This window comes from Lissotriton vulgaris, unplaced genomic scaffold (assembly GCF_964263255.1).
Source record: "Lissotriton vulgaris unplaced genomic scaffold, aLisVul1.2 SCAFFOLD_1409, whole genome shotgun sequence".
Taxonomy (NCBI): domain Eukaryota; kingdom Metazoa; phylum Chordata; class Amphibia; order Caudata; family Salamandridae; genus Lissotriton; species Lissotriton vulgaris.
Window position 1 is genome coordinate 523,388 of NW_028251882.1, and position 72,089 is coordinate 595,476.

Consider the following 72,089-nt stretch of genomic DNA (forward strand, 5'->3'; position numbering starts at 1 on the left):
TCTCCTCAAGATGTTTGTAGGGCCGCAAGTCGGGCCGCAGGGTTGCCGAACCAGGGTGGTTGCTCGGCAGGCTGAAATTGCACAATGGTAATGTGGCTTGGACTGGACTCTGGAGGAAAACCGCACCATGTTGACCTGATCGCACTGGTGTGTTGAGGCGCCTTTGGTGCGACCAATCAATGCTGCAACATCGGGTCCGGATTGCTGTGCTGTGCTCTCTGGGTGCCTCTGTGTGGTGAGTGGAGGTGTTTATTTCACGGTGGGGCCCCTTGCTGTACCGTACCGCCCGTACTCTGACACCTCACATCTAGTGCACGCATCAATCATCACCATGGTGTTTGCGGCCATTGTTCCTCATGGTAGACACCACCTCTGGGTCGGCCTCGAGTGTGGCGGTTGGTAGACCCCCTAGACGCGTAATTCCATGGCATTGCGCATCTCGCCATCTAGCGCACTCACCCTCCACCTGGCCAGCCCCATACCAGAGGTCTTGGGTCCTCTTCAAGTATAACTGATCACGACTGCCAATGTGGTACATTCCTGCTGTGTGGTGGAGCATCTGCTGTGGTGTCCTTGCGGACGGCTTAGACGACTTCCATCATTGAAGTGGTATTCCGGTCATCTTCTGGTGCTGCTCCATTTTAGTTGTTTGCTGGCGCTTATGGGTGGTGACCCTGTCCTCCACAATGGGTAAACCGGACAAGCAACAGCCGAAGCTTACTTTTGAATCACAAAGGCAGACGAAGGGTTCTGCGGCGCACTCCGACACGGATGCTGAGACGGACACTACCACAGACAACGGCATGGAATCAGTCCTCAAAGCAATATAGTCCAGTTTACAGGACATTAATGGGAAGCTGGACCACCTTACACATCGTGTGGATAGCATGGCAGCGAAACTGGACAAACAAGGTGAGCGCCTGGACGCGGCTGAAACCCGCATCACGGCAGTGGAAGACGAGGCGCATGCTACTCCTACTAAATGTGGCGGGATGGAAAAAGTGCTGGAGATGATTATAAACAAGGCGGAGGATTTGGAGGCAAGATCTCGCCGAAACAATGTTAGGATCGCAGTTGTACCCAAATTAACCAACACGGGCCGTATAGAGAAGTACGTGGAGGAGATGTGTCAGGCGATCTTCGGAGTGGAACACTTGTCCTCGATCTTCATAGGAGAACGTGCACAAAGGTCGCTAGCACCTCGTCCACCCCCGGGTGCTCCCCCCAAACCCATAGTGGCTCGTATCCTGAATTATAGGGATAGAGACAGTATTTTGCGGATGGCACGGGAGAAACAACAAGTGTCATATCAGGGCAATCAGCTGGAGTTCTATCCGGATTACACGGTGGCTGTACAACAGGCCCGCAAGGAATTTGCCAATGCCGAGATGAAACTGAGAGAGCTGAAGGTGGAGTACGCCATGCTCTATCCTGCGCGTTTGAAGGTAACCTGGGACGGTCAACCAACAATCCTCCAGACTCCGAACGCAGCCCAGGATTTCATCAAGAAGATTGCCACCAAATGCAAAGAACAAAAACGTGCTGACCAGCAACGAGATTCGGACTGAGGTACAGGCACAGCGTGGAAGGTCCTGGACCCATATTATCATCACTGCTATCTTTGGGTCTGCGTTGCAAACATTCGAATTGGCTGACTCAGGTACCACGTACTCTTTCGGGACCGATATATCCCTGAGCGGTAAGTGCAAGGTTTGATCAAAAGGTATGCAAGCTGGGCCTCCCGGTGCTACACGCTGCACCCACCGATAGTATTTACCAGCGGTAGTGACGTGGGACATATAACCGCAAGACTACTGAACTAAATGGTGGATTTCATGCATATCCCGTCCTCATACTGTGAGATGTGGGCATGACTATCTTTTATGTCAGGGCGGTTACTACTGCTGGGTCCTCTTTTGAGGCGTCAGGGGTGTTAACCTCGGACCTATTCCATGTGATGCTTTAGTTCACCTGAAGACTAGGTGGGAATTTGTCATAGGTTAGTTACTGGCAATGCCGGACCTCAGGTATATATCTTGTCCTGTATGTTGAGAACATGTTGGACGAGAGATGGGTAGGTAATGCTGCTTGCTCATTGTTTCCATCATTTACATTTTTGAAAGGGCTGATTGTAATGTTCCTTTTGCAATTTACATTAGTGGAAGAGTTTGTTCATTCTTTACAGGATTTGGAATTCAGATGCATAGTACTTAGCAAGCATGGGGGTGTGGTCCTCCGGACTAAATCTATATTATTTCACAGGGGGTATGCCGGAGCTGCCTTGTGCTGGTGATGAACTGATTGCTCACATGTTCGTTTTTGCAATAATATGCTGTGTCTGTCTCTCTCCATTGTGGATGGGGAGGATCTACAAACTGCAGCCTGTTTTGTCTAGAAATTGTATGCACACAGTAATATGGTATGAAGTTTTCAGCGACATTTGAATTACTGTCAATATGTTATGTTATGTTATGTTATGTTATTACATTTTGTATAGCGCGCAGATGCCGCAGCCAAGAGGCGTCCCGGCGCTTTTGGAGATAAAAGACACAACACAACATGATGACCAAAACACAGGGCTATACAGCAGAGAATAAATGAGTTTTTAATTGTTTCCTGAACTGAAACAAATCGTGGATGGAACGAAGTGAAGCAGGCAAAGAGTTCCATAGCGTAGCCGCCATCACCGAGAAAGAGCGTCCACCCACTCTGGACTTTTTAAAACGAGGAACAATGGCCAGATTAGACCCTGCAGACCGAAGAGCTCTTGAGGGGACATAGTGGCGGATGGTCTGAGTGAGAATAGGAGGGGAGGCCAAGTTGAGAATTTTAAAAGTAAGGCACAAAGCCTTGAACTTAATTCTTTGGCCTACTGGGAGCCAGTGAAGGTCACAGATAGTGCTTCGAGCCGAAACAAATTTGGGGAGGCCGACCAGCATCCTAGCCGCCGAATTTTGTATCCGCTGAAGACGGGCAAGCTCAGCTTGATTAACACCCAGAAACAGGGAACTGGCGTAGTCCAATCTGGTCAGCACCAGAGCTTGGACTATGATCTGCCTGGTGTCCGTGTCAAAAAATTTAAAAATAGGCCGTAGGCTTTGTAGAGCGCCGAAACAAGTTCCTGCAACACGTTTGATGTGGGGAATAAAAGACAATTGATCGTCAAGCCAGACGCCCAGATTTCTGACTTCGGCTACAGGAGTCGGGACGGGGCCCAATTCAGAAGGCCACCATTGGTCTCCCCAGAGCTCGCTGTCTCTCCCGAAAAGAATGGCCTCCGTCTTGGTGGCATTGAGTTGTAAGCGATTGTTTGCCATCCAACCGGCGACAGCTTTGAGGGCTGCCTGAAAGGTGGGGGCGTTCATGTTGGAATCGCCATTGAGTGACACCGCCAATTGTGTGTCATCGGCGTATGACACTAATGTGAGACCAAAGCTGGCAGCTACCTGCGCCAGCGGTGCAACATACAAATTAAAAAGGGTGGGGCTAAGAGCCGAACCCTGTGGAACTCCCTGCAAAATGGGGCATGGGGCAGAGATGTAGGGAGGAGTAGAAACTTTAAAGGTTCGACCCGTAAGAAATGATCGAAACCATTCAAGCGCTTGTTCTCCAACGCCTGCCTCCACGAGGCGGTGTAAAAGGATGTGGTGGGAGACCGTGTCGAACGCGGCACTTAGATCCAATAGGATCAGTGCCGCCGTCTGACCTTGGTCAAGTATGTTCCTGATGTGTTCCACCACCGCCAAGAGAGCGGTCTCGGTACTATGACCGGCTCGAAACCCATTCTGGGAGTTATCCAGTATGTTTGCTTCTTGCAGGTGGAGGGATAAGATCCTATTGGCGTGAGCTTCAACTAATTTAGCCATCCAAGGAAGGAGGGAAATAGGTCGGTAATGCTCTGATTTGGAAGGGTCAGAGACGTTTTTTTTAGAATTGGTATAATAGTGGCCTGCTTCCAAGCAGTAGGAACACTACCAGTTCTGAAGGAAAGATCAATTAAGCTCTGCATCGCCGGATAACAGCAATCGGCGAAATCACGAAATTGCATGGGTCTCATAGGGTCCTCCGGAGAACCTGATTTAACTTTAACCGTCAGATTTAGGAACTCCTCTTGGGTAGGACCTGGAATGGCTAATAAGAATTTAGAGACCGGAGGGGCACTATTAATTTCACTGACAAAAGGCGTAGCAAACGACCTGTATATAGCCTCCACTTTTTCGACGAAAAACGAGGCCAGATCTTCGCAGTGTGTCATAGAGGCAGTGAACGTGGAAGCAGTTCTTTTGTTGGTGAGGTCCTTACACACCCTAAAAATGGTCTTGGTAGGGTTAGTACTGTTTTTTATTTCTTGTGAGTAAAAAGCAGCCCTGGCTGGACATATGGCCTTATGATACATCCTAATGCAAGATCTATAGGCTGCTTTAAGATCAGTATCATAGTTTCTGCGCCAAGCGCGTTCTGCTTTTTTACAAGATGCTTTCAGTGCCCTAAGGCAATATTATTTCAATGTTTGTTTGGATTTAGTCTGTACTAATGATCGTGGTCTGTCCACATCCATTGATTTGGATGGTGTTGTGCGCCCTGGGCGGACCGTCACACAAGAGTTCCCCATGAAGTTTAGAGGGGGATTCTGTATTGGGATATGTCTTTGGCATGATTGGGATGCTGAAGTGGGAGGGGGGAGGTGGTGTTGGGGTTTGGATATGTTTGGCGGACCTGACCACTTGAGATGCATTGCTGAGATCATCATCATCAAATAAGCTTTATTCGGCTTTTGACCATAAAAGCAACACAAGAAAGTGCATACACGCAAAAAAAAATAACTCAACATAACATTGCCTAATTAAAAAGAAAATAGATTTAAACCCAACTAAATAGTTTAGCATATCAATGATTCAAAATAATAACCCTAGATACACAGAATCCCCCTTTTTCACCCGCTGTTATGGTGATTCGGTGCTCGGGGACCAGGGTAAAAGTCATACAGGTCCCAAATACAGATGGAGCCATCTCCAAGTTTGGGCAGGGTAGATCGCAAGTAGGGGGCAATTTTCCTGTGTTTAAACTTAACCAAAATCAAGTCCCCCGGAACATTTTTGGGCAGATGGCCAAGCCACCCCACCCTTCTGACGCTCAGTATCCCACTGTCTAGCGCAGAAGGTAATGGTCTATTGTTTTTGAGCCAAAAGATGGCTTTGTTCAGTAGGTCCTGATGCAGTTCGCGTTTTCCCGGTCTGAGTGCGGGGACCCCAGAGAGAACGGTGACATATGGGGCTGCTTCGGGGGGTAAATCAATGCGATGCCTTCTTTCTAGTGCGATCACAGGAGCTCTATGTGGGGCATGATCGGGATTAAGGGTATCATTGTGACCACTTTGAATGGGTAGTATAACAGGGGAGTCACAAATTTGCAGTATCCTGGGAGCATTGTTCGTAGACCTTTCCTGGGTGTTAGTGGGGGTAGAGCGTGTGGTAGTAACAGTGTTTCCAGTTCGTGGGTATGACCGTACTATAGTTTTTTCGATCCTGCACAGTCTGTCCACCAAATCATTAATTTTTGCTACCAGTGGAGATAGAGCAGTGTATAGCAGTCGCTCAAATTGGGCCAGAAGGGTCGATTGTAGGGGGGATCGAGTCTCAGGCTTATCCAATGGTAAAGAGGCTGGGTTGGGGCCAGGTACAGAGGGGCTGCAGTTATTAGATGGAAAGAGGGTTGTAGCGGGAGATGCCTGGGGAGTGCAAATTGCTTGATCAGTTACTCTGGCCACTATGGGGGGGGTTGGTGCGTCCGGGATATAGTTTGTGCCACAGAGGGCATTCAGCTCTTCCCAGATGGACATTATAATTGGGAAACAGTAATCTGGTGGCAAGAGTAGACAATTCAAAGCGGAAGGGATAGAACCTGACTGTACCTTCTCCTGTGATGGTGCCAAGAGTGGTGGCCCGTCCCGTCCTCCTTGTGCCTCTGAGGGCCACAGAGGGCCCGCCCTTTGCCCGGGCTTAGCCCGGCATCTCCCGCGCGCGTCCCGTGAGGTGGGAACAGCAGCCGTCTTATAAGCGCCTCCGGGCGCGGGATCCTGACGCGTCAATTCGCGTCTCTGGGAACACCAAGGGACGCTGGGTGATGTAGTTTACTTCGCCCCTGGCTCTCCCCGCTCCTCGGCCGCGGTGTCAGGAGCGGCGGCGGGGAAGAGCCGTGATGAGGTGCAAGTCTTTGGCAGGGTAAGCGGGGTCTGTATCCTGCGGTGTTAGCCCCCAACGAGCAAGTGCCCCCGCTCGGCCGCAGCAGCAGCCGTCTGATAAGCGCCTCCGGGCGCGGGATCCTGACGCGTCAATTCGCGTCTCTGGGAACACCAAGGGACGCTGGGTGATGTAGTTTACTTTGCCCCTGGCTCTCCCCGCTCCTCGGCCGCGGTGTGAGGAGCGGCGGCGGGGAAGAGCCGTGATGAGGTGCAAGTCTTTGGCAGTGTAAGCGGGGTCTGTATCCTGCGGTGTTAGCCCCCAACGAGCAAGTGCCCCCGCTCGGCCATAGCAGCAGCCGTCTGATAAGCACCTCCGGACGCGGGATCCTGACGCGTCAATTCGCGTCTCTGGGAACACCAAGGGACGCTGGGTGATGTAGTTTACTTCGCCCCTGGCTCTCCCCGCTCCTCGGCCGCGGTGTCAGGAGCGGCGGCGGGGAAGAGCCGTGATGAGGTGCAAGTCTTTGGCAGGGTAAGCGGGGTCTGTATCCTGCGGTGTTAGCCCCCAACGAGCAAGTGCCCCCGCTCGGCCGCAGCAACAGCCGTCTGATAAGCGCCTCCGGGCGCGGGATCCTGACGCGTTGTTGCAACGTATAAAATGTAATTTGTACGGTAAGAAGATCCAGTAGTCGTAGGTATTCTTGAAAGGGTGTTTATTAATTAAAAGCTGGTAAATAGGTAAATAGGAAGGAGGAAGGAGGTAAAAAGGAGGCCCCACCGGGAGCAGCATCCAGCTGCTCAGCCCACTCAATCAAACTGACCACACATTCAAACCATGCACACAGGAACATTCCAATGACATCACACACACACAGGCTGAGCAGCAGGGAAGGAGATGATCAGGATATAACACATCTCCCTCTTTTAGAACAATGAAAACAAAAGAGAGAAAGTGAAACTAAATACAGTATGTCCTGATGGTGACAAAATCAGGATTACGAATAAGCAGTCAACATAGAAAATGAATAACTGTAAATAATATCATGAAATGAGCAGTCAACATAGAAAATGAATAACTGTAAGTAATATCATGAAATAGCAATATATCATCATGAAAGATGAAGAGAGGAATAATATCTTCTCGCACAAAACCAGGAATAATATCTTCTCGCACAAAACCAGAGAGAAATCACATACAACCATCCCCCATCTCAAAGAAAAACCCAAAATATCACCAATCATGGCAGTTGGCCAGACTGTCACGAAAAGCAATAAAAGGGAATCAAACTAAACAAAATGGTGTCCCAATAGAATAACCAATTTAGGACGTAGGAGTTACCACGCTATCCAAAACACACTTAAATAAAGTATAAAGAACAAAGCGCATAACACCTAAAGCATGGGTACATGGCTACCTAACGACTCTCTGTAACTGAACACCTCTAACTGAAAAGAGCACTTGCGTGGTTCAGGAAAATAAACATGAATAAACAGAACTGAGGACTCTGCAGCCTCATATAATTTGATCACAAAGAAATGGAGCACCTCAAACCATGAGCACGAATGTGGCTCCGCAACATATGCATCATAAAATTCCAAACTGGAGAACTAAACTTCAGAAAATACAGGAGCGCCTCAAACCATGAGCACGTATGTGGCTCCGCAGAATATGTAAACTACAAATCCAAAAATACACACTAGCATTGAACTCCTCAAAGTTCAAGAAAATACACACTAACATTGAACTCCTCAAAGTTCAAGCAATAAATGTAGACTGTAGACTCTTCGCAGTAAAATGTGAACTCCTCAAAGTTCAAGCAATAAATGTAGACTGTAGACTCTTCGCAGTAAAATGTGAACTCCTCTATCTAAAATAGAGCACTGTTAAATAAGTGGTTCATCAAAAATCAGCATAATAAATCTCAACACTTAATGGACACCTCAAATTAATTGAGCACAAATGTGTTCATTTCCATAAATAAAATCTAACATTTCCACGACTCAGCATAGTAAAACCTGACCACTAAAAATTCAATACATAAGTGGCTAAATTCAGTAAGCGTAAATTAACAAATTAAAATGACAGTAAAGGAGCACATTAAGAAAAATCTCATCATATAAATATTTCATGTAGTAACAGTAAAACAAGCGTAAACCTATCATCACAAGTACACATGTGATTAGCAAATAATCCCAAAACAAGAAACTAAAACAATAAAAGTAGTCACCGTTGTCATGTTGAACAGCTCCACTTCTTCAGTAAGGCAGGTAGATGACATTCATAGAATTGAATCCAAAGTGTCTAAATCGAATGGAAATATTTTCCTGTATTCGTGCCATACTGAAAAATAGACACTAGATGGCGCAGATGGAACAGAATTGATGTATGCAGTACGTAATGTAGAAATTTTTTGAAGAAAACAGCTCCGGTGAGCAATCTGTGCCAGTTTCAAAATCAATTTCAGTCAAATTGTTTAATAACAGTACCTTTCTCATGAAGAACAGTTTGAAAATGCGTCCGATGTTATTGTGGAGGCAGGAGCACCATAAAAGAACTTAAGCAATCAGTCATTCGTAACCTCGACGCTCTTCGACCTTGCCCTGACAGTTGTTGGCAGTGATGCACGTACGTGCGCATAAACACTGCGTGAACTTGACCCTGACGGCGCGTTCTACAGAATCACCAATACTGTGGTAGTATTCTGTTGCGTCATCATTCAGTATCCAGCCGGCCAAGAAACAGATCTTCAGCTGATGGAAACGACCGTTGGAAATACGGTGAGTGAAATACAGTCAGGGACAAAATTTTCACAAAGCCAGTAATCAGTACTCCGGGGCTCGATGTTAACCCCCGATAACAGCAATTAACATATGCAATCTTTGCCGCCTCACATAAATTGCTGAAAGGTTCACATCTTTTAATTTAATATTGGTTTTTTGATCTTTGCCCTTGTTAATATAAATTGTCATTTTAAGTTGGGATCTGAACATCGTAGCACTAAAGGTATTAACGTTTTCCACTGTTTCACTCTGACACTCAGTCATAACTTTGACATTTTTTGACGGTCTTGTTAATAAGTCTGCCACTTTAAAATTCAATAAGCCACACAAAGTCCAACGCTTGAAACATACCTTTATAGATGTTTCCTGTAGGCTGTCAGATGTGACATGACACCGGTGGGGCATCAAAAGCGTTGCTTGTCTTCTTTTAAAAGCTTTACTTTCCATCTTTGTAGTTCCATTTTTCAAATGTAGTTCCTGCACACGTAGTTCTTTCTCGCTCGTCGCCATTGTTGCAACGTATAAAATGTAATTTGTAAGGTAAGAAGATCCAGTAGTCGTAGGTATTCTTGAAAGGGTGTTTATTAATTAAAAGCTGGTAAATAGGTAAATAGGAAGGAGGAAGGAGGTAAAAAGGAGGCCCTACCGGGAGCAGCATCCAGCTGCTCAGCCCACTCAATCAAACTGACCACACATTCAAACCATGCACACAGGAACATTCCAATGACATCACACACACACAGGCTGAGCAGCAGGGAAGGAGATGATCAGGATATAACACGCGTCAATTCGCGTCTCTGGGAACACCAAGGGACGCTGGGTGATGTAGTTTACTTTGCCCCTGGCTCTCCCCACTCCTCGGCCGCGGTGTCAGGAGCGGCGGCGGGGAAGAGCCGTGATGAGGTGCAAGTCTTTGACAGGGTAAGCAGGGTCTGTATCCTGCGGTGTTAGCCCCCAACGAGCAAGTGCCCCCATATGAGGTTTTTTTTTGTAGTGAGATTCTTGTATTACCACACCACAGTTGCTGTATAGGGAAAGGATACTGCGCCCACGTTACTCTCTATTTGTATTCAATCATCCATGACGGAAAAGACTACCACTGAACCAAGTCGGTTGCACTTAAATCTGCTCACGTGGTTTACCAACCCCAAAAGAATTATGCAAGTGTTCGCTTATTTTGACAGATTGCACGTCGACATCGTGCTGCTACAAGAAACGCACATTGCCCCTCACACTAGCAGTCACTTGGGTTGCAAATGGGCTGAATCAATCCATCATTCCACGTATTCCTCATACTCTAGAGGGGTCACGGTCTTGGTGAAAAAAGGCACGCATTTTAGAGTTGAGCTTACAGTAGCGGACAATCAAGGTAGATATATCATCGTTGAAGGCACACTTCGAGGGCAGAAGATAGCGATTATCAATACATATGGTCCAAATATAGACGCACCTGACTTCTTTCACGAGGTCTGTCAGAAATTACACGGAGAGCTGGGTAGAACGTTGCTATGGGGAGGTGACTTCAATCTCGTCTTGAACGAACACCTAGACCGTTCAGGTAATACTACAGTACCACACCGGAGGGCAAGGGCTAAGGTATTAGATATCATGACAGAAATTCAACTACACGATATATGGAGGGCACAGGACCCGGGATGCATGACAGCGACACACACGTCAGTGGCACATGGTAGTTGGTAGCGTATTGATTACTGGATTGGATCAAAAGTGGCGCTGCATTGGACCACAGATGTCAAGCACTTGCCCAAAACATTATCTGATCATAACCCCATTTTGCTGTCCCTTAGGGTACCGTCATATGTGCCGCCCCCCTATAGTTGGCGATTTAATACAAAAGCACTTACAGACTCGATATACACAGATACCATTGCAACGGCTATTAAAGAGTATTTTCGATTGAACGTGCCCTCCACTGAGGACCCAAGCCTCTTATGAGAGGCTTTTAAATCCACCCTGAGAGGGGTATGTATAAGCACGCATGCTGGGATCTTGAGAGATATACGTGGACAGCATACGCACTGCGAGGGCATGCTGAAAGCGCTTGAAAACGAGTAAGAACTCACACAAAATTAGCAATTACTGGGGGAAATTAGGCAGGTACTGACTGAGTACCAGTCATTTGCTGAGGAGGAACTTAAATTTATGTCCAGACGTCCCACCGCCAGGGCCTTTGGTGAAGGGGGAAGGCCAGGCAGAGTATTGGCATAAAAAATTTGTGAAGGTTGTAGCTCCCAAAACGTGCTGCAGATACGGGGGGAGGGTGGTTGTCTAAGAACGGACGCAACTGGTATCTTACAAGGTTTTGTAAAAACAATTTAGCGCGCTGTATGAAACGCAGCCGGTGGCGTCGTCAATGGAGGTTATGGACTATCTGGCAGACGTTGCCATTGCATGGCTATTGGATGTGCAGCGGGCCTACCTGTTGTTGCCAATCACTGTCGAAGAGATAACAGACATTAATAAATCATTACCAAACGGTAAAGCCCCGGGTCCCGACGGGTTCACTTGTGAATTTTATAAAGCTTTTGTCGACCTGGTAGCCCCTCATTTGGTCTAGATGTACAGGGATGCCTTTGATAAGATGATACTCCCCCCTTCCCTCAGGGAAGCGGTACTGATTGCCCTCCTAAAGCCTGCAAAGGACCCTAAAACCTGTGACTCGTATAGGACACTTTTGTTACTGAACGTTGACTCTAAAATCTTAGCCACATTACTTGCTACACGGTTGCAGCCTCATGACTTACTTGGTCCTCCCAGATCAGTCCGGTTTTATACCATCTAGGGCAACTACACACAGCACTCGGACGCGAGTATATAAAATTTAGGAGACAGTCTGGGCTCCAAATCAATTGAGCAAAATCTTCAATCATCCTATTGACTGATACTACATTTCCACACCAAACAGAATTCCCCTTGAAATGGCAAACTGACCCCATAAAATACCTAGGAGTCTGGTACCACCGGGATCCAGAGGTCGTTATTAGAGCCAACTACGGTAGAGTGATCTCCTCATTGGAAGAAAAGATAAGTTGCTGGATACAGTTGCCTTTATCTCTAGCAGACAGAATAGCAATAGTGAAAATGGTCATTCCACCAAAACTTCTCTACTTTTTTAATAATATCCTGATTCCCCCCCAGCGGAGATTTTCCGAAGATTGTCCTCATTAGTGCTTAAATTGATCTGGGCAGGTATGCAAGCTTGTATAGAGTTACGAACTTTGACACTACCGTACTCTAGAGGCGGTTTTGGCGTGCCCGATTTCCTGCTATATTATCTTTGTGCCCAGGTGCAGTACGCTACCTATTGGTCCCATCCGAATCCGTACTTAACACACACTGCAATAGAAGAAGGTGATGCGTTGCCAATACCCTTAAATGGAATTGTAACGCACGATAGACCGCCATTGCACTCCAAAGACATTAACACCATTGATGCTACTAATGCGGCATGGCATAAGCAAGGTAGTTTAGCACGGGGTGGTATCAAAAAGTTTTTTTCACCCCACAGGAACTAATCTGATAATTGTATTTTCCGTTTATTGTTTTTTGGTAACTGTAAACCGATTCATTTTGGGAAGTTGTGAGCACATTTGTCTTGTATCTAAACTCATTTGTTCATTTTCATGTTTTTTCATTATAAATGTTTATGATTTGTGGTTCACCATGTTGTAAATTGTATGGCAATATGTGAAGTTGACGATGGTCTTTTTTTGTCTAGATATAAAATAAGTTCAATAATCAATTGAAAAGAAAAATGACATAAACTAAGTGTCAGGATAAACTAATAAAATTTCGTTCATCCTTATTCAGGCATTCATTGTTTGAATTAATACTAGAGGCATAGGTAAACTCCCGTTTTCTACTGCAAGATGTCATCAACATATTGTATGAGAGCCACTCCTTTAGGCAAAACGAAAGAATCAAGCTGTCTCTTCAATGCTTGACTGTAAATACTAGGACTCTCAGTGTAGCCTTGAGGAACTCTACAAAATCTATACGATCGATTATTCAAAGTGAAACCAAACAAATATCGGCTACCAGGATGAATAGGGATCAAAAACAAAACATTCTTCAAGTCTATCACGGAGAATGTAGTTGCTGTTGGAGGAACCAAAATAAGTAGTGTTGTTATGTCAGAAACCAGAGGATATTGCGGTACTACAATCTTGTTAACTTCTCCCAAATCAATAATGAATCTCTCAATCCTAGTGTCAGTATCTTTTTTCCAAATAGGAAGAATAGGACTGTTGCAAACATTAAAAGAGACTTCCTCCACAACCCTAACCTTAATCAAATCATGGACAATGCATGTATGTGCTTCTTCGCCTTCTTGAGAGATTTTATATTGAGGCAATCGTGGCAATGAAGCACCCTCCTTGACACTAATATGCACTGGTGGGATAACCATCTGTCCTACATCTGTGACTGAAATAGCCCACAAAGTACTAGGGAGTGAAGCTAATGCAGTATCCTCTTTAACAAGAAAAGATCTCTCAATCACGGGGTAATTGTCATTCAAAATAACATGTACTCCTTCAGGAGAACATCGTATCGTAGCCCTGAAGTACTTGAGCATATCAAGACCCACAATATTGTCTGGTGTGTTCGAAGAGAGCAAAAACAGACATGGAGCAGTAATATGTCAACATGGAATGAAAGAGGCTGTGACAGTGGGCTAAGGGAAGGTGTTCCATCAAAACCTATTGATGTAATGGTTAAGCCAGACAGGGGAGTCCTCAGAACCAAATGTTTTGATAAAGCACTACGAGTATCTCCTGTATCAACCAGAAACTGATCAGTAGAACCCAAAACATGTGTGTTAGACCTGGCACCTTGGCATGGGTCTCCCTTCCACTTTTTGTTACTGTGCTGCATGTGTTTTGCTGGTGTTAGCTGCTCAGAGCACTCTGCCACTGCCAATCAGTGCCACAGTGCAAGTGCTCCTTGTATAAAATGTATATGTTGATTGGATTCCATGATTGGCTTATTTGGTTTGCTGTCAGACCCCAGTAAAGTGCACCAGGAGTGCCCAGGGCTTTTAAGTCCAAATGCTGCTAGTGAGCTTGCAGCACTGGTTGTGCCACTCACAGAAGCAGCCTTGTAAAATGTATCTAAGGTCTGCCATTGCAGAACCTGTGTGCAGTCTGGGATTGTCATGCTGACTGGGCAAGTGCACCCACTTGCCATTCCCTAAATCTTCCCTTTACTTCATGTGAGTCACCCCTATGGTAGGCCCAAGGGCAGGGTGCATTGTAAGCATAAGGTAGGACAAGCCCTGATGTGTGTGGCATGCCCTCATAGTGAATTACAGCCATTTTAGTTATTCACTATTGGAAGGCTACCTGTTCTCATAGGCCAGAATGGGCTGTTGGAATTGTTACATCCTATGATCCTAACAGACTCGGGGAACGTGGTGGAAATCCGAGTTTAGTATGCCTGAACTCAGAATAATAAAATACGTCTTTTAGGAAAGTTTATTTTAATGTTCTGTGTTTGCAAATACCACTTTTAGAAAGTTGGTATTTGCTTGCCTAACCATTTCAGCCCGCCTCTGCTATGATGTGTATCTGCTGTCTAGTTTCTGTGAGTGACAGGGCTGGGGGATTCCAGGAGACAGGCTGGGCAGTCAGGTGGTGAATAGGAAGATTACATCCGGATGGGTGGGCGGAGTGCACCTAGACTCTGAATAGGGCTGTGCTCTGCCACCACAATGCTGGCTCCACCTCCTGTGGAGCGTCTTATGTCTCTGCCTGCACACTGAAAGAAGAAGTCAGAATCATGTCAACAAAGTGCTCAAAAACTGGACTGAGCTAGGCAAAGGCCCCCTGGCCTCTAAGAACATTAGAATTGTGGTATAAATATTGGGACCCTGCTCCCAAGAAATTAGATCCTGCTGAAACAAGAAGAACCTCTGCCCGACGAGAAGGAACTGGGAAAAATGCCAGGAGGAATACTGTCCCTGACCTGGGGGATTGGCCTGCAGTGGTTCCCTTGCTGCGAGCAGAGAGGAAAAGACTGGAAAATACTTTTTTTCAACTTGTTCTTTTAAGATCTCCAAGGGCTTGTGAGTGAGCTTGCCCCCTGGACGGAGTCCCAGGACTATTGGACTCCCAACGCCTTCACAAAGAGCTGCTGGAATTTGCCGTTTTCCCGGGACTGCTAGACCTGCGATCTAAAGTGCGCCTCGAAGCCCTGACTGCCGTGGAACCTGTGCCGCTGCCGTCACTGAACCGTGTGACTCCGCTCTCTTTACAAGTCGTAGCTCGCACCGTAAGCTAGCTGGGCTGCACCGCACACCGCATCATCCTCCCCCCTTCGAGCCGCATCGCTCGCCGTGTCCGAGCCGCTGGCCTTCTGAAGTACGCAGCGCACCGCAGGGCGGAGTACGGCTCGCACGCTTGCAGCGTACAGTTTGCCCCGCACCGCGCTGCTTGGAACTAAATGGCATCCCCGCTCTGAAGGCACAACGCGCACAAAGCACCGGATGTGGACGCTGGAAAGTCTAGGACTGTCCGACTCGCTCCCCGTGGCCCCTGCTCTATGCCTCATAATAGAAGCCGACAGAGAGCCGGGGTCCGCACCGCAGCAGGGCCAACAACGCTCCTGGTTCGCCTCCACTTCCACAGTGCCTCGTCCGCATCGTTCTAAGGTAACTGTACGCCTCGCACTGCGGTTCTATACGCACCGGACCCGAGAGTCCGCGGCGCCTATTTGACTCTGCCTAGGTAAGTTTCGTCCCCGTGAGAGACGCACAGACAGCGCGAAGTGCACAGAACTGAAAAACTGCACATTTTTAACCAAGAACTGCATTCCTAACAGTATTGTGGCCTATTTTTACGTTATTTGGTCTTGTGCTTGGCCTTTATATAAAATATACTTATTTTTATACAAAACCTGGTGTGGTGTCCATGTGTGGTGTTGTCACGGAATTACTGTATGTGTTTACAAATGCTTAACCCATAACGCTCTGAGATAAGCCTTGTCTGCTCGCGCCACACTGCCTAGAGGGTGAGCAGGGGTTATTTTAGAGGGTAATCCCCTTACCCTGACTAGAGGAGAGGGTCCCTGCTTGTCACAAGTACTTACCTGTGCCAACCAGAGACCCCAATTCTAAAAAATGTGCTGTAACATAGGGACCCTTCTGATCTACTGGAACTTCAACTGATTCCTTACCCCATCCTAGGCAATCCTATGCATAAGCAGAATCTTGAAAATCAGACGGCACATAGTCGGACATTTGATATTGATTTTTCCTATCAAACGTGTTAAACCCATCCTGCCCATGTGCATTAGCATCAAACCTAGCACAATCACCTGTGCTTTCTCTAGGCCCTGAATATCCTGAGCGATTTCTCATTTGTTCCCGACCACGTGGATACTGCTGAGCACGCAGCACCGGACAATATGAAATCCAATGTCCAAACTGCCTGCAGTATGCACACTAGCTAATGGACAAATTCGAACGAGTAAAAGACGAACCATAAGAGCCACATCTACCTCTATCATTACCTCTGAAAGGCGGACCATAAGCCTGAGCCATCATAACCTTAGTTTTTAAGTCTTTCGTCTTTTAATCCTCACAGCCCTTCGCCTCTAACTCCTGGCGTTCATAATACTGAGCCATAGTCAAAAGAGAAACCGGAGAAGAGGTAGTCCATGAGCTCTCACTGGCCTTTAGGCGACTAGCTATTCCTGGCAACAAGTTGGCGACATATTTATCTATGAACAGATGTCTGCCTGTGTCATCTGTTAATGACTGGCCACTAAAATTGAGGAATGCCTCCTCAAAGCGTGTAAAGAATCCTTTTGCTTACATGATGCCAATATAGCCCAATCTATCTTTTTAGGGGGGATAATCATCTTTAATTTAACTAATATAGCTGTGGGGAGATCTAGAATTAACTGACACGGTTTCTGTGCAGGTTCCATTTCTACATCCAGTCGTTCTAAGTCCTTCCATTTAAAAGGCGTAGCCCGTCTGCGCCTGTCCGTGCCTGTACCGCGCCAAGTGCAATAACCCCTGACCCACACAGGAGCCATACAACCAGGCTGAGCTACGACACCGCCACCCTCCATGCACTCAACACCGGCCGATCATCCACCTGCTACCTAGCCACCACGTAGCGCACCCACGGACCCTTCTCCTGCCGAACTTGCAACTTCACCTGCCTCCGCACCGCCACCCCGCCCTCTGGAGCATGCAACAACAATCACCTCAAGTGCATCCTTCTCAACACCCGCTCCATCAACAAACACGCCATCGAACTCCAGGACCTCCTCGACACAACTGCACCGGAAGTCGCCTTCCTCACAGAAACCTGGATGAACACCTCCTCAGCCCCCGACATCGCCGTAGCCATCCCGGACGGCTACAAGATCACCCGGAAGGACCACATCAACCAAACCGGAGGAGGAATCGCCATCATCCACAGGAACTCGATCAGAGTCATGACCAGCACCGAGGACGCTCTCCCCTCTGCCGAACATCTGCACTGCGAGATCCACACCGACCCCAAGACCACCCTCAGAGGAACCCTCGTCTACAGACCCCTGGGACCACGCACACAATTCAGCGAAGCCATCGCCGATTTGATCAGTGCTCATGCCCTCACCTCCACAGACTACATTCTCCTGGGCGACCTGAACTTCCACCTGGAGACCAACAACGACAAGAACACCACCACCCTACTTGAAAACCTCACCAACCTCGGATTCAAGCAACTGGTGACCACCCCAACCCACCTCGCCGGTCACACGCTGGATCCTATTTTCTTCGCCAGCAACAACGTCTCCTTCAGCCACACCACCGGCCTACACTGGACAGACCACAGCTGCGTCCACTTCACCTTCCAGAAGACCACATCCCACCACCACCCACAACAGATCCCCCGCAGATGCTGGAGCAAAGTCACCACAGACCAGCTGACCACATCACTAAGCCAGAACCCACCAAATGACACAACTGACGCCAACACCGCCGCACGCAACCTCACACAGTGGATCAGTGACTGCGCCTACACCCTCACACCACTAAAAAACACCTCCGTAAAGCCTAGCAACAAGAAAGCCACCTGGTTCACAGACGACCTCAAGAACACAAAGAAATCATGGCGCTACGACCAAACAGAATACAGCCCTCAACAACGCCACCCGCAAACACCACCAACTTATCCGCACCACCAAAAGGACCGCTTTCAAAGAACGCGTAGATAACAACGTGCACAACAGCAAGGAGTTCTTGAGCATCGTGAAAGAACTCTCCAACCCCAGCGCCAACTCCAATGACATCCCACCCTTGCAAGACATGTGCGACTCCTTCGCCACCTACTTCCACCGCAAGATCACCGGCATACACAACAGCTTCAACCCAGACCCCGCTACCAGCCACCGAGCCAACGCCCCCCACCGACACTCTTAGCACCTGTATCTACCTCCGCATCGAGGACACCACCCACGTCATGAACACCATCCACTCTGGCTCACCATCAGACCCCTGCCCTCACCACATATTCAACAAAGCAGACACCATCATCGCACCCCACCTCCGGAACGTCATGAACAACTCCTTCCTGTCCGCCACTGTTAGACCTGGCACCTTGGCGTGAGTCTCCCTTCCACTTTTTGCTGATGTGCCTCCGATGTTTTGCTGGTTTTCCGATACTCAGGGCACTGCGCCACGGCTGATCCGTGCCGCAGTGCAAGTGCTCCCTACTGTAAACTGTACATACGATTGGTATCCACGATTGGTGCATTGGATTTACTGTTAGTCCCCAGTAAAGCGCACGAGAGAGTGCCGGGGCGTGTAGATGCCGATACTGCTGGTGGGCTTGCAGCGCTGGTTGCGCCACCCACCCGAGCAGCCGTAAACTTGTGTCTGGGAACTGCGACCGCAGAACCCGCGTGCGGTCTCGTACTGTCACGCTAGCTGGGCAAGTGTCCCCACTTGCCAGCCCCGACCCTTCCCTTGACTACATATTAGACACCCCTATGGTAGGCCTGCGGGCAGGGTGCATTGTAGGTGCGAGGTAGGACAAGCCCTGATGTGCGCGGCATGTCCTGGTAGTGACCTACAACGAAGACCGTATTTCACTACTGAAGGCTACCTGCTCCATTAGGCCAGACTGAGCTGCGAGGATTATTATACCCTATAATCCCCGCAGACTCAAGGAGCATGGTAGTGAGTCATGTTTAGTATGCCTGAACTCAGGATGAGGAGATATTTCTTGTAGTCAAGTTTATTTCAGTATCCTGGGTTTGCAAATGCTACTTTTAGAAAGTTAGCATTTGCTTGCTTAACCATTTCAGTTGCCTCTGCCCGTATGTGTATCCGACTGTCTGGGATGTGTGAGTGACAGGGCTGGAGGGACGACAGGTGGTGAATGCGCAGATTACACCTTAGTGGGAGGTAGGAGTGCCTCTTGACTCGAACTGTCACTGTGCTCGGCCACCACAATGCTGGCTCCACCCTCCTGGGGAGCGGCGGATGACTCTGCCGGCACCTGGCCCAGGAAGGGCGAAGCCCCATCAACAAGGTACTCTGGCCACTCCTGTCCGGACAATGCTGGCTCCACCTCCTGTGGGGCGTCTGATGCGCCTGCCCCTCACACTGAAAGCAGAAGCCGGAGTACACCCGCCGGGGTACTCCAGAACTGAGAGTGGCTATGCACAGGCCCCCCTGGCCTGCGAGAACAAAAGAATTGGCCTATAAAAGATGGAGCCCTGCTCCTTGAAAGTTAGATCCAGTTTGGGCCACAGAACGACTCTGCCCTACGAGAAGGACCGCGAGAAGACAAGGAGGGGTGCTGACTCTTGCCTGTGTCTGGTGCCTTGCTGCTGAAGGAGAGGAAGACAAAACGACGAAAAGACTTTTGTGCTACTTTGTGCCAAACTCTGCAAAGAGATCTCCAAGGGCTTGGAACTGAACTTGCCCCCTGACCAGCGTCCCAGGACCAGTGGACGCTAAACCCCCCTTGGAAGAAAGCGACTGCGGGTGCTGTCCATCGCCGCAGTACCGACAAAGAGGAAGCTCCTCTAAGGCATCCACTCCCTCCCGACCACCGTGACCGGGGCCCAAAGCTACAGCGGAAGCACAGTGAGGACCAGCCGCCGCTGGCCCGAACATCGTGACCACACCTGCGCTGGGAGCCCGAGAGCAAAGCGAAGGAGGACCCGTCCGGTCCGAGCTATCGAGGCGACTGCATAGCGAGCCGTCCCTCACCTGCAAGGACAGACTATTGCCCTACGAGAATCCACAAGGTCGGTAACCTGCCCGACAGCCCAGCTGTGAGCCCACAGCTGCACCGACATTTGGCCGGGTACGTCCTGCACTTGGGGACCGTACTGCCACTTGTCACCGCCACACAGCCGCCGACTCCAAGGTCGGAGCAGACGACGAGGAGAGGACCGTGCCGCCACAGAGCACCGCTGCCCCGGACGACCAGTGACCTGCTCGGCCGAAGAGCCGCAACGATCAGCGACACCGGGAAGGCAACGCGACGTGGGACAGATCCCCTGGAAGCCGCTGGCTCCACAAAGAACTTTGTTTAACACCGGCCTACGGGCCTCACAAGAACTACGATAAGAACTGTGGTAATTTAAAGCTGATATCCTGCAACCGTATCCGTAAAGTTATTGACTGTATTCACAAGCCTGCGTAAAGTTTATATAAAGAGATATATTTTTACAAGAATACAGTCTGGTCTCGTTGTGTGGTGGGTTGGTTGTGAAGGTGTACTGTTGCAAGTGTTTAACCCTATGTGCCCCAAAGATTAGCCTACGACTGCTTAAGCCACACTACCTAGAGGGTAAGCAGAGGTTGTCTGGAAGGTAACCCTCAGCCCTGACGAGGAAGAGAGAGTCCCTGCTTGTCGCTAGTGTTGCACTGCGCCAACTAGAGCCTCCCCCTTCCTACATTGGTGGCAGCGGTGGGATTTTCGAATTTACACTTGCGATAGTTATACCTGAGCTTCTGACCGCTACACAAGGATTACGGTACAGTTACTAAACCACAGACTTTGCTTTTTGAAAGAAGATTCCGAGTGCCGAAACCATGCCGGGCACAAAGAGCCTGGATGGAGCGGAGTCCACGACCTCCGAGGTTTTGGAGATAGAATGGGACGCCGCAAAGCTAGACAAGTACTCAAAGATGGAGCTGAAGTTTTTTTGTAGGAAACTAAAAGTCCCGCACGCTGGTTGCAAAAACAAACCGGAGCTCTACAAGGCCCTGAAAGCCTGGGTGGAGTCAAGAAAGACCCCGGAGGAGCAAGACGACCTCGCCGAGCAGAATGCAACGGAGGAGCAGAATGCACTTGGGGATCTGATCGATCTCGAGCGACAAGACAGCGAGCACAGCTTGGGTAAAGGCCTGTCGCCAGAGGAGCTGGCAGACAGGAAGGAAACCCGGAATCACGAAAGAAAGTTGGCAGAATTGAAAATCCAGCTGGAGCTTGAAACGAAAAGAATGGCGCTGGAAGAGCGAAAGCACCAGATGGATTATGAGGTGAAAATGAGGGAGATAAGTCTCAAGGAAAGAGGCTTGGATCGTCCTCCCTCTGGTGGCAGCACATCGCCAGTGCAGGTAGAGTCAAGAGTGCATATCCCGAAGGACGTAGTCAAGGAGTTCTTTAAGGGGGATGACATAGGACAATGGTTTAGGGCATATGAGGTAGCCATGTCCTCCCACCGGGTCCCTGAGAAGGATTGGGGAGCGGGGTTGTGGGGAAGGTTCCTTAGCGAAGGGAGAGATACCTTGCTAGATTTGCCCGGCGAGAATCAGAGGTCCTATACCCACATGAAAGAAGCTTTGTTGAGCAGGTACGGGCTTACCCCTGAAATGTATAGACAGAAGTTTAGGGGATGTACTAAGCGGCCTGGGAATACGTATGTGGAATATGTGACTTACTTTTGCAGAGCACTGGATGGTTGGGTGAAAGGTAACAAAGTGAATGATTTTCAAGGTCTCTTTGATTTAATTGCATGGGAGCACTTGTCTGATCACTGTTTTCCTGAGTTACGCCAACATCTGATCGATAGCAAGCTGTCCAACCCGAGGAAGCTTGCTGAGGAGGCGGACCGCTGGCTCAGCACCAGGGTCCACAAGGGTCCCGTGGGAGATTCCGCCAAGAGTGGGCAGGGTCCCCAGCAGAAGAGTGGGGGGGACAAGGGGGGAAAACAGAAAGGGTTCCAAAAAGGCCCCCAAAGTAGTTCCCAAGGGAATCCGCAGCAGGGTTCTCAGCCTCCCCCACCCCCGAAGCAGAATGGGGCCCCGACAGGTAAACCTGTTCCAAAGGGGCCCTTCAATTGTTTCAAATGTGGCGAGCCTGGGCACATATCGAGTGACCCCAAGTGTCGCCTATTTGGAAAACCCGCACCCACCGGTGCTCCGCCCCGACAAGTGACTAGCGTTCACCTGGGAGAAGAAATGATGGTCCCGGGGGGTGGAGATCCCGTTCACATGACCCTGGTCTCGTTAGGAGACAGCGAGATGATCCCTACGAACTACCTGCCCTCTAACACTAAAAAATATGGGCAGGTGGTGATCATCAATGGTAAGGAAGCCGAGGCTCTTAGAGACACAGGAGCCAGTGTGACTGCAGTGAGGCAGCACCTGGTGTCTCAAGAGCAGGTTGTACCCCATGCCTACTGTAGGGTTATCAACGCTGATAATTCTGAGAGTCAGTGTCCGATGGCTCAAGTTCCCTTCGAGTGGGGGGGGGTCTCTGGTACTCTGCAGGTCTGTGTGAGAAAAACCATGCCTGTTGACTGTTTGCTAGGGAACGACTTGGAGCACTCCCCTTGGGAAAAGGTGGAGAAAACGACTCACCTGCGGATGGTGGGTCTGCCTGACTGGGCGTGCGTGACCACACGGTCGATGGCAGCCAGTAAGGGTGATCGAGAGGTCCTGGGGCCTGATGGAGAGGCCCAGGAACCGGCCTTAGGGAGGAGGCGCAGGGGGCGCGGGAAACCGGCCCCTGAAGTTCCTACGGTCCAGGAGGAGGCAGACCTCGAGGGGGATGCCCTGGAGCCTACAGGGGAACAGATCGCTGAACTGGGGGACCTGCCTGAGCTGACCCATTGGCAGCAAGAAGGAGGACCCTCCAGGGAAGAATTCTGCAGGGAGCAGAAAGAATGCCCTTCTCTCGTAGGTATGCGGCAGCAGGCTGCAGACCAGGCCAATGGTGTTCAGGCCAAAACACATTACGTGTACTGGGAGAATGACCTCCTGTATTCGGAGCCTAAGGCTGCTGAACCTGGGTCAGCCCATGTGCTGGTGGTACCCCAGAAGTTCAGAGCCTTCCTACTGGGTCTGGCTCATGATGTGCCTTTAGCAGGACATCTAGGGATGGACAAGACCTATGACAGGCTTGTCACCCACTTTTACTGGCCCCAAATGCATAAGAGTTCCGATACTTATTGCAGAACCTGTCCGACTTGCCAGGCAAGTGGGAAGACGGGAGGGAAGAACAAGGCTCCCCTCCAACCCTTCCCTGTCGTCGGTACGCCATTCCAGCGAGTGGGTATTGACATCGTCGGGCCTCTGGACCCCAAGACAGCCATGGGCAACAGGTTCATCCTGGTCTTGGTGGACCATGCCACCCGGTACCCTGAAGCCATACCTCTGAGGACAGTGACGGCTCCCGTGGTGGGGCGTGCACTGATGGGAATTTTCTCACGAGTAGGATTCCCTCTAGAGGTAGTGAGCGACAGGGGGACCAATTTCATATCGAAATATATGAAATCCCTTTGGCAAGAGTGTGGCGTAACGTACAAGTTCACCACACCTTACCATCCCCAAGGTAACGGGTTGGTTGAAAGATTCAACCGAACCCTCAAAGGCATGATCATGGGCCTGGAAGGTCCGATGAGGCGTAAGTGGGACGTCCTCTTACCATGCCTACTGTTTGCATATCGCGAGGTGCCACAGAAGTCCCTAGGGTTCAGTCCCTTTGAACTGCTGTACGGCCACCCCGTGAGAGGACCGCTGAGTTTGGTAAAGGAAGGCTGGGAGCAATCTCCCAGGAAACCTCCCCAGAGTGTATATAGCTACATGCTGGCCTTCAGAAACCAGACCAGGCGCTTCAGACAACTTGCCGAGGCAAATCTGGAAGCGAGCCAGGAAGAAATGAAGCGGTGGTACGATCAGAATGCCACTCTGGTCGAGCTTCAGCCTGGACAAGAGGTGTATGTCTTAGCCCCAGTGGAGCCCTGTGCCCTTCAAGATAAGTGGACAGGACCATTCGAGGTTGTGGAACGGAAGAGCCCCGTGACATACTTGGTGGACATGAAGACGGCCAGGAACCCTTTGCGGGTCCTACATGTCAACCGCCTCAAGCCCCACTTGCGAAGGTCCGAAGTGGGCATGTTGTTGGCAACCGATGACGGAATGGAGGAGGAGTCAGAGCCTCTACCGGACCTCTTGGTGGCCTGTGAGAAGGATGGGTCAGTGGATGGAGTTAACCTCTCACCCTCCCTGACCGCCGAACAACAGGAGGATTGCCGCCAGTTGCTGGGGCAGTTTCCAGACCTGTTTTCCCTGGTTCCGAGTGTCACAGATTGGTGCGTCCATGATGTGGACACTGGAGACAGCTTGCCGGTGAAGCATAAGGCTTACCGGGTGACTGACAGGGTACGGGCCTGCATCAAGGAGGAGGTCTCCAAGATGCTTGCCCTCGGGGTGGTTGAGTCTTCCAGCAGTCCTTGGTCCAGCCCCGTGGTCTTGGTTCCGAAGGCTGCTGCGCCGGGAGCCACACCCGAACTCCGGTTCTGTGTGGACTACAGAGGACTCAATTCAGTCACGAAGACTGACGCGCACCCCATCCCCAGAGCTGACGAGCTCATTGATCGGCTAGGGGCTGCCCGGTTTCTCAGCACGTTTGATCTGACGTCTGGGTACTGGCAGATCGCCTTGACCGATGGGGCAAAGGAGAGGTCGGCATTCTCGACCCCAGATGGGCATTTCCAGTTCCGGGTCATGCCATTTGGAATGAAGAATGCCCCTGCCACCTTTCAGAGATTGGTCAACCAGGTGTTGGCTGGACTGGACGAGTTCAGTGCCGCCTACCTGGATGACATCGCGGTGTTCAGCGGCACCTGGCCCGAACACCTGCGACACCTCTGGGAAGTGTTGATGGCCCTGCGCAGAGCAGGCCTCACAATCAAGGCAAGCAAGTGCCAGATTGGGCAGGGTTCCGTGGTGTACTTGGGACACCAAGTTGGGAGTGGCAAGGTAGCCCCCTTGCAGCCCAAAATCGAAACCATCCTGGCTTGGGAACCCCCCAAGACCCAGACTGCAGTGAGAGCCTTCCTGGGGCTCACTGGGTATTACAGGAGGTTTGTCAAGGGCTATGGCACGATCGTGACCCCCTTGACAGAGCTGACTTCGAAAAAGCAGCCCAGGAATGTGATTTGGACTGACACCTGTCAGAAAGCTTTCGACACCCTGAAGACTGCCATGTGCACGGCGCCCGTGCTCCTGGCCCCTGATTTCTCCAAAGAGTTCATTGTGCAAACAGACGCTTCAGAGCATGGTGTAGGGGCTGTTCTTTCACAGATGACTGAGGAGGGCTTTGACCAACCCGTAGCCTTCATAAGTCGGAGGTTACTTCCACGGGAAAGTAGGTGGAGTGCAATAGAGCGTGAAGCATTTGCTGTGGTCTGGGCACTGAAGAAGCTAAGACCCTACCTGTTTGGGTCTCACTTCCGAGTTCAGACGGACCACAGGCCCCTCAGATGGTTGATGCAAATGAGGGGTGAGAACCCGAAACTGTTGAGGTGGTCCATTTCTCTACAGAGTATGGACTTTACGGTGGAACACCGCCCTGGCACCGATCACGCCAACGCTGACGGTCTGTCCAGATTTTTCCGCCTTAGTGATGTGGAACTCCCTGGGGAAGGGTAGTTCCCCCCACATTTCAGCTGGAGGGGACACATGTTAGACCTGGCACCTTGGCGTGAGTCTCCCTTCCACTTTTTGCTGATGTGCCTCCGATGTTTTGCTGGTTTTCCGATACTCAGGGCACTGCGCCACGGCTGATCCGTGCCGCAGTGCAAGTGCTCCCTACTGTAAACTGTACATACGATTGGTATCCACGATTGGTGCATTGGATTTACTGTTAGTCCCCAGTAAAGCGCACGAGAGAGTGCCGGGGCGTGTAGATGCCGATACTGCTGGTGGGCTTGCAGCGCTGGTTGCGCCACCCACCCGAGCAGCCGTAAACTTGTGTCTGGGAACTGCGACCGCAGAACCCGCGTGCGGTCTCGTACTGTCACGCTAGCTGGGCAAGTGTCCCCACTTGCCAGCCCCGACCCTTCCCTTGACTACATATTAGACACCCCTATGGTAGGCCTGCGGGCAGGGTGCATTGTAGGTGCGAGGTAGGACAAGCCCTGATGTGCGCGGCATGTCCTGGTAGTGACCTACAACGAAGACCGTATTTCACTACTGAAGGCTACCTGCTCCATTAGGCCAGACTGAGCTGCGAGGATTATTATACCCTATAATCCCCGCAGACTCAAGGAGCATGGTAGTGAGTCATGTTTAGTATGCCTGAACTCAGGATGAGGAGATATTTCTTGTAGTCAAGTTTATTTCAGTATCCTGGGTTTGCAAATGCTACTTTTAGAAAGTTAGCATTTGCTTGCTTAACCATTTCAGTTGCCTCTGCCCGTATGTGTATCCGACTGTCTGGGATGTGTGAGTGACAGGGCTGGAGGGACGACAGGTGGTGAATGCGCAGATTACACCTTAGTGGGAGGTAGGAGTGCCTCTTGACTCGAACTGTCACTGTGCTCGGCCACCACAATGCTGGCTCCACCCTCCTGGGGAGCGGCGGATGACTCTGCCGGCACCTGGCCCAGGAAGGGCGAAGCCCCATCAACAAGGTACTCTGGCCACTCCTGTCCGGACAATGCTGGCTCCACCTCCTGTGGGGCGTCTGATGCGCCTGCCCCTCACACTGAAAGCAGAAGCCGGAGTACACCCGCCGGGGTACTCCAGAACTGAGAGTGGCTATGCACAGGCCCCCCTGGCCTGCGAGAACAAAAGAATTGGCCTATAAAAGATGGAGCCCTGCTCCTTGAAAGTTAGATCCAGTTTGGGCCACAGAACGACTCTGCCCTACGAGAAGGACCGCGAGAAGACAAGGAGGGGTGCTGACTCTTGCCTGTGTCTGGTGCCTTGCTGCTGAAGGAGAGGAAGACAAAACGACGAAAAGACTTTTGTGCTACTTTGTGCCAAACTCTGCAAAGAGATCTCCAAGGGCTTGGAACTGAACTTGCCCCCTGACCAGCGTCCCAGGACCAGTGGACGCTAAACCCCCCTTGGAAGAAAGCGACTGCGGGTGCTGACCATCGCCGCAGTACCGACAAAGAGGAAGCTCCTCTAAGGCATCCACTCCCTCCCGACCACCGTGACCGGGGCCCAAAGCTACAGCGGAAGCACAGTGAGGACCAGCCGCCGCTGGCCCGAACATCGTGACCACACCTGCGCTGGGAGCCCGAGAGCAAAGCGAAGGAGGACCCGTCCGGTCCGAGCTATCGAGGCGACTGCATAGCGAGCCGTCCCTCACCTGCAAGGACAGACTATTGCCCTACGAGAATCCACAAGGTCGGTAACCTGCCCGACAGCCCAGCTGTGAGCCCACAGCTGCACCGACATTTGGCCGGGTACGTCCTGCACTTGGGGACCGTACTGCCACTTGTCACCGCCACACAGCCGCCGACTCCAAGGTCGGAGCAGACGACGAGGAGAGGACCGTGCCGCCACAGAGCACCGCTGCCCCGGACGACCAGTGACCTGCTCGGCCGAAGAGCCGCAACGATCAGCGACACCGGGAAGGCAACGCGACGTGGGACAGATCCCCTGGAAGCCGCTGGCTCCACAAAGAACTTTGTTTAACACCGGCCTACGGGCCTCACAAGAACTACGATAAGAACTGTGGTAATTTAAAGCTGATATCCTGCAACCGTATCCGTAAAGTTATTGACTGTATTCACAAGCCTGCGTAAAGTTTATATAAAGAGATATATTTTTACAAGAATACAGTCTGGTCTCGTTGTGTGGTGGGTTGGTTGTGAAGGTGTACTGTTGCAAGTGTTTAACCCTATGTGCCCCAAAGATTAGCCTACGACTGCTTAAGCCACACTACCTAGAGGGTAAGCAGAGGTTGTCTGGAAGGTAACCCTCAGCCCTGACGAGGAAGAGAGAGTCCCTGCTTGTCGCTAGTGTTGCACTGCGCCAACTAGAGCCTCCCCCTTCCTACAGCCACCTTCCCAGAGAGTTGGAAGCATGCCGAGATCAACGCCCTACTGAAGAAACCCACAGCGGACCCAAAGGATCTAAAGAACTTCCGGCCCATCTCCCTTCTTTCCTTCCCAGAGAAGATCATCGAGAAAACCGTCAACAAACAGCTGACCACCTTCCTCAAGGCTAATGGCTCCCTCGACACTTCCCAGTCCGGCTTCCGAGCCAACCACAGCACCAAGACCACCCTCATTGCAGCCACCAACGTCATCAGGACCATGCTCGACAACAGGGAAACCGCCGCCCTCATCATTCTAGACCTCTCTACCGCCTTCGATACCGTCTGCCACCGAACTCTAATATCCCGCCTCCACAACGCAGGCATCCAAGGAAAGGCCCTGGAATGGATCACCTCATTTCTCTCCGACAGAACCCAGAGAGTCGGCCTCCCTCCCTTCCAGTCCGCGGCAACCAAAATCATCTGCGGCGTACCCCAAGGCTCCTCAATCAGCCCGACCCTCTTCAATGTCTACATGAGCCCCCTCGCCGCCATCGTACGCAAACACATCCTCAACATCATCACCTACACCGACGACACCCAGCTGATCCTCTCGCTCACCAAAGACCCAGCCACCGCCAGAATCAACCTCCAGAAAGGAATGAAAGGCGTCGCGGAATGGATGAAATATATCTGCCTGAAGCTAAACTCAGACAAAACGGAGGTCCTCATCCTGGGAACATCACAATCTGCCTGGAACGACTCCTAGCGGCCCACCGTGCTGGGCTCCCCACCGACACCCATGGACCATACACGCAACCTAGGATTCATCTTGGACTCCTCGCTCACCATGTCCCAACAAGTCAACGCCATCTCGTCCTCATTTTTTTTTTTTAAATATATCTTTTATTCAGTGCACAGGAAAAAAAAAAGTCAAGCATATGTCATACAGAGTCTTGATGTACTAAGGTACAGTAGTTAAAGAAATGCATACATAGAACGTGGAGCAGTTTGTAAAGTACATTGCAGCAGTGTGCGGATAAAATCAGCATTTAAACATTGCGTGATCATGCTATTTCTGTTGTCGTAGCTTGTTTTGTGAACAAAATCAATAAAAGCGTAAGGGGAAAAGGATATCGAACTTGGGGTCGTGTGGCGTGTGGTGTGGCGGGCAGCAGGAACTACGGTGGGGGGGGCAAGGAGGGAGAGGGGGATCCAGTGGTGGTGTGGGTCGTGTCTGCTCTGGCAAATCCGGTAGCTACTATGTCGATGCTGGAGGGTGGCCGCGGTTGTGGCGCGCTGGTGGGGCAGGGGGGGAAAGAGGGGGAGTCTAGGTGTCAGGTGTGTGGTCGGTACGTCTGTTGTCCGCTGCGTCTGGAGCGTGGTGGTCATCTCTGTGTTCCCCGTCCGGGGGTGTCTGTCTCTCAGGAGTCTCTGGCGTCTGGGGCCCACTGTGGAAGGAGCGGAGCATGTCGTCCCAGAGTGTCGCTATGGGGTATTTACGCAGTCCCGCCGTCTCCTCATTATGTAAGGATATACTCTCCGCTTTCGCCCAGTTGTCTAGTGAAGCGTGCCAGTGTTCCATCGCGGGTGGTGCCGCCCGCTTCCAGTGCTTTGTGATGAGTCTCTTTGCCGTAATAAGGCCAAGATCCCAGAAGCGGGAAGGTACCCTGTTTAGCTTGGTCCTATGGAAGAGGCCCAGCAGGCATGCTTCCCACGAGAATGGGATCTGCATCGCCGTACAGTGCTTCAGTAGAGTTAGTATCGACTGCCAGTATGTTTGAAGCAGGGGACATTGCCACAGCATATGGAGGAGGTCTGCTCCCTCCGTGTCACATCTCGGGCATTTGGCCTCTGTGCCCGGGAAATATGAGTTTATCTTGTCCGGGGATAGATATGCACGGTGCAGGACATAAAATTGGATCTGTGTGAAGCGTGCGTTACGGGGAATGTTGCGGGGACCTGAAAGTATCACCGCCCATTCCTTGTCCGTCCATGCCTTCCCTCTATCTGCCGCCCATTTATCCCGTAGGGGTTGCAATGTGATTTGTGTGTGCGAGAGCAGCGCCTGTGTCAGCCAGTGCACCACATGCGTCCCGTTGCCCGTCACGTGCATGCACTGGATTAGCTGGTGCGTGGGTGGTTCGTCAGCGATGGTCCCCCATTTCTGCGAGAGCGTCCTCAGTATTGAGGCATGTTGCAGGAATTGTCCCGCAGGGAGCCCCGTGTCAACAGCCAGCGTCTCGAAGGGGAGTAGAGCGCCATCTGCGTACAAGTCCGTCATTGTTTCTATGCCTGCATGTGTCCACTGTTCCAGTGCCGCCTCCGTCACGACTGACGTGGCCTTGGGGGTACCCAGGAGTGGCAACGCTGGCGCGTATGGTATGGTGGTTTTAGTGAGACGTAAACATCTATCATAGCATTTAGTGGCCACAGCTACATGCAGTTGCGAGTGTTTCCTAGGGCTCGTCAGCGGGTGGAATAGGGTAAGTATCTGCAGTGGGGAGAGGATGTCTGTGGCCGTAGCCGTGTCCTCTAGGTTTCTGCCCGAGATCCAGGCCACCGCCCATTGCACCTGTGCGGCAAGATAATAGAGCTCCAGGTTCGGGACTGCCATGCCGCCTTCAGTGACCGGGTTGTATAGTTTCGTCAGTGCTACCCTCGGTCTGCCTGTGTTCCAGATCAGATCTCTGAACATGGACTCCAGCTCCCTGAACACACGGACAGGGATGTATAGTGGGAGGTTGGCAAAATAGTACAGGAGCCTGGGGAGTATTATCATTTTTGTTAAGGTCACTCTGCTTGGCACATTGATGGGGAGGGTCTTCCAGAAGGCGATTTGTGTTCTGACAGACGTTATGGCCCGTGTCAGATTGCCGTCCAAAATGTCTGGGGGGGTCCTATACACGTGTATACCCAGGTACTTGAACGTGGTTTGATACCATGGGAGTCGTTCATTATTGATGTAAAGTACAGGGTCCGGGTCGTCAGGAGTGAACGAGTATGCCCCCGATTTGGCCCAGTTGACCTTGAGGCCTGACATTAGTTCGAACGTTCGGAAAATGTCCGACAGTTCCAGCGGCACATTATCTAGGTCTTTGATGTACAAGAGCAAATCATCCGCATATAGCGACACGACATGTGTGCCGTCAGCTAGCGGGATGCCCCAGCGTGCTCCACTAATGCGCAGTCGTTCAGCCAGGGGCTCGATCGCCAGGGAAAATAATAATGGGGAAAGTGGGCAGCCTTGTCTGGTGCCTCTTCTGACTGAGATGGGCTCGGATATCAGTTTCCCAGTGCGCACTCTAACCTCAGGCTTCCCATATAGCAAGCCCACCAGTTCTATGAAGTCATCACCTAGGTCAAACTTACGTAGCACTGCCACTAGATAGGGCCATTCGACGGAGTCGAACGCCTTCTCCAAGTCCAGCACCAGGCAACCCGATCTCGGCCATGTCTGGACTGCATACTCCTGTACTCTGAACAGCCTCCGGATATTGTGGGAGGTGCATCTTGTTGGGACAAACCCATTTTGGTCTTTGTGCACTAGGGCCGGCACCAAGGCCGCCAGTCTGCGGGCCAGTGTTGATGCCAGGATCTTGTAGTCCGTGTTGAGTAGGGCCAGCGGTCGGTATGACCCGAGGAGTGTCTCTTCCCTACCTGGTTTGAGAAGCGATACCAACATTGCTTCGTTCATGGACGCTGGTAAGGATGAGCTGTCTAGAGCTGCCGAATATGTTCTGAGCAGCTCGGGGATGAGGATGTCTGAGTATGCTTTGTAATATTCTGCGGGCAGCCCGTCCGGGCCAGGGGTTTTCCCATTTGAGAGGGCAAATATGGCATCACGCAGTTCTTCCGCCACCAACGGCGATCCAAGATCGTCTCGTTGGTTGTCAGTTGGGGTGGGGAGCGTGACTTCCTCTAGGTATGCTTGGATGTCTGGTCGTGGGTCGCCCATTTGTGACCGGTATAATGTCTTATAGTGTGTCACGAAGGCGGCATGTATGTCCGCTTGGGTGTATACCACTGTGTCTGCGGTCGGGCTTATGGCCGTCACTGGGGTAGAGCGGTCTTCTCGTCGTATCAGCCAGGCCAACAGTTTGCCTGGCTTGTCGCCGTAGCGGTGTGTGCGTGCCGAGTGTGCAGTGAAGTTGACCTGTTTCAGTCTGCCTATCAGTCTGTCGTGTTCCGTCCTCGCCTCGAGCAGCCCTACACTATCCCCTCCTGCCGCTTCCTGTTCTTTTTGCAGCAAATCCCCTTCCAACCGCTTCAGGTCTGCCTCCAACTGTCGGCGGGTGTGTGCCTGGGTGCCGAGGCATAGCCCCCTCAGTACTACTTTGAACGCGTCCCACTCTAGCTGGGGTGTGGAAGCAGTGTTGTTATTATCTTCGAAGTGTTGTGCTGTTTGCGCCCCTATCGAGGTTCTGAATGCGCCGTCAAGCAAAAGGTCTGGTTGTAGTCTCCAGGTGGGGATTGGTGGTCTCGGTTGTTCCCAGGCAATTGTCATGAGGTGTGGATTGTGGTCCGAATGTGTGCGGCCCAAGTATTGTGTGTCTCTGATCGCCGGCAGCAGATCTCTAGAGACCATGTATCTATCCAGGCGTACATGTAAGTCGTGTGCCCCTGAGTGGAAGGAGTAGGTCCTGGTGTCTGGGTTGCGGCTGCGCCACGCATCCTGTAGGTCCCACTGCACGGACCAGTCCAGGAGGGCTCGCGCTGCGTGATGAGCAGGGGAATTGGGCAGTGGTGAACGGGAGCGATCCAGCGAAGGGTCCAGTGTGCAATTATAGTCCCCGCCCAGTACCCACTGTATGCCATGCCATGGTGCCAGGGTGTTGGATAGCTGTGCTAAGAAGTCTTGTGTCCCCGTATTGGGTGCATAGATCGAGGCTAACACTATTGGGTTCCCGTCAATCCTGCCTCGGACTGCTACATGCCTCCCCCCAGGGTCTACCAAGGTGTCCTGTGCTATCCATGGGGTGCCCGGGCGTATCCACACCAGCGCCCCCCTAGCATAGGAGGAGTGACGTGTGGCATAAAGGTGACCTCTCCACCTGCGGCGCAAAGTGGTAACTTCTGTTTCGCAGAGGTGCGTTTCCTGTAAAAGGGCAATTTGCACGTTGTGGCGTTTGAGGTATGAGTATATTTGGTACCGCCTGGACGGTGTGTGCATCCCTCTCACATTCCATGTACATATATTGATCACAGACATTGCATTATATTAACGGTTTCCCCAGAGCGGCCTCCCCGTCCCACCCCCCGCCCGCCCACTGTCCGTAAGGAATATTGACTGTCCCGCACGCCATTGCAACACTGTAAAGGGGGAAAATAGGCAATCAACATGGCCAATAAAACAGTTAGCCAATGAACAACGCAAACATGCGAAATACCAAAAGGTCGGTGGGCAAACGTGCTCCCGTCCATGCTCTCTAGGAGAGTAACAAAGTCTAGTTCAGTTCTGGGGGCAGCTGTGCAGTGCTAGCAGCAGCGGCTGGTTAAGTGTTGTTAGAGTCATCATATAGGGGTCGCTCCCCTTCCCGGGGGGTGTATGGAAGCCTAAGCCGGTCCCAATCACAAGAGTCATGGATACAAAATAGACTTTTAATGCCATACATTACGTGTCAATGATAAACCAAGAAAATTACCAATATTGCCACCTTACTTAATTGATGGATCTCGGGTGATCCCTCGAATGACTGAATGAAACAGTAATTCTCAGTGAGCCAAGTCTCAACTGAATTGATTTTGTTTTTATTTTTTACTTAGATGCATTAATTTCAGTTCAATATGCAATCTTTTTGTTTTTTGATTACAGAGACATAGGAACAATTAATTCGTTCCACAGTGAGCACAGATATTATAACAAATAAGGACATGTACGGACAGAACTTTAAACGACAAAATCACGGCAAGCACTCGTCATTCATACCACACAATACAATCAAGATATGATACATTTATATACAATCTATACAATGTCACAATTCAAGTATAAACACAGCATTGGAAAACAGTAAATCCACAATGTGATCCTTTTTTAGAAAGATCAAAAGATCCTAATGCTGAATAGAGGTCTACGCGTTTCGATAACCCCTGGTTTTGGGGAAATCTCATCAGGACCGTGTGCCTGTGAATGGAGAACGAGAAACAATCAGAATGGGGGGCAGAACCGACTTCTTCACAACACTACAGAGTGAGGACAGACCTAATCCTACCTCTTAGTAGATGACTTTGCTTTTGTGGTTGACACTGTTGGTGAAAAAGAGGTTGGGATTAAACCTCTAAAGAGCCAGTGTCCAAAGGGCACTCTTTCAATCATACCAAAGAAAACAATCACTCGTGACTACTTACATCTTTTTACGCCTACTGCGGCTGATAGTTGAATTTGAGAGGAGGTGAAGTTGGTACGGATAGCTGTGGGGTGAAGGAATTGGATGTTTAGACTTGACAAACGGGACGACTTAGTCACTTGTATTATTTGTTGGACCGCGATTGGGGGACTTACTGTAACTCTTTTCAGCGCAGGGGTTTGTTTAAAAGTGTCCCAATTCTAGTATTTTGCTCAGTCGCGTGCTCCAATTTTCCTGTGGAAGGAAACGGAGCGTGGGTCAGGTATCTGAATTTACGAACCGGATCGTCTAGCTTGTATAGTAGACTAGCTTGTGCAGGCGTCTACTATACAAGCTAGACGATCCGGTTCGTAAATTCAGATACCTGACCCACGCTCCGTTTCCTTCCACAGGAAAATTGGAGCACGCGACTGAGCAAAATACTAGAATTGGGACACTTTTAAACAAACCCCTGCGCTGAAAAGAGTTACAGTAAGTCCCCCAATCGCGGTCCAACAAATAATACAAGTGACTAAGTCGTCCCGTTTGTCAAGTCTAAACATCCAATTCCTTCACCCCACAGCTATCCGTACCAACTTCACCTCCTCTCAAATTCAACTATCAGCCGCAGTAGGCGTAAAAAGATGTAAGTAGTCACGAGTGATTGTTTTCTTTGGTATGATTGAAAGAGTGCCCTTTGGACACTGGCTCTTTAGAGGTTTAATCCCAACCTCTTTTTCACCAACAGTGTCAACCACAAAAGCAAAGTCATCTACTAAGAGGTAGGATTAGGTCTGTCCTCACTCTGTAGTGTTGTGAAGAAGTCGGTTCTGCCCCCCATTCTGATTGTTTCTCGTTCTCCATTCACAGGCACACGGTCCTGATGAGATTTCCCCAAAACCAGGGGTTATCGAAACGCGTAGACCTCTATTCAGCATTAGGATCTTTTGATCTTTCTAAAAAAGGATCACATTGTGGATTTACTGTTTTCCAATGCTGTGTTTATACTTGAATTGTGACATTGTATAGATTGTATATAAATGTATCATATCTTGATTGTATTGTGTGGTATGAATGACGAGTGCTTGCCGTGATTTTGTCGTTTAAAGTTCTGTCCGTACATGTCCTTATTTGTTATAATATCTGTGCTCACTGTGGAACGAATTAATTGTTCCTATGTCTCTGTAATCAAAAAACAAAAAGATTGCATATTGAACTGAAATTAATGCATCTAAGTAAAAAATAAAAACAAAATCAATTCAGTTGAGACTTGGCTCACTGAGAATTACTGTTTCATTCAGTCATTCGAGGGATCACCCGAGATCCATCAATTAAGTAAGGTGGCAATATTGGTAATTTTCTTGGTTTATCATTGTTTAGTTGAGGCTTGTCCTTATTGCCAGTTAGCCCAGACCCTGTTCTTGTTGCTAATACATTACGTGTCTTCAGCAGCGTGCGGCAGGACAGGCGGCCGCAGGAGTAGGGGGTCGGCTGGTCAGTGTCCATTGGAGTATCATCAGGGCCAGCTGTAGACCGCAGTGTTCCATGGGCCTCGCCGGGTCGGGCTGGCCCAGACTGGATCCGCTGTCTCTTCGCTGATGGCCTTTCGAGCGCTCGTGTGGGATGTACGGTGAATATGTCCTAGTAGCCCGCTAGCCGATGTAGTCTGATGTTTGGGGTGTGACGTCCGGCCCAGGATCCGTCACAGGAGAGTCCGATATTCCATACATTGCTTCGTCGTCGCTTGGTGGGTCTTGTGTACCGCTGCCAGTTGGTTCGCTGGGCGCTGGGGAGTGACTGAGTTCCCGCACAAGTCGTAGGGCTTCTCGTTTTTCTTGCTGTGTAGTGTCCGCAGGGGGAGGCGTCTTCTGTGGCCTGTTCGCGTGCTCCTGCGCCCGTTGCCTTGGCCGGCGCCGTCTCTTGGACCCGCTAAGTTGGCGTCTGCCTGTGCGGTCCGTCGGTGTTCTGGGAGCCGAGTCTGTGCCGCTGTCCAGCCATGCCTCCACTTCGGCTGGATCCGTAAAGAAATGGGTTCTCTCTCCGGCTATCACTCTTAGTTTCGCGGGGAACAGCAAGGAGTACTGGAGGCCCAGTTGGCGTAGGCGCTTTTTCGCCGCTAAGAAGGATTGTCTCTGCCTCTGTACTTGAATGGTGTAGTCCGGGAAGAACATTACCTTGGTGTTTTCGATTCTCACATCATCAAGTTTGCGCGCTTCTCTCAGTATGGTGTCTCTGTCTCTGTAATTTAGAATGCGGAGAAGCATGGATCTTGGGTTGGAGCCCGTCGTCAAGGGTTTGGTCGGGACTCTGTGGGCGCGTTCCACCACGAAATGAGGCGAGAGTGTGCCCTCAGGCAAGATGGACGTCAGCCATCTTTCCATGTGGCCCTCTGGCTTTCTCCCTTCCCATTTTTCCGGAACGCCGACCAGGCGTACATTGTTTCTTCGCGCCCTGCCTTCCGCGTCCTCGGCCCTGTCTTCTAGGAACTCCACTCGGTTCAGCAAGTCCTGTATGTGGGTATGTGTCTGGCTGGCTTGGGGTTGGAGCTCCTTCACGGTTCCCTCCAGTGACGTCGTGCGGTCAGCAAGTTTTTTGTGGTCAGCGCGGAGGTGCGTGAGGTCTATGGCCACACTGTCGATCTTGGTGGCCAGGGAGGTGCGTGTGAGCTGGATAGATTCTTCCAGCCGTTCCATGGCTGCAAGCATGGTGTCGAGTTTTGCTGCTGTTTGGTCCTGGTCAGCGGTTTTGCCGGATTTATCCATTTTGCCCTTGGTTATTGCGCCCCCAGTGCCGGTCCGTGCCCTGGTCCCGCCGGACATCGGTGCTTGAAGTGGTATTTGGCGCCTTCGAAGGGGCCCACGATGGGAAGGTGTCGAGTGGGTTGGCCGGTCCGCCAGGGGGGGGCCAGGAGTCGGCGCGGGGTGTTCCGAGTAAGGACCGCCGCGGTCAGCCAGCGGGGTGTGACACGGGGCGTCGGATGTTGGGGGTAGGGTGGGCGGACACCCCCTGCCGGCCCGCTCCTAGGTGCTCTCTATGTTCTGGCCGGGTCAGCCGTTAGTAGTATGAGCCACGGTGTGTCTCTCCCCGCAAGCGCTTCTGGCTGAGGGGGTGCAGCGTGTTTTTCAGCTGTGGTCCAGGCCTGTCCAGTCCGGCCGTTGGCGAGGGCAGTGAGCAGCCGACGTCCGGCGGGAGCACGGCGAGCGTCTCTGACTGGCTCGTGTGGCAACTCGGCGCCCAGCCTCTCTCGGGGCGCAGTCAATGCAGGTCGTCGTTCCCCCTGGTCGGGTTCAATACTTCTGGGCGTCGCTATTCCCACAGTGCGTGCCTGGGGTAGTGCCGGTGGGTTGCGGGCTATGCTGCGGTGAGGAGCCAGGACTCAGTGTGTGTTCGTGGGCACTGCCGGCAGCCAGGGTCCCGTGTGCCGTGTGCTGCGGTTCGTGCGTCCACCGGTGAGTGCCGTGTTGCATGCCCCAACCTCCTCTGTTCACCAGCTCCCCAGGTGCCCAGGGCCCAGCCTCTCACCTCTCCTCTCCTCTGTGTGCTCGGGTCTATGCGGCGCCTGTCGCAGGGGAGACGCGCCCAGGCCTAGCGGCCGCCGCCAGCTCCAGGGCACTCCCGCCACTCCGCTCCAGTAGGTGCGTGAGGTGTCCGGCCGTGATGGTGCGGTCGCCTCACCTCAGTGCCTCATCGTCGTAGGGGGCGGACGGCCTCCGGTACGCCGGTGTGTGGTCCGTTCGTGATTGGTGTGGGCCACGTTTTCGGGCCTACCTCTTCTTCCGGATCCCCGGCGTTTCCTGGGCCCGCGCCTGGACTGGAGGCAACGTCTGCGGCCGCGGGCGGCCGGCACCTCTCGGTGCGGTGTTACAGGTCCGATCCGCGCCAAAATTGGACAGGCGCCGTGTCGGAGCCAGCGGGGCACTCGCCGATGGTTTTCGGCAGGCTTTGTGGAGAATATTCCCGGAGAACAGCGCCGGGAAGGGGAGCTCGGCACGGAGCTCTACCCGCAGGCGACCATTTGCTTCGCGTGCTAAGCCACGCCCCCCGCCATCTCATCCTCATGCTTCAACATCCTGCGCATGCTTCAAAAGATCTTCAGGTGGATCCTCACGGAAATGAGAAGGACGGTCACCCAGGCCCTTGTCACCAGCCGGTTGGACTATGGAAATGCCCTATACGCAGGAACCACAGCAAAACTTCAGAACAGACTCCAGCGCATACAGAACGCATCCGCACGCCTCATCCTGGACATCCCCTGACACAGCCACATAACCGCCCACCTGAGAGACCTGCACTGGCTCCCCATCAACAAAAGAATAATGTTCAGGCTCCTCACCCACGCACACAAAGCACTCCACAACGCCGGACCTGAATACCTCAACAGACGCCTCACCTTCTACACTCCACCCTCGCCCTCGCCGCCATCCTATGGATCCGCAGAACCACCACCGAAGGAAGGTTGTTCTCCTACCTGCCCGCCAAGACATGGAACTCTCTCCCCGCCGACCTACGTCTGACCCAGGACCACATCACCTTCAGGAGACACCTCAAGACCTGGCTGTTCGAGCAGTAGCAGCACCACCCACCCTCCCCCCAGCGCCTTGAGACCCCTACGGGTGAGTAGCGCGCTCTATACATTTCTTGATTGATTGATTGATTCTATAATGCCCCAAAAGTTGCATTATCATCAACTTTACTAACAGTTCTCCACATGTCAGGGGGTAATATCAATCCGAAAAACAAATGAATATCAGGCAGAGTCATAGTACAGGAACTAATGGCACCCTCAACTTCCTCATAAAAAGCTGCTGGATTTTTTCCGCGGATCAGGTAATGCAGTTTTAAGAGCCATAACATCCCCTCTATTCCAAGGTGTGTAAACCCAATTATAAATAAAATAACCTTTTTCATCCGCGGAAGTCTTATCATCACTCATACCCGCTCCTTTAGGAGAAACATACAAAGGTGCGGCTTCCCGCATAGGTTTCGCATGAACTATCATAGTCTTATCTGATCTGAAGATAGAGCTTGTGTCACGCCGGTCTGAGACATTTGTGCAGCTGCGTCTGCTGCCTTTTTCTCCTCTCGCAAACGGACGGCCTCAACACGTAATTTAACGAAACGCCTGATAGTCAGCCACCTGAGAAAAGACAAAAAGACCATCATACATTTGCTTACAATCATTTGCTACATCAACAGGCTCCAATTCCTCTGAATGTTTCCTAAACCATTCAACATCTTCCGCGGCAAACACCTCTGTGAAATATATTTGCTCCCTTTCCTGCCAATCCTTTATGTGATCTAATATATCAGAAGCAGAATCAGTGTTATGGGCGGCTTTACTAGAATCCGATCTAAGCTCTCCGGAACATGCTACTGGTAACATAGAGCGAGTTTCCAGTGTTTTGTCCTGATCTGTGGCGGAATCCTCATCCGACTCATGAGGCGCAGAAGGTAGAGTATATGGAGGCAGAGAACGATCTAATAAAAGGGAATCATCTTGCGGTTTATTAAGGATAGGATAAAGGGGTTGCCTAACAGCGTATTGGCCAGTTACCTGTAAATGGCGCTCCCTATCTTCCCTCTCTTTTAGTTCTTTCAGTTCTGTATTTTTCAAATCTAATGCCTTCGCATAAATGTTCTTTCGCTGTTCTTTTTCAATCAAGGCTTGCTCACGCTTCATTCGTTCACGTACTTCTGTCTCCCACATTCGTACACAGTCAAACATATCGTGCCTAGCCTTTCGCCTAAACTTACATTGTTCCACATACTGAATCTTTCATAAATCAAATGACCCATGCATAGGCCAACGCAACTCAGGATCCTTCCTAGTATATTTATTCCATAACGTGCTGTACATTATAGAAGAAATACCATACTTAATATACATGTCCTTATTAGGCGTCCCCTCCGGGTGGGCTGGTTGTGCTTCATCGAGTCTCAAACTGGTACCACTACAAAAGCAACACATCCTACGAAGTGTGCTAAAAACAGGCATACCAAAAATAGTGCAGAATATGCAGTATTATAATCAAAGTAGCGCTTAAGGTACTCTTCGTACGTTGCGCCGTTCAAATCAATTCAAAGTAGAGGAAAAATCTCATCACTATCTGCCTATATAAATTGCAATATATATATTACGAATTTCAAATACAAATATTGGCCAATGCTACAAATCAATAGCCACAGTAAGCGTTACTAAACTACCTTACCAATCCAAGGCACCAAAAACCAACAGCAAGTGTTGCATCCAACAACTCTTACCAATCAATTGGTGTCCAGATTCCAACTGCCAAGTTCTCAAATCGACCAACTGGTCACTGCACGTGAATCAACAGAAGAGATCTCAGTCGAGGACCGGCACCACCTGGATGGTCAGATCAGAATGTAAGGAAAAACGCCGTGGTTGCCAAGACTCGGGTCGCCTCGGGCAGCGATCGCGTCCAAAGCGAGATTCCAATCCTTCGTTTTGACCACTCCTTCGGGCATGCGAGTCGCCAATGAGCCCCGCGTTGGAGCGCCAATTTGTAGTAGTAAGCCTCAGCAAGGCCTAGTCCTCAGACCATAGAATAGAAGTTGGCACAGAAACTGGAATAAAAAATACAACATTCAATAAACCTCATGAGGTGGAACTACATTCACACAACACCCTTCAGTAATGTATGAAGTAGCACCCTGAATGGAAGGAGCTTGGTCCTTTTATACCCACACAGGGGCTCAAAAGAAGGCGGTACAAGTACAAAATGCAGGTTTTAGGTACATATAAGGTCATACAGAAAATGCACAGTCAACGAGTAGGAGGAGCTAACAGTTGCTAATTCTGGTGAACACGTGCTGCCATTTACAAACTAGGGACAGCTGCAAGGACAGCTGCAAGCTCAACTGAGCATGTGCGAAGCAGAAGAGGCTAAATATAACCTGTTTCTAGGCAGATTTCAAGGGCAGACAACAGCAAGGTAGGACAGCGCATGGTGAGCACACGGTAGCAAATGGCAAACAAGATGGCTGCAAGAAATACAAAATGGATTCCACAAAACGGACACGATAACTTCTAAATACAGGATGGCTTCAGCTAATGCTAACCCCATCGCTGCCAAATTACAACAAAGGGGAGAACCAGATGCAACTGGTTCTGGAGCACTTTGTTTTGCTCAGCTTCCCTCTATATTCACAGGACAGGCCAGGGACATCAGACGCACCACAGGAGGTGGTGCCAGCATTGTAGAGGGAAGGCCCAGCCCTATTCAGGTCCCAGGTGCACCTCCTCCCTCCCATCTACAGATCTCGCCATTCACCACCGGGCAGACCCATCCTGATTCCTGGAGCCAAGCACACCAGCCAGCTCCTGTCAATCACAAGCCAGACAGCCAATTCCCATTCACTGCACACAGAAATGCCAACTTCTAAAAGTGCCAATTCTACACTAGTCACAATAAATCCGCGCACAATGTCGTGCAGCATTTAATCTCACGAGTTCACACATACCAAACTCGCCCCTGCACTCCTCTCACATCAGGAACTACCATGGACACACATATCCCCCATGCATTCCCCCATACACACACTCAGAGAGCGCACACACTTTACACTGAGCCACAGTGCTAAAGTGCTCAGAGACCAGAAATCACTACCATTATATCAGAGTTCAAGGCAAAAAGAACAACAACGAGCTACCCTAAATATCTAAAAAAGTGCTCGTCATGTGGGCGAGAGGAGGAGAAAGGGCCAGCATTTAAGGGGTTTATGTGAGCTGTCAACAAACATTTCAGGTAGATTTTTTTTCCAGAGCTGACCATTAGGGGAATTTTTCAGCACACAACTACTAATCCAAACAAATCTGTAGTATTTGCACATTGGATCTTTCGTTAGTTGAAATGGTTCTTTAAACAGGGAGCTCCTGGTTTGATTGGAATCAATTACAGGGCAGAGGTTACACAACATTGTGAAGACAGAGGCAACCCTGAGCATAGGGGTACAGTAACATTTGTTGTACATGCACATGCAGTGTATGTCTTTGAAATGTATTATTCATGAGTGTACTTTGATCCTATAGATGCCGGTACTGGGCTTTCCACTCTTTCAAAGATGCAGCCGTTCCTACTCAGCCCCAAGCATATTATGGCCCGGAGGACCCTTTCACCCCTCCAGTTCACAAGATTGGTTTGTGGGTCACTTAGCCCCCACATACCTCAGAATGTCAGACAGGGTTCCCTAAAGCGGAGGGCACCTGATACCGTACTGGCTCGGTACACACAGTATCCTGTATAGGTGGCTCAGGCAGAATGTTTTGCAGAACAAAGCAGGCAGAGCGTATCAAGTAGGACATGTACCAAAGACACAGGGTTCCATACAATCAATCTGTCCATGGACTCGTAGTGCCACTATGGGCAAAGTACCCGTTAAAAGCAACAAAACTGCCTTTTGAATCGCTTGCAACACCAACCAGAGGAGCAGCATTGTGGTGATGAGACATCCCCTCGGAATGGTGCCACCTTCAGAGGTGTACAACACCTGGGAAAGTATCTACACTGCTACGCAAGGCACACCCTCATTGGCGGTACTACCTGATGAACTAAGGCAAGAACAAATGAGTACAAGGCTGCACCAGCCCTAGATCTAGGAATAAAAAGAAGTATCAACTGTACTACCCATGGCACAACCTCATGGGCGGTACTTCCCAATGTACTAAAGCAAGAACAAATGAGAACAAGGCTGCACCCTCCCTAGATCTAGGAATGAGATGAAGTATCTACCATTCCACCCATGGCATGCTGTCATGGGCGATACTTCCCGATGTACTAAGGCAAGAACAAATGAGTACAGGGCTGCACCCTCCCTAGATCTAGGAATGAGATGAAGTATCAATCGTACTACCCAGGGCACGCCGTCATGGACGGTACTACCCGATGTACTAAGGGAAGAACAAATGAGTACAAGGCTGCACCCTCCCTAGATCTAGGAATGAGATGAAGTATCAACCGTACTACCCATGGCACGCCGTCATGGGCGGTACTACCCGATGTACTAAGGAAAGTACAAATGAGTACAAGGCTGCACCCTCCCTAGGTCTAGGAATTAAATGAAGTATCGACCGTACTACCCATGGCACGCCGTCATGGGCGGTACTACCTGATGTACTAACGCAAGGCAAGTACAAATGAGTACAAGGCTGCACCAGCCCTAGATCTACGAATGAGATGAAGTATCAACCATACTACCCATGGAAAACCCTCATTGGTGGTACTACCTGATGTACTAAGGCAAGTTCAAATGAGTACAAGGCTGCCCCCGCCCTACATCTAGGTATGAGATGAAGTATCAACCATACTACCCATGGCACGCCGTCATGAGTATTAGTACCCGATGTACTAAGGCAAGAACAAATGAGTACAAGGCTGCACCAGCCCTAGATCTAGGTATGAGATGAAGTATCAACCGTATTACCCATGGCACGCCGTCATGAGTATTTGTACCCGATGTACTAAGGCAAGAACAAATGAGTACAAGGCTGCACCAGCCCTAGATCTAGGAATGAGATGAAGTATCAGCCGTACTACCCATTGCACGCCGTCATGGGTGGTACTTCCCGATGTACTAAGGCAAGAACAAATGAGTACAAGGCTGTACCTTCCCTAGATCTAGGTATGAGATGAAGTATCAACCGTATTACCCATGGCACGCCGTCATGAGTATTTGTACCCGATGTACTAAGGCAAGTACAAATGAGTACAAGGCTGCACCCTCCCTAGATCTAGGAATGAGATGAAGTATCAACCGCATTACCCATGGCACGCCGTCATGGGCGGTACTACCCGCTGTACTAAGGAAAGTACAAATGAGTACAAGGCTGCACCCTCCCTAGGTCTAGGAATTAAATGAAGTATCGACCATGGCACGCTGTCATGGGCGGTACTACCTGATGCACTAACGCAAGGCAAGTACAAATGAGTACAAGGCTGCACCAGCCCTAGATCTAGGAATGAGATGAAGTATCAACCGTACTACCCATGGCACGCTATCATGGGTGTTAGTACCCGATGTACTAAGGCAAGAACAAATGAGTACAAGGCTGCACCCTCCCTAGATCTAGGAATGAGATGAAGTATCAACCGCATTACCCATGGCACGCCGTCATGGGCGGTACTACCTGATGTACTAAGGCAAGAACAAATGAGTACAAGGCTGCCCCCGCCCTACATCTAGGTATGAGATGAAGTATCAACCGTACTACCCATGGCACGCCGTCATGGGCGGTACTACCCGATGTACTAAGGCAAGAACAAATGAGTACAAGGCTGCACCCTCCCTAGATCTAGGAATGAGATGAAGTATCAACCGCATTACCCATGGCACGCCGTCATGGGCGGTACTACCCGATGTACTAAGGCAAGAACAAATGAGTACAAGGCTGTACACTCCCTAGATCTAGGAATTAAATGAATGGGAAATCTTATAACAGTTTTCCTCAATCATGCTGAGCCGAGAAGCAGCGGCTTTGGCTATGCGCCAGAGGCTACAGTAATCCCTGTTCAAGAGTGTGAACAGGAGCCTCCTGAAATAATTTTGAAACATATACTTCTGTGGGCGTGACACCTTGGGGTCATGAGTCATCAAACCGCACCTCACAGCCAAAAATGAAGCCTGAGAGTTCTGTTGAGAAAAAAACTACACCAGAGAATAGAAAGGACATATAAACACACAAAAGACAGTAACACAAAAAGAAAAGAACTGGATTTCCATCAACTATGAAGTCCAGCCAAGGTAGATACAATTTGACGGACCATACAAAAATATAAAAGCCACACTGGCATCTGTATTCTAATAGCATTACTTCTCATTCTTTTTGAGCCAAGAGGAATGGACGGACCAAATACCACAGAAAAAGTGAGTGTACTAATCAGAAAGACGAATCAGGACAAGATTCTGAGGTTAGTGTAAAGAAGGAAGAGAAAGGTTGAACTCTATAACTCACTTTGAAAAGAAAGAAAGAAATTTGATTAACTAAAGAAAATGACCTGCAAACTACGGATACTTCTGTGGAACAGGACTTGGATGACGGCGCTGGTGGACAGCCCAGCTGAAGTGAAAATAGTGCACCAGACTCTTCGAGAACTTCTGTTGGCGAATCAGACTGAAGAATACATACAGAGTCAGAGTCAGAGTCAAAAATACTTTATTTGAATAATTAAAATCATAAAAGTATACTACAGACACATTTAAAATAGAAAAGACATACATACATTTATAAGACAATACTGTTCAATACATAGCAAGCATTTGTAAAAACGTTAAAAACAGTTAAGAACATTTGTGCAGGGAAAAGTCAGGTTCAATTATTACTTTTTTCTTGTAAACAATAGGTCATGTACCTTAATTAATACATCACTTTTGGTTCTATAGATAATTTCATTGCCATTCCCATATTACTTTGATTCTTCAGGGAACAAAAATGTACGACACATAAGGGAAAAGGTTGATCTAAACCTTGGCTATTTACAGAGTACATTCAGTGATTGAGATATTCAATAATCTAAGCCGTTTGGCTCTCATCGCTGCTACCAAAAAGTTGGCAACCCCAAACATTACAATAGGGGTCTCCATGAGTTGTAGAAACAACAGGGCGGGTTTCACTTGCATAAATCCCCTGTTCCTCAGAAGTGGTAGAATATATTTTTCTCTCCCCTCCGCAAAAAAAGGACAGAAAAATACAAAATGAGTCAGGTCTTGGTCAGTAAAAGCATCACATACAGTCTGAAACTCTGATGGACATGTAAATCCTCCAGATAGTGTTCAGATTGTAAAAATACTAATTGAGTGCGATATACACATACATTCTACCTGCATTTATCAGCTGCCGACAACATCCTTCTTGCAGAGGGTCACAGTCATCCAGCGTTTATAAGGGATGCGCCGTCAGGAGAAGAGGAGGTAAAATTGTAAGCATTTTCCTCCTACAAACCCGAGGACCTGAGGGAAAAGTATGCCTGTGAGTGAGCTTTAAAGCAGGCTCCAGGGCTGTATGGAAACCAAGAAGGGTGGGTTAAAGAATCTATTCTACATGTCATTGCTGAGCCTCAAACACAGGCTCAATATCCTCCAAAGCCAGAAGCAAACACAACATTAAAGTAATCTGGCGTCAGCTGAATATCATGGCATTATAATGCCTTGTAGTTGTACATTGAATAATCTTCTTTTTCCAGTTTTAAAACCTGATTGAACATACAGAATAGTTTTAAATTAAAGTCACACACACTTTCATATGCTGTACAATGGACTTTCCTGACAAAACATAGTGCCTGAAAGGGAGTATCTAACCTCTTTCTCAGTCTGTTATACATGATTGCCAGTATAAGTATAACAATAGTCCTGGTTTATTTGCAGAATCAATTATGGAGATCCAGAGGGGCCATCTTACATTGACCACATTTACACAACAGATGATGACGCGAAACGACACCTGACCAAGACGGAGTGTATAGTGACAATACTGGCCAGAACAGAGGATGACGCGGAACAACACCTGACCGGGGCAGAGTGTATAGTGACAATACGGGCCGCAGCAGACAATGACACGGAACAACACCCAAACAGGGCAGAGCGGACAGTGACAATACTGGCCACAGCAGGTGATGACGCGGAACAACACCTGACCAGGGCGGAGTGTATAGTGACAATACTGGCCACAACAGATGATGACGCAGAACGACACCTGACCAGGGCGGAGTGTACAGTGACAATACTGGTCACAACAGATGATGATGCAGAACGAAACCTCACCAGGGCAGACTGGACAGTGACCATACTGGCCACAACAGATGATGATGCGGAACAACACCTTACCAGTGCAGACAGGGCAGTGACAATACTGGCCACAACAGATGATGACGCAGAACAACACCTGACTAGGGCGGAGCGGATAGTGACAATACTGGCCACAACAGATGATGACGCAGAACGACACTTGACCAGGGCTGAGCAGACAGTGACGACCCTTGACCCTGGTTCAGGGTAGGCCGCTCCCCACTGCTGCTCCTCTGCGCCACCGCGGCTGTTTTTCCACTGCTGTTCTTGCCTCCCAGTGCCATTGTTGTAACTTCATTCCTTCTGTGTTTTTTCTCTCCCATATTGTCCTGTGATCCGCTGTGCCCGCTCCCGCCGTTTCTTTTCCCGCAGCTGCCTTCCCTTCTGGCCATGCCCCCTTAGTGCCTATTCGCCGCCCCGCTCCCACCTCCCAGCTGATCCTCCCTCCCTTAACCCCTTATATGGAGGCCGCACAGCAGACGCGTGCAGCGGGTGCACGCTGGCCCGCTGAAGGCGTGCCAAAGGTAAGCCCATGTGCACCTGTCCATGACAGGACCGCGCCCAGAGCCAGAACTTCTAGCCCCCATGAACGCCACAATGTCTGCCTCTGCTACAGCTCCAGCACCCTCCACGCACTCAACACAGGATGATCACGCAACTGCTTCCGGGCCATGCCGAAACGCAGCGAAGGACCCTTCTCCTGCCGGACCTGCAACTTTACCAGCATCTGGCCCGCCAACCCACCCACAGAAGAACCCAACTTTCTCAGATACATCCTGCTCAACACCCGATCCACCCGCAAACACGCCGGAGATCTCTGGGACCTACTTAACATCAACGCCCCAGACGTCACCTTCCTGACGGAGACCTGGCTAACCCCCTCCTCAGCACCTGACATCGCCATGGCCATCCCGGAAGGCCACAAGATCACCCGCAAGGACAGCACCAACGGGACAGGTGGAGGAATCGCCATCGTCCACAGAAGCACTCTCAAAGTGTTGACAAACACAGACGACACCCTCAGCTCCGCTGAACACCTGCACTTCTATATCCACACTGACCCCAACACCACCCTCAGAGGCACCCTCATCTACAAACCCCACGGGCCCCGACCACAGTTCAGCGTCTCCATCACTGACCTTATCAGCACACACGCCCTCGCCTCTACGGACTACATCCTCCTCGGGGCCCTGAACTTCCACCTCGATAACAACAACGACACCACCTCCTCCACCCTGATCGACAACCTTAGCAACCTCGGACTCAGACAACTAGTCACAGCACCAACACACTCCGCCGTCCACAAGCTTGACCCCTTCTTCTCTGCGAGCACCCACATCTTCTTCGGCCAAACCACCGAACTCCACTGGACTGACCACAGCTGCATCCACTTCACCTTCCAGAAACCCACCATACACCACCGCACTCAGCAGATAACTCGCCCAGAGCCCACCCGCAGACCTGACCGACCCCGACGCTGCAGCCCGCAGCCTCAGACAATGGATCAAGGACTGCAAAAACACCCTCACCCCGCTCAAGAAGCCCGCCAACACCCACACCAGCAAGAGAGCCAGCTGGTTCACCGAAGACCTCCAGGACCTCCAAGCGAGCCTGACGTAAACTAGAGAAAAACTGGACCTGCGAAAAACACCGGAAAGCTACATAGCCCACAGGAACGCCACTCGCCAACACCACCAACTCATCAGATCCACCAAAAGGACCGCCTTCAGAGACTGACTAGACAACAACGCACACAACAGCAAAGAGCTCTTCAGCATCGTGAAAGAACTCTTCAACCGCAGCTCCAACACCAAAGAAATTCCACCATCACAAGACCTGGCCAACTCGCTGGCCACCTTCTTCCATCGCAAGATCGCAGACATCCACAACAGCTTCGACACCGTCACCACCTCGACAACATCCGACACCCCTGCTCCAACGACCACCACCCGCAACAACCGCCTGCTCGCCTGGACCAACATCAAGATCATGAACACCGTCCGTCTCGGATCCCCGGAAGACCCATGCCCACACCACATCTTCAACAAAACCAGCAGCACATCGCACCCAACCTACGGAAAACCATCAACATCTCCTTTGAGACAGTGACCTTCCCGGGGAGCTGAAAGCACACATAGATCAACGCCCTACTAAAGAAACCCAAGGTGGACCCCAAGGATCTCAAGAACTTCCGTTTACGAAAAGGCCGTCAACAAACAACTAACCAACTTCCTCGAAGAGAACAAAATCCTGGACCCAAACCCAGTCCGGGTTCCGCAGCAACCCACAGCACCGGAACTGCCCTCATCGCCGCCACCGACAACATTAGGATCATGCTCGACAATGGAGAAACCACCGCCCTCATCCTCCTGGACCTGTCACCCGCTTTCGACACAGTCTGCCTGCACACTGAGAGCATGTCTCCATGACGCCGGAATCCAGGAGAAGGACCTAGACTCGACCACCTCCTTCCTCTTTGGGAGAACCCAGAGCGTCCGCCTTCCCCCCTCCGCTCCAAAGCCACCGAGATCATCTGCAGCATACCCCAATGCTCATCTCTCAGCCCAACGCTATTCAACGTCTCCATGGCACCACTCGCCCACGTCGCCCAACAGCACGACCTAAACATGATCTCATAGGCAGACGACACCCAGCTGATCCTCTCGCTCACCAAGGACCCCCACACTACCAAAACCAACCTCCACGAAGGAATGAAGGATGTCACCGACTGGATGAGGAACAGCCGACTGAAGCTGAACTCTGACAAGACAGAGGTCCTCATCTTCGGCCCACCCCCTCCGCCTGGGCAACTCCTGGTGGCCGACGGCACATGGGCAGTAATAGTCACACACGGGTATACGGATACACAGAGGCACACACAGGCACTCAGGCACATACAGGCTCACACAGGCACTCATAGGCACACAGGGACTCAGGTACACGCAGGCACACAGAGGCATCCAGTCACTCATTGGCACACAGGAACTCATAGCCATACCCAGTATACAAGGACACACACAGGCCCAAAGAGGCACACATGTAGGCACCCACAGGTACTCATAGGCACAGCCAGGAACCCATATGAACATAGGCACTCACTGACATACACATGTGAATACACAGGCATATACAGACACAAACAGGCACTGGTAGACACACAGTCACTCACAGGCATTCAAAAGCACCCAAAAGCAAACCAGGCACACACACAGGCATTCATAGGAATACAGAGTCCCATATAGCCACCCATGGGCAATCATAGGCACACACAATCCCTCAGAGGCAGACACAATCACTCATATGCATACACAGGCCATCCTGGGCACTTTTTAAAATCTAAGCACCACCAATTTACACCATTTTTTCATAGCAGCCACAAAATGCAAGTTAATTGTCGAGTTAAAATACATAGAGGACGGCAGACTTCCACTGCAGTAAGATGGCACACATGTTTTTGATCTCTCCAGGCAAGTTTGAGTAGTCTGTGGGCGCAGAGGTGTAAGGGATATATGAGGGTGTCACTGGACTATCTAGTTAATATATCCTTACGTCGCATACTCAAAGAAAGAAAGAATGGAATCAGAAAAAAACGACAACATAAAGAAATGTATGACAAAACTTATTTTAAAAAAAGCAACCAGGTCTGCTCTAAATTATGTGCAACTAAAAAAAACATAATAAGCAACAGAAATGAAATCACAATGAAAAACTTTACATTTTTTTCAAATGAATGTTGCATGAACGCTTAGAAAGGAAAAAAGGGCAAGATCAACCACCTACAAAGAAAGGGAAACCCAAAACCTTTTTGAAGCAAATTAGGACAAGCCAAGCTTAAATACATTAGCATACAAGTCCGTTGATAGTAAGGGGAAAAAACTGAATAAGATCAGGTGACAATGCCTCAGGGGGAGATGAATTTCAAATACAAAGTCTGTTGTACGGTAACTCAAAGTGATTAGAACAATGTCAGAGTAGAAGTGTCTCCGACTTCGTACCAAAATTACCCTCAACAAAAACGGAAAATAAATACTGAAACATAAGCACTATGCAACTCTGGGGGTGGCAGAGAATGGAAAACATAGAACAATTTGCAACAGATCCACAAATGCAGGGTTAAAACAGCTCAATGGAGATGGGAAACCTCGTCAATTCAGGTTCTTGACAAAGGTTTTTAGAAACACAAAAACAGGATACAGTTTAAACAGGAATGCAGTGTGTGCATAGGACTTACCCAAGATGTAAAAAGGATGAAGCATGAATGCAAGGGCTCAAAACCGCAATCAACTCCCCCCGCCTTAAAAAAACATTATTTGGAATGGCTTTTGGAATACAGTTATAAATTATACTCCCTTAAATACACCCAAAATTAAATATTTGGAAAACACAATAAAATTACGACATGATGCCAACTGTGGGGGGGGAGGCAACCCATGTTACTTCCACCGTTTGCAAGTCAGGCTTCAAAAATACAACTGAAGGCCACAAGGTTCTGAGTTTAACATATGCACTATCTCCCCAGAAGTGTAGAGAAGTGACCTGAGCCTTTCAGCAGCATGTGTGTATTGTAGTTACCAGACAGCCCAGGAGCTCCTCAACCACCAGACTCTACCCTCCAACACTCTACAAAAAGAAGTTAACGGGAGCCACCAAAGGTCCTCATGCCAGTGACTCAACCTGGCTATTTTGAGGGGCGGTGGAAGCACTGAAACTTTGGGTAGGCCCAACCTTCAGTAAAATATTGCCCCTCTAGGCCAGCCTCGTTCCCCATGAGCAGTTGGTTCAATAAAAATATGATTAGCCCCCTGCGCCTGCCGTGTGCTCATCGGAGGCAGGCCCCTGCATTAATTTACCAGCCAGAGAGAGCTGCCCTCTGGGCACAATTGTTTTTTAACCACCATAGGCCAGGCGGGAATGATTTTGATTATATTTGCCCCCCTTTATTAGGCCCATGCTCCCTTCTTTTTACACACCCAGGGTCGCCTAAGGCCCCGGACGAGGAAATGGAAGCAGGATACAGATGCGCATTGCTGCATCTGGCCGGGAAAACCTAAGTAAACATCTTTTCGCTGCCCCGGTTTCAGACGTGCTTCTTTCCTCCCTTCCAGCTACAGAAGAGTCCAGGGTGCAGCCAGGAAAGTCCACCAGTCTGGCGGCAGGTGGTGGTGTCTGCGGCCCTCCAAAAGAATACAAAACAGCAGGCAGGCAGGTGAGGAGTAAGTAAAATAAGAACGCACCACCTGCCTGCTGCTGAGACCCTCCTTTTATTGGCCCAGTGTTGAGCACTTGACCAATACAAGGAGGAGGTTGCATTCACAGGCATTTTTGTAGAAAGCGCAGGCTTGTTAAAAAACTGGTAATTTAGAGATTTCTTTAAGTACATCACCAAATCCTAGAGGGTCTGAATGACTTTGCTTCCCAATATAATCATGCCCTGTGGGCTACATTAGCCCAAACTCTGCCGGTGACCCTAATAAAAGCAATACGAGATGGACGTGTTGCTGCAAAGTTTGTAATTCGTTGTGGCTTGGACATGGTTGACTTCTTGGGTAAGGCGATAGGCACGAGTGTGGCACTTCAGTGCATCAACTGGATTAGGTATATAGGATTCTCTGAAGACATCTAAACATCTTTAATGGACCTGCCGTTCAATGGCTGTCGTCTTTTAAACAAGAAAGAGGACTAAGCACTAGACATATTTAAAGAAAGCAGAGCCACAGCACATTTCTTGGACCTGTTTGCCTCCGCCAAGGAATTTCATCTAAAATGTTGTCACCTCAGTGGATACAGTAGGGTTTTTCAACTCTGCCAATGCCAGACCCCACTGCAAGCCCAACAGGCACCTTAGTTCTTTCATGGACATGGCGCACAAAGACAATGTCCATGACATGAGGGACAACATGCCACTGAGTCACCTGCTGCTACAGCGGGCGCAGCTGCAAAACCTCTTTATTGTGTCCTTCCTGACACAGAGTCACCCTGTTGGATTCAGAATCTAACATTTTGTCCAGCAACTGAGATTGTGCCAGCGACAGACTCCTCTCCTTACTCCACCCAGATTTAACAGTGGTGGCGGATGCATCACTTCTGGGTTGGAAAGGCCATACAGGAGAGGTGCAGATTAGAAGACCCTCGTCACAGGCAGAAGCCACACTCCACATCAATCTGTTGGGAGTTGCAAACATTTTGCTTGGTGCTCATGGCATTCCTGCCCAACATCAGAGGAGGGCTGGTGCAGCGTCTCCCAGACAACATAGTCAATTACGAGGATCTCATCAGGACGTATCAGACTCAAACTTGCTTGACAGCAAGCAGAAGAGTCAATGGCTTCAGGTGTTTGGTCAAGCGAACGGGGCGCTGGAACTGTTTAGTTGAATTTGACTTCCTCCTGGGAATGCTGACCTGTAATACAGAAGATCCCGTACTGAGGAGTATTGAATACAGTGTGAGCAGTATACGGGAGAGGTGGCAATCTACAGTACTGATGAGAGCATGATAATTAACTGATTAACTGGAATGGTTGAAACATCAACTATACAGGGACTGTTTCACATGAACTATGTCTTCTAAGAATCAGCTTTGCTTAACTTGTATTGTACAAAAGTAATAGGCAGTCCTGTTTCTGTGTTTTTGTGCATCAGATTCTTCTATCATATCACTTTCACCTTGAGCACCACACCTGCGTCACTCACGAATGTACATATACACTTGCTGCTGAGAATACAATTTGAGTTATTAGAAAGGAAAAGGCCTCGTCTGATTTCTACTCATGATACAAATGGTGAATTAACAACTGCCCAGGCCTGCATATGTGATACAGGCCAGTGAGATAATGAAACCTTCGGACCCCAGTGTTTATTCTTATGGGTTGTGCTTATATGCGGCTCTGATCATCACTTCTGGAGCAGAAGGACGTCAACACTGAGCTGCACAAAGTCATCTACGAAGGTGCAGCAATACTGCTCCCAACCTTCAGGATTATGTCTGGCTCCTGCGGAATATTCACCAGGTGAGGAATCTGCAGGTAAAGGAGTATCCACCTGCAAGAGCCTTATCAAATGTACTTTGTTTGTTACGTTTTACTGCTGTTGTATCGTATGATGAAAATTCTATATTCAATAATGTTAACAAGTGTACAAAACACTGCACCCAAAATATATATTTTAATCATATGTTAACAAAGAAGGGTGAGTAGAAACCATTGGGGTTGAAAACATTTAATACATTCATATTGTGAATTTTTTGGCAATTTGTAGATTTTTTTTAAGCACTAACATTTCTGAGTCGAGTAGAGACCTTGAGAGTATTGTAACTTTCTGATACTTAAATTACTGATTTTGTGGCACTTAGTTGATTGTTTCAAACCCTGTTATTTCTCCGGAGGTTGCATGCGGGCAGCCTAAGTTATCCTGCAAGATTTGTTTTTATTAATCCTACGGCAACTACAATTTTTGCTCTTTATGTAAAGTGAGGTTGTGTTAGAAGCTGTTCTGCAACTCATGATCTGGGTTCCTATTCACCTGGTGTGGATGCATTTATAGTGAGACTGACTTTTTGACTGAAACCTTTCTGGAATTCAGAGTATGTATAAGGCTTTAGTCCAGAGTAAATTCTCTCACGTGGAATGAGACTGTATTCGAAACTAAACCTTATCTGACATTCAGAACATCCATCAGGCTTTTTCCTGTGTGAGTTTATTCATGTCTAGTGAGAAGTAATTTGTAACCACAAGTTTATGTGTATTTAGAGGGCTCGTAAGGATTATCCCCAGTGTGGATTCTCCCACGTTACATAAGAATGGCTTTCAGATAGAAGCTTTTCTGGCATTCGGAGCAATGAAAATGTTTTTCCCCACTGTGGAGTCTCTGATGAAGAATGAGATACCTTTTCTGAATGAATCTTTTCTGGCAGTCCCCGGAATGGAGTGTCACATGGTTAGAGAGGTATTTCTGTCATTCACTTTTCCCTGTGTCTGTTTGATAATGTAGAGTGAGATTGTGTTTAAAATTGAAGCTTTTCTGGCATTCAGAGTACTGATGATCATTTCGGATCGTGTGTGTTTGCTTATGGTGCTTGTAACAATCTCAACTCTCAATCTTGTCTGTCTTTCAGAGCAGTGATAAGGTTTTTCTTCAGTGTGGATTCTCACATGTTGAGTAAGAAATGTATGGCTAAAACGTTTTTGGCATTAAGAGCACTGATATGGTTCTCCCCAGTATGGGTTCTTGTATGTTTAGTGAGACCGCTTTGGTCATGGAAATATTTCTGGCATTCAGACCACTCCTATGGTGTTTCTCCAGTGTCGGATCTTGTATGCTGAGTGAGACTGCTTTTGTCACTGAAACATTTATGGCAGTCAGAGCACTGATAAGGTTTTTCCCCAGTATGGGGCCCTGTAGGCTGAGTGAGACTTCTTTGGACACGGAAACATTTCTGGTATTCAGAGCAATGTTATGGCTTTTTAGCCAGTGTGGGTTCTTGTATGTTGAGTGAAACTTTTTTTCCCCTGAAGCATTTTTGGCATTTAGAGCATTGATAAGGTTTTTTCTGAGCATGGGTTCTTGCGTGCTGACCGAGACTGCTTTGGGTACTGAAATATTTTTGACATTCAGAGCACTGATAAGGTTTTTCCCCAGTGTGGGTTCTTGTATGCTGAATAAGAGTGCCTTTTTCACTGAAACATTTCTGGCATTCAGAGCACTGAAAAGGTTTTTCCCAGTGTGGGTCCTTGTATGCTGAGAGAGACTACTTTGGTCACGGAAATATTTTTGACATTCAGAGCATTGATAAGGTTTTTCCCCAGTGTGCGTTCTTGTATGCAGGATGAGACTTCTTTTTTCACTAAAACATTTCTGGCATTCAGAGCACTGATAAGGTTTTTCCCCAGTGTGGGTTACAGCATGTCGAGAAAAACTCTGTTTAGTACTAAACCTTTGCTGGCATTCAGAGCACTGATAAGGTTTTTCCCCAGCATGGATTTTCGGATATGCAGTTAGAACAAAATTACGTTTGAAATTCTTTTGGCATTCAGAGCACTGATAAGGTTTTTTCCCTAGAGTGGATTATTGCATGTCGGAAAAGACTCTGTTTGATATAAAACCTTCGCTGGCATTCAGAGCACTGATAAGGTTTTTCCCCAGTGTGGATTCTCAAATGCTCAGTGAGATAAGATTTACGGCTGAAACTTTTTGGGCATTCAGAGCACTGAGAGAGTTTTTCCCTAGTGTGCATTCTCACATGTTCAGTGAGGGTGAGATTTTCAGCAAAATATTTTTAGGCACTGATATCTTTTTTCCCCATTTTGGGTTACTGTGCGATGAGCGAAGTTGGTGTAAAAACCGACTTAGTTCTTGCAGTCCATGTTTTCATAATATTGTTTTCTAGGGTTAATGCTCCAAGTTTGTTTTTTTCTTGCTTATATGCAATGGTAAGAGTGAACCAGATTCTAAATTAAGGGCTTGTTTAGATAATGTTGGTCGAGGTGTTATCTTCAGAGGTTGAAAGTCTCAAAGTTGTGCCATTAGTTAAAACTGGTTGTTGAGCAAGGGTGATTTTGAATCTCTGTGCTTTTGGCTGTTGGAAGTGTAAGCTTCAGAGTCTTCTTTCAGAGTCTTTCTTTGATGGTCTGCAGAAGTAACCTTTTGTTATAACTTTCTTTTATGCAGTGTGTGCTTCCTCTCGGGAATTGGATGAGTCTTTAGATGAACATTATTCTGTCATGCTGAGGCAAATTGTCTTTCTGGGAAAATTTCAGATGAGGATGCTGAAGTGACTGGTCTTTCCACATTATTTCTGAGGTTGTGTGCTTGGATATGGTTCTGTTCTGGGTTAATGAAACACAGAGTTGGAAAATTCACTTACAGGAACAGTACTTTTATCAGCTAAAGGTTCCTCACCACACCTAGATTTTGGAAACGGTTTCAAAATCAGAAGGCTGGATGTCCTTAATTTTTTCAAAACAATCTTTCTTATGGCATTGACCTTCAGTTGCCTGGTGCTAACTGGGGGAACACACAATGCTTTGCCCTGTTAGAACCGCCCAAGTGTCGAAAACCCTGCCTGAGGTTACGCCTGTGGGGGGAGGGTTCAGAGGGCCAGTCTTATCGACAGGCCTGGTGTGACCGTGATACCTTGGGACTGCTGATCTTCAGGCAACTGCAACTAAAAGGGTGAGTTGGTGCCCTACTGAATGCAGCTATGCACGCAGGACGAAAGAGCTCGACAAAAGCCTGCTGGTGGGCCACTGCTCTCTCGAGTGTGAAGGCGTGTCCTTCGAGTGCTGGGCAGCTGGAAAGGGACCTTGACAGGACTGACTCATCCTATGATGGGGATAAACACTTAGGACTTAGAGCACATATGCATTGGGGTGAATGAACCACACCAGTACTGTATTCATGCTACTCCTAAAAGCCACTAGAGAAGAGGGGATCAGATCCGGGAGAAGAAACCTGATAATAGGAGGAGAGGGATAGACATGAGTAAGAGCAGCACCTGCCAACTTAACAGGCCATAGACATTGAGTTGTTTCTGATTAATCTAGTATTGGGTGCAACTGAGTGAGTAAAGGACATTTTCTTAGCAAGATAAGCAGTGTGCTGGACATTCATTCTATTGAGGCTGTTGGTTTGTTGTTGAGCTCTGAGTTCGAGCAGCCAACACTACGAAGCTGAGAATTAACTTGAGAGTCAAGTACAAAAAGGGTTTACTTGGACCCCAAGGGCGTAACACAGGCCCATGCAGCCCCCGCAGTGCGGGGGGGGCCTTAAGCTCCAAGGGACCCCCTTGGCGCCGCACTGTGGCCGGAGAGCTCCTGATTGAGCCCGGAGGGGGCACCTCTAAGTACCGTGCATGGAGGCCCCCTCACTTTTCGTTACGCCAGTGTTGGACCGGTTTGTACAGCCATTCTAGGACAGGTCTCGAGACATCAAAGGAAAATTATCTCAACCCAATAGCTCCTGCCTACACCGTGGGTCCCTGACCTGGTTTGAACACAACCCTAGCAAGGTACTCTTATTACAGGCTACGGCGTTTGGTCCTTGTATCTTTCTAGACAACAGGATGTTTGTTTTCACCTCAATTTTTTGTCCTGTATGACATGATTTAACATCACCAGTAACTTGTTCAGCTGACTTTGGAGAAATAAACAAATGCAGCACACATAGCAATTTTTTTTAAAATAGTCACCATTAATGTAGGAGACACAGCAGCGTCTTGTCATATACAATAAATCACATACAGGCAGCATTCTAATTACCTTTTTCTCTTTTCTCCACACTTCTACTTATCAATTATCAAGACTCTGGGTCTGATCTAGGCCGCCCGCCTTGTTTAAAGATTTCCGCGGGCTCTGTGGTGCTCTGTACCTTTAGCGGAGCCACAGCCCTTGTGCCTCGTCTCCAGGCACGAGAAGATTGGTTAGTGGCTGCCATGTTTAAGGCGGCAATTAACCAACTTTTGTGTTTTTCAAAAACAAGCTCCCAAAGTAGGAGATTGTTTTTATAAACAAATAACTAATCACCCTCACACCCTTGGAGTTTTCTTCTGGATTCATTTTCTTCCAAGGAGAGGGGTCCATTTTTTCTGTTCAGTACTAACGGGTTTTCCCTGGCAGTACCCAATGAGAGAAAAATCTAAAGAAGATCAGCAGTCTGATGTATTAACATTGGGCACAGGGTCAAGACTGATTTGCGTATGGCTGGGTTCAACCTGGAATGGCATGGTGAGCAAAGAAACAATGGATTTAGGCCCAGATCTCTGTACTGGGGTGAATGTATGACATTGGTCTGCATTCTGTCCATCAATTGTTGTTTTTTGCATTTGTCACCGCGGGTGGGACGGGTATGCCCAGACATGGGTCCCGTGCTCGCCACACCACCAGAGTCAAGCTATCCTGACTAAAGAGGAATGAAACCCCAAAACCGGTCCTTGGATGCTTGTTTCCAGTCCAGAGAGGACCTGGCTTAGCAGTTCGGGCTGGACTGTTCTCATTGGGCACAGGGTGAAGACTGATTTGCATATGGCTGGTTTTAAACTGGAATGGCATGGTGAGCAAAAAAATGATGGATTTAGGTCCAGGTCTCTGTACGGGGGTGAATGTATGACATTGGTCGGCATTCTGTACATCAATTGTTGTTTTTGTATTTACACTTACGGCACCACAGTCAGGCTGGATTCAAAACAAAACAAACCAGCTGCCTTGCATTAGGTCAGGCAGAACATCAGTTTGTCGGACAGGGTACTCCACTACGTTTGCGAAGGAGTACTCAGTTCACCAAACACTAAATCAAGACCTATCTTTTCTGTGTTATGCATATATCTGTAGGTCTGCTTCATTTTGTCCATCATTCTTTGTATGATCTACCTGTTACTGAGGCTTGTGTGTTGAGTACAGGTTTAGTCTCTGGGTGTTTGTTTAGGTTACTTAAACCCTGCGTTTTAATCTACACGTGTTGTTCATTCAGTGTGTTCACGCCCTTGTAATTATAAAAAGTGTGTTACGCACGACCAGATGTCTCCTTGTCATGAGTAATGTTGCATAGTTAACAGCAGCATCATTGCAAAGTATTAAGAGCCTGATTTAGCGTTCGGTGGTTGGGATACTCCGTCACAAACGTGACAGATATCCTGGCTACTGTATTACAAGTGCCATTGAATATAATATACCGCAGCCATTTTACGATCGTTCGTCTATCTATTTCTCTTATTTGGTTATCTTTATTTTACTCTTTGCTCTTTTCTTATTGCTTTTTCTGTTTCTCTCTATTCCTTTCTTCTTACCTTTCTTTGATTCCTTACTTAAGAGTGCTCAGCCTCGTAAAGCATTTCATTCATTCATGTGTGTTTCATCTTTTCTGTCATGAGGATGTCAGGAACAGAGGCTTGGATTCTGTTCATCTTTCTCCACTTTAATTCATACAGCAGCCTTTAACAAACAACTACCTTCACAAGAAAACCATTAGAGAATGAGAAAACGTTGCAACCAATCATTAAACACTTCATATAATATAGTCCATCATCTCTGTTTATCAGTTAAGTTTGTTTCATTGTTTCCTCACTTAAATTCATTGTTAAATGCTTAACTGGTGATTTTTCTGGTGTCTACATAGTGATTTTGACGTTTTTGCTGTTGCGCGCTCTAACGATGCCTTTCTTTTCATAGGCAGCCGTGGAGCGTGTCTCACCGCTCCTCACGCATCTTTCAAACTTTGACAGGGCTGCATGTGTGTGGTGCTGTGCACATGCCACTAAAGGGCGATCTTAGGAGACCGAGGCTTGTTTCAGCTCTCCTTTCAAACTTTGAGGGGGCCGCATGTGTGCGGTGCTGCACACCGGCTACTAGAGGGCACTCTTAGTTGACCGAGGAGCATCTCAGCACTCCTCACGCGGCTTTCAAACTTTGACTGGGCTGCATGTGTGCGGTGCTGTGCACCGGCCACAAGAGGGTGCTCGTAGGGGACTGAGGCGCGTCTCACTGCTCCTCACGCGTCTTTCAAAATTTGACGGTGCCGCATGTGTGCGGTGCTCTGCACTAGACACTAGAGGGCGCTAGTAGGGGAGTGAGGCGCTTCTCAGGCTCTCCGAGCGTCGCATGCTGTTTCTGTCCCCCTTATTCAGCCTGGAAGCCTCTACGCCCTATCTGGGGTCGGTAATACACAGTGCAGTGACTGACACGCCGACGCGGTCAGGTATGTAAAATGAAGCCCCTAAGTAAAATTACTATGCAGGTGTGCTTGCAGACGTTGGCAGAGGCTGGTCACTGTGGTTTGGGGCTTGCTTCTTTAGTAGCAGGCAGTGTGTGTCCACTCTGGGCACATAAGCCCTTCTCAAGCTGCGTTTGGCGTTCTGGCTAACAGACCAGTTAAGGCCTTCCACTCCCCTATCAAGCCCTCCAGCACGGCTGGGACCAGCACGGCTGGGACCAGCACGGCTGGGACCAGCACAGGCTGTCTACCCTTGGAATACAGTTAGGGTGTGAGCCCATTGTCTTGAAAGCCTGACTCCCTTTACTTGCTAGGCTGCCAATCTCCACAGAGTTTAGATATTTCACACAGCAGAAGCTGATTATATGGAGGAGTAATCTGTTTACTTCCAGCCTTTGGACGATGAATTCTGTGAGGCAGTAGACGCTTCGATACAGCACGATGTATCCTTGGCACCCCTAGAAAGAAGGATTGTAAATGTAAAATGTAAAAAATGTAAATGGATACTTGTATAGCGCACTACTCACCCGCAAGGGTCTCAAGGCGCTTGTACGAATACCTCTGTGGAACCCATCCTGGCTTTCCCTGTGAGGCGTCCACTCCTGGGCACCCCCAAGGTGGAGGCCAGGCATCCTTAGCGTTGTGGGGGCCGTTGTGGAGATTAAGCAAGCTATTGCCCAGAGTTGCAGAGTGGGACTCCATGATTGGAATAGGCACCGAGGCGAGAATTATCAGGTCCGTGGAATTTTGAGCCCAAGACCCACCGAGGCAGGGAATTGAACCCTGGTCCCGGGCTAGACCTCTGCATCAGGGTCTGACGCTCTAATCATTGAGCCACAATTGTGGTGTCTCTCTGCCAGATTGAAATCTGGCAGAGAGACACCACAACAAGTGCCCTGCAGACCAGGGGGGTCGATAAAGACACTTTTGAGTGCCTCAGAAAGGCCCAGCCACAGATGCCAGCACCTGCTCCCTTTGTTCTGCTTCCCTTCTCCCCCAGCTCCTTAGGGGACAACGATTACCAGGGAATTCCTGTGGGCGAAGAGTCCCTGTCCGTTCCTGGAGGGCAAGGTGGTCCTCACTCCTGAGCTAGACGAGCACATGTTACTTGCTTGACAAAATATATCCTAGGGACCCAAAGAAAAGCATAGCTTGCTTGTGGTGGTCATGTCAAGACAAGTTATTGGATCTTATGGGAACGATTACAAACATCTTAGATTTGGCTGAAGAAGCCAATCAGTCAGGGGACCTTATATCTCCAAAGTCTCTGTCTGGATGGGCCCAAAGAGCTGTAATCCTGTTGGGCAACCAAAGTGTGTGCACTCGGGGGTGAGACGGCGTTCTCTCTTAATTAAAGTGGATCCAAAGCTTGGGGTCTCAGAAGCAGGCTCACTACGCAAAGGGTGTTGTTCAGGGACTCTTTTATAAAGGAACTCAGCAAATTTGGATAAAGTGCAGCCATCTATTAACATACTTTACCTCAACATGCCTGATGCCCTAGTCCCTGTGGGAAAGATGGGAGGGTGACGTAGGGGCCCTGGAGGATGACAACTGGCAGGGTGCACTACACAGCCTCCGCAAAATTGCAATTCACGCCAGGTTCTGATTGGTACAGCAAAAAATTTCACACCAGGTGTATAACCCCCAAACTCATCCAGACCATAGCCTGGCCGCACACGTCCCTCTGGACCATCTGGTGGGACTGTTAGCATCCTCCAGTCAGGTGATCTTCCCAGGCCCGCTTCACAACAGGGCTTTAAAATGACTGAAGACTCATCACCTTCGGGAAGGCTCAACTTATTTGGCAATGATTCGGCTATCGGAGTAGGAAATGGAAATAGTAATAGGAAATGCGGAGGTGGTTGACTCAGATGGAGGATTGGAATGGGAGAACCGTCTTCAGTTTCTGTCTGGACATCGTGATTGAATCTGATGCCAGCAAAACCGGGTAGGGGGCCATTCCTTTGAGGTCCAATGTTAGACGCCGGACAAACTGAGTTGCTTAGTGCTGCTGAAGATGGACAGCATCTCTGCAGTGAGGTACATCAACTGCTTGGGGTGCCCATGATCCAAGATGCAAGAGGAGCTGGCAAAAGGATTGTGGCATTACTGCCTGAAACGAAACATCTTGCTGACTGTGGAATGGCTTCCTGGAAAATCCAACGAAGTTGCCGACTGAAATTCCAGTCAGCTTCAGGATCTCAGTACATGGCAACTTCATTCGGAGGTGTGCCAGATGCTTCAGAGAATATGGCGGCTTTTCTTGGTGGATCTCTTTTCCTTTCATCTCAACTGGTTAGGTTCTTCTGTTGGAGGCCCGATCCGCAAGCAGAGGCGACGGAGGCCTTGCAGCAGGGCTTCAGTGCGAAAGAAGATATGTTTACCCCCTTTTGTGATGTTGATGTGAGTGGCCATGCAAAGCCAGCAGCAGAAGGCCAACCTGGTGGTGATTTGGAGATCGCAAGTCTAGTTTTCAGTGATGATGGAACTTTCTTGGGAATTTCTAATCCATCTGCCAGAGAGACAACACATTATGAGGGACCTGCTGGGGAATCACCCTCTAGTCCTGGAGGAGTAACACCTCCTCATGGCACTCAAGGTTACAGGACTAGGTCGAAAGTCGGAAGAATTTCAAAATCTCGTCAAAGTCTTTTGTCCGAGGTTTGGGCAGATGGCACCAACAAGAGATACAGATCCCCTTTCTAGATTTACGATCTCTACCTCTTGGTCCTTATCCTCCATCTTTCCCCCATTATGTGGGTTCTTACTCAATTTCACAGATCATCAATCTGGGAACCATGAAACTCATCTTGCCCAACAATCACAAAATCCATCAGGTCATTCATGTGATTAGGTTGTCCTGCCAACAGTGTTTATTTATGGTGGATTCCAGTGGTGTTTTACAAACCTTTTGAATTCAGTGCTTATTAGTGTTTCTTAGCTGCCTGTCCCCCATACAAGACAAAACCGATGTTTTTCCGGTGTTTACAAAACATGTTTTTGTAGTGATTGTTATAAAGCACATATGTAATTTAAAGGATAAGTAATGCAGGGTATGTAGTGTATTTCCATTGGCTGTGTATTCAATGGATCTATGAAAGACTCTTAAGGATAGAAAGTCTGTGTATTGAACGGTTACTCACATGCATACCTCATTATCTTCTCACATCTTATTACCTCTCCTACTCACTCAGGGCCTGAATAGGATCTAGACAGACAGGATCACTCTGTGAAAAACTTGACGGATATCCAGTCTGTCAAATTACAGTGCCAATATATTCTATAGAATTGTAATTTGGCGAAAGGGATATCCTTCAAGTTTGTGAGAGAGTAACCCTGCCTGCCACAATCGTTATCAGACCCTCAGTCTGGTTTACCAGACTACTAATGAATTATATATTTAAGAGTAATATATTCAAATGTTTTAATAAACAAATTCCTGGACACAGTTAGGGGGCCATTCACCTACTCCTTACTTTTATGACACCTTGGGAGTAGAACAACATTGGTGCAGAGCTGCACAGTGCCACCTACAGGGAGGCAGAGGTGCTGCTGAAGATTTTCAAGATGAAGTCTGATGTTGAGGAATATTCTAAAGGTGAGAAATCAGCAGTTGGATGTATCTATAAGAATTTCAGCTTTTGAGGGTTCCCCAATAGATTATCAGAATTTACAACCTTCAGGAAATGCTTCTTAAACAGCTCAATTAGGCCTAGATGCTCAGTGTTTGAGGGTTCACCCATGCACTCTCAAAATGAACAACGTTCTATTCAAGAAGGTGGATGTAGTCCATCAGTTCCTTGTGTTGTTCATTCCTTAATTCACCAAACATAGCACTAGCAGGCAGAGAAGACTTACTTCAGGATACAGTATAGGGATAGCAACTGAGATACAGCCCAACAGAGCACTGTCAAATCCATGTTTCTTCTAAACAGTAGGGGATTACTTTAGACAGCAGTATGGTATGCCCTCAAAACCTCCATTGGTCATAGTCCACACAATGTACATGCTTTGTTCCCTCTACTTCCAACGTTATATATACCTTAAATCCCCTTCCTAATTCTCCCTGCTGAAGCCAATATGGCCCTCCGTCACCCCGCAGACCATATTTTTGGCCCCTGGGAACATGTTTGAGAACACCCATACAATAAAAAAGTTCTGCAGTTGTAAATACATATCTCTTTTCATTATGTACGTTTGAAAATTTTTATTGAATAATAAAACCTAATAAACATTAGTTAATTAATTAAGCATAACTAAACATGAGCTGCCATACATATTATAGACAAAAGTGGTACATAAAATTCAACATATTGTAACGTAGCATTCTGTAACACAGCATAGTTATGAAGAGCAAAATACTTAATATCAGGCAACCTGAAAAGTTCAACAATGGAAATGTTCATGAGGAGTAGAAAGGAAAGAAAAGAAAGGAGGGGGGGTACAGGGATTTCATTCATGTAATGCTTCCTACATATAAAAAAAAATACTAATAATTTATCTTATGCGATAAAGTACAAAAATTAAAATACTAAGAAATGTTGTAAACAATAAACATTTTATGTTGTAATTAAAATTCAATTAGAATATTCAAGGAGGCTTTTTGACTTCATCAATGTTATTTGACTTTTTTTTACTGTCATGAAAATTTCTGAAGAGGAACCGCCTCATAGGGTTCAACATCATATCTTTTTCTAAACCAGCAATTAAGTTATAAACTTTAATTCAATTCACTTTGTAATTAGACACGTCCCTTTTCAACAAGCATCAAAGGAACACTTATTGTTATTTTCCCAAACAGCAAACAGTGATAATGTTTCAGATGGCAACAACAAAAATATGTTTAAAATGTTACCTCCGAAAGTGAAAACAACCCATTTCTGAAATATACAGCACAATAAAACATAAGGACACTGAAGGCCATGTTTAAGTGTAGCATTTATTAAGGTTTGACCAGACTTGAAACCAGAATTTCTAATCTTTTCGGAATGTAAATATCCTATTGAAAATATTTCCAACAGACCCAGCACAAGAGTGAATTAGAAGATGAGTCAATTGAAATCAAAGAATATGTGCTGATAAATAATCTATTGATGTAAAATACAGTGGTCAGGCCATGCTTGTGGATCTAAGGTATTCAGACTGTAACTCCATATTTCGTTCCATAAACTGACTGAGCATAATACTTGAAGGCCCATCTATCAAATCTGTTCTATTACAGTTTTATTTTTGATAATAGTAATTGAGATAATTGATTAATAGTTTTTACAAGGCATGGGTGGAATTGATCATTGGTCTAAATCAAGATTATTGTCTGCGGGGCGTGGCCGAGCGCGAATCGAGATGGCCGCTTAGTCCGCGAGCTCCGCTCGCCATGGCATGCATCCTGCCAATATCCTGCCTTCCCCTGCTTGCACAAGCTCAGGGCTGACCTGACGCGGCGTCGGAAGCACTGGTGGATTAGCGGGGGGCAACTCTGGAGTTCGGACGTGACCGGCAACCCTCCCTTTGATCCTTTCCGCCTGGGCCGTGACGGAGTCCGACTGCTGGCTGAGTGGCCGGAGGTTGATGCCGGCCACTGATGTCACTCGAGGACGCGGCTTTGCAGGCCAAGACGCCCATAGCTCGGAACTGCGGGAGGCGGCACTGGAACTGCTCAGACAGACGTGGTTAACGAGCGCTGCCCCAGATACGGAAGCACACACTGGAGATTCCACACCGCCAGCTAGTAAGACTGTTCCTTTGTTCTTGAGGCTGATTGTGTGGGTCGACTGGACGGGCGGGGGTCGCCATTTTGGATCGGGTGCAACGCTACAAGTACTTGTGGACTTGGGGCGGACCTGTGTATCTTTCTCGGACCTCAGCGACATGGAGGTCGGCAATCTTGCATGCGGTTGGCGGGTCTGTCCCTGATAATATGACCTCGTGCAGCACAGCGCGACTACTGCCCGTGCTTCCTATAAGACGTCCATAGACTGAGTGACCTGCATACGGCCATGGTGGAAATGGTGGATTGCTCGTAGCAGCTTAGTGTGGTGATGGCCCCTGCTGGGTGGATCTCCTACTAGCTCTTTGGCCAGGTGGAACTGTGTGGGCTTCTTGCGCTGGTTGGGGAAGAAGCTACATTGAGCGCGAGAGAGTTTGTGCCGGCCATGCATGATGGAACCCACGGTTCGGGACCTCATTGTTGCTCTGGGCTCCCTCCATCTTGCTTGGGTGGGAGGAGCCAGAGAACTTGGATGGAGACTGGACGCCATTATTACCCCGCCGATGGATGAGAGCTTCGACGATCCAAGGGAGAGTGGTGCCGCAAGCGGCTCTCCACTGGCACCGGGTGAAACTGCTATGTATCTACAGGTGGTTCCGTGGGGGGCCCTGACTAGTGTTGGAGACGGGTCCAAGTCGACCGACCGCGTGAGTGCGGCATTGGGGCCTGAAACTGCAAAGCAGGCGGATTGCCTCCATGGAACTGTTTCTTTGCCCATCCAGCCTGCGTTGCCCTTATTGTGTCGCGATTTGGGAGGTTGGCCCGAAACCTTGCTGTTGCGTCTACATGTCTGGAAGGGCTGTCTTTTCAGCCCCTTGATGCTGGTGTCTCCCACGGAGTTGGCTCTGCCTTGCTTGCCTGGTTACTCTGATCGTCTGAGGATGTACTGCATTGCTAACTTTCAGTGGCCGCGTATTGATGGAAGGGTCAAAATGGGTCAGGGGTGAATTCTTCTTCCATATATCGAAGGACGGATGCCCGGTCAACTATTGTGATGAGGACGCTTTACTGATCTGTACTACGACGCCACCACTGCTTGTCGATTTGTTGGTCTATTTGTGATCGAGCCTGAGCTACTTGGTGCGAGCGTGGGGAGGGCAGGGGTCTGGTTTTAGTGACTTTTTCCCCGTTTCTTCCCTTTCATTGGGGTATTTCTGGGGCGACAGGCACGTTAGTTGGGGGGTGGGCCATAGCCTCTTCGACGTGCAGGGTGGGGGTTTGTATACTCTTTACTCTATGGCCTTTTCCTGACTACGTCTTTCTCTCTAAATTTCGGGTATTCGTTTTGAGGGCGACAGGCACGCTGCCAGGGGGGGGTAGGCCGTAGCCTCTGCAGGGGTGCAGGGTGGGGGTTGGGGGCTGGGGTTCTTGTTTTGTTTTTCCCTTAGTTACTATGGGCCTTTTTTCTTCTTCTTCTTTTCTCCTGTGTTTTCTTTTCTTCTTTTCTCTCATTTCCTTTGGATCGATATGCTGGGTTAGTGGGGTGCCTCCCGTTGTTCTCCGCTTCTCGCGGTCCTGTGGGAGGTACTAGGGTTGGCTTACATACGTGGGATGGGCGATGACTGGTTTACGTTTATCCATTTGATAGTCCTTAGCACCGGTATCCTAAAATGTTTGCTGCTTAACTGCTCTGTTGCACGCATTGCCCACTCGGTACTCATTGCTAGACTGTGCGGCATTTGATCCTTCATATTCTATAAATTTAAAAATGAACCTTAATTTCTCCTGTCTCTCAGTGGTCGCTCTGGTTACAGTGCAACTTGACATGCTTGCTGTTTTTATCGGTGTGCTACTGAGTTACCGTACATTTGCTAATGTGCTACATATCGTAGCCGAGGCCGCCAGGTGGTTGTAGGCCCGTAACTGTCTACTGATACTGCACAATAAAGGTTTTCAAAAAAAAAAAAAAAAAGATTATTGTCTCCAATATAAACCAGAACTGACAGATAAAATCTAAAAGGATTGAATATGTTTATTATAATGGTTTCGAGAAAACAAAGAAATGTATTGTTCCTGCTACTCTAAAAATATGATTACATCCTATTTTATGCCTAAGCTCCAGAGACAGATTTAGCTACTTTTCTGTATAGAGAGACAACATTTATATTTAACAAAACATTAAAGCTTGATGTCAGAAATCCTGTCTTTAAAGTATTGTGTCAGAGTTATGTGAGATGGTTTTCATTTGATCTGAAGCAATATTAACATTAAATAGATAGGTGCACAGGTTATGCTCGATTTACTATTTCACATGGTTTGTAAATGCTAAAACACTTTTTGAAATATAGTAAACCATTTTAACGATTCAGAATTTCAAAGGGGGATATTAATTGTGCCACTTCGGAATACTTTAATACATCCTAATGGTATGTATTAAGTTTTGTGACCCTTTTCAAAACATTAATAGGAGGCGGTAATCCATTTGCAAATGGGAAGGAGTCCCCAAGGGTACCTTTGTAAATGTGAAAGGGAAATGGACTGCATTTAAAAAAATGAAGGATTCCTTTATCTAAAAACTATCATAGAAACGGTAGTCTGCTGACCCCAAAAGCAACCACTTTTACCAAATGGATTATTGGTGATGGAGGTTTAATATATTTTATATTTCTGAGATTCAGGGCCTGATTTAGGTCTGAGCGGATGGTTTACTCCATCACACTGGTGGCGGATATCCCATCTGCAGAAATATTAATCCCATAGGACAAAAAGAAATTTATATTTCGGCTGACGGGATATCCGTCACCGTTGGGACACAGTTACCTGTCCGCGGAGATCTAAATCAGGCCCTTAGTCTCCAATAGTTTTGTCTCGTGTGTAAATATTTGTTCCTGTTATTTTAGTTCCCATTTTAATATTGTCATGAAATATAACTATTCTTTTTGTCAAACATATTGAAATATCTTTATTACAATTTTTGGGGAATTCTCTAACTTGAAGTTTCCTAAGAAAAATACTGATCTGCTCGATCATTTAGCTTTCTCCCTAAAACAAGCACAGTTTTGATTTAAGAGAGATGTTATTGTAGAGATACACATTGGGGCTTATTTACAAAAAAACTATTATAGCGCTTCTTTCATCTATAAAAAAGTTCTAATTACATTGAACATTTTCATTTCTCTCACATAATTAATACATGCAACATTTTATATCCAATAATTTCGGGTAATTTACTGACAAAGGTATCTGGTAAAGATTTTACATGTCTTATTCCTTGTGGTATAGTACATTTGATAGAATTAACAAAGTTCTCTTCTGGTAAAAACTGGTATGAGAAGGTATTAAATAGGATCATCAACTTTCAGTTGTTTTTGAACATTTTCTTACCACACAGTGTTTTCCCTTAAATTGATCCCGATATTTCAAGGACTGTTCTGTGCTTAAATGTACAATGAAAGGGTAAGTATTTATATCCTAAGCCAGTTGCCATTCACAGTTCAGCTGTACAGATGCCCGTTTGAACTTCTAGTTCATCATGCGAAGTGTCACCTGAGAAGGCCCGTGTGATTACAGATGATCATGTATTGAGCTTAGCTTAAACCTCGTATACAGTCAAACAAAAAGTAGCATCAGCTCAAGAGTGTGAATTCCGCAACCACAAATACGTGTTTTTCGAGGTTTTACAATTCACAAAATGGGGTCAGGGATTCACTGCAAAGTGTAATCAGGATGATGAGTGAAATGAGGCTCGCCTGCTTAACTGCGAGTTGCAAAGACACAAAGGAATTTGACCACAAATGTGGTTGCAAACAACTTATCATATCCAGATACCCGAGTTGGGGTGGTATCTGTTTTGGGAGTTGCTAAATTTTTATTACCTGAGGCTGAAAGGGATTTAACTGTGTGGAATAACTCCTTACTTGAGTTTTCAGCTGCTCTGATTTTATCTGTAGTTTTAGTCAACGGAACCAGTTTTTTTTGATAAGCACATTTATATTGATTTTAAAACATAAAAACAAGTAGGCCAATGCACGGAAATCACAGATATAAGCTCATTTACAGCATCACTATACCCCCCAATCACGATCCCCATAAAATAACCTGGTCGAAACTCGAGTCCAGTTAATCCGGACCCTCCACAGCCCCCAGACATTTCCCCCTCACTCTACGATAGTTCTTAACACGCCCCTTAGCTTTATACATGGCTTTTTCTTGGGTCGCACACCAGTCCACCCCTCTTCGCCATCTCTCCAGGGTAGGAGGATCAGGGCTTATCCAGGCCGCCGCAATGTCCCGCTTGGCCACCATCATAGCTATGTTGTAGAACCACTTGTCATTCCTGGACCCATCCAGCCCATCAGTGATCTCCAGCAAGGAGTGACATGGATCGTGAGGAACCTCCCAGCTCAATACCTCTGTTAGCTCCACTTCAATGGATCCCCAGAAACTGCTCCAAGCGGGAGCAAGACCAAACCATATGGAGGAAGTCGGCCGCGGCATGCTTGCATCTGGTACACGTCGCGTCTGGGAAAAAGACAGCTCGCTGTAGTCGCAGGGGAGTGAGGTACGCAGTGTGTAAGTAATATAACTGAGTCAGCTTGGGTTTGGCGGAGACAGTGACTATTCTGGGGGCCAGAAGGACATCGCGCCAGTCTACATCATCAAGGGGCCCCACCCAGTCCACCCATTGGTCCCTCAACTTGTCCAGAGATGTGAGAGTGTTATTAACTAGGGTGCAGTAGATTTGGGAGACCACCCCCTACTCAAGTGCCCCAGCTGAGTCTGAGCCTCGGTGGGGCTGTATTCAGGGAGCCTTGTGTCGCCCGCAATGGGAACCATAGTTTTATAATCTTTTATTATAGTTTTGTATTTAATTTTTTCCTCTATGCTATGACTCTTCCTCCAAGGTTGTTTTAGGTGCCTACATTTTCTTTTATATTCTCTGAGCTCACAGGAGTACCATGGCACGGACCGATGGTTAGTCTTTAATATAAAAGGCGCTACTTAAGAGACCGCTGCATCAACCCAGGCCTCATAACTGGCAGCAGCTTGCTCCACATCATTATCAATTGAGGGCTTGGAGTCACAGAGAAGAATATTTAGTTTATTATCAATTTTCTTCCATGCACAATATTTTAATACTGTTGGTGTCTTGGAGGAAAAGGATTGCACAGCTGGACCACGCAATTTAAACAAAATTGCCCTGATATCAGTCCACGCCAAAGGCAGAACTTTTCCGACCGCTAAATTGATGTTATTGGTGAATATACCATCTACGGTGTGATGAGCACTGCTCAATCAGATTTATGACCCTGGCTGCGTCACAGTAGTGAACCACTG